This window comes from Miscanthus floridulus, chromosome 9 (assembly GCF_019320115.1).
Source record: "Miscanthus floridulus cultivar M001 chromosome 9, ASM1932011v1, whole genome shotgun sequence".
NCBI classification, from domain to species: Eukaryota; Viridiplantae; Streptophyta; class Magnoliopsida; order Poales; family Poaceae; genus Miscanthus; species Miscanthus floridulus.
The window spans coordinates 11109165-11169108 of NC_089588.1; the positions used below are offsets into that span (position 1 = coordinate 11109165).

The 59944-nt window shown below is 42.5% G+C and overlaps 5 protein-coding genes, 1 long non-coding RNA gene and 1 other non-coding gene across 9 annotated transcripts; 3 read left to right on the plus strand and 4 right to left on the minus strand.

Moving 5' to 3' along the window:
• Positions 1-23: 23 nt before the first annotated feature.
• Positions 24-10171, plus strand: LOC136483408 (clathrin heavy chain 1-like). The gene is made up of 28 exons (XM_066480471.1): positions 24-224; positions 1058-1146; positions 1250-1456; positions 1726-1824; positions 1923-2031; positions 2243-2322; positions 2429-2656; positions 2738-2803; positions 3548-3664; positions 4039-4236; positions 4350-4466; positions 4560-4619; positions 4736-4822; positions 4960-5043; positions 5137-5271; positions 5349-5411; positions 5484-5588; positions 5692-5804; positions 5910-6162; positions 6259-6395; positions 6485-6763; positions 6873-7875; positions 7985-8470; positions 8567-8737; positions 8818-9003; positions 9143-9265; positions 9350-9460; positions 9558-10171. The coding sequence occupies exons 1-28, from the start codon at positions 71-73 to the stop codon at positions 9732-9734; spliced, it is 5037 nt and encodes a 1678-aa protein (XP_066336568.1). The 5' UTR covers positions 24-70; the 3' UTR covers positions 9735-10171.
• Positions 10172-21227: 11056 nt separating this feature from the next.
• Positions 21228-21334, minus strand: LOC136484427 (small nucleolar RNA R71). The gene has a single exon (XR_010765948.1). It is a non-coding gene; the product is annotated as a small nucleolar RNA R71 (small nucleolar RNA).
• Positions 21335-31738: 10404 nt separating this feature from the next.
• Positions 31739-34592, plus strand: LOC136481342 (uncharacterized). 3 transcript variants are annotated; one of them, XR_010764676.1, is made up of 4 exons: positions 31739-32475; positions 33278-33327; positions 33432-33664; positions 34382-34592. It is a non-coding gene; the product is annotated as an uncharacterized lncRNA (long non-coding RNA). The 3 variants fall into 3 exon arrangements; XR_010764675.1 differs by having other exon boundaries at positions 31741-32475; positions 33432-33660; XR_010764677.1 differs by having other exon boundaries at positions 31741-31976; positions 33432-33660.
• A 2495-nt stretch (positions 34593-37087) lies between these two features.
• Positions 37088-38055, plus strand: LOC136479226 (clathrin heavy chain 1-like). The gene is made up of 2 exons (XM_066477160.1): positions 37088-37407; positions 37533-38055. Exons 1-2 carry the CDS (start codon positions 37088-37090, stop codon positions 38053-38055), a joined length of 843 nt encoding a protein of 280 aa, XP_066333257.1.
• Positions 38056-42693: 4638 nt separating this feature from the next.
• LOC136481343 (uncharacterized) lies at positions 42694-45947 on the minus strand. Its single transcript, XM_066478696.1, has 8 exons — positions 45803-45947; positions 45216-45384; positions 44841-44931; positions 44687-44745; positions 44541-44601; positions 43643-43733; positions 43483-43559; positions 42694-43135 (listed from the first exon to the last, which is right to left on the minus strand). Exons 1-8 carry the CDS (start codon positions 45828-45830, stop codon positions 43016-43018), a joined length of 696 nt encoding a protein of 231 aa, XP_066334793.1. The 5' UTR covers positions 45831-45947; the 3' UTR covers positions 42694-43015.
• Positions 45948-48018: 2071 nt separating this feature from the next.
• LOC136481344 (probable phytol kinase 2, chloroplastic) lies at positions 48019-50458 on the minus strand. Its single transcript, XM_066478698.1, has 6 exons — positions 49917-50458; positions 49408-49475; positions 49172-49306; positions 48943-49058; positions 48700-48814; positions 48019-48584 (listed from the first exon to the last, which is right to left on the minus strand). Exons 1-6 carry the CDS (start codon positions 50031-50033, stop codon positions 48308-48310), a joined length of 828 nt encoding a protein of 275 aa, XP_066334795.1. The 5' UTR covers positions 50034-50458; the 3' UTR covers positions 48019-48307.
• A 4703-nt stretch (positions 50459-55161) lies between these two features.
• On the minus strand, positions 55162-57075 carry LOC136481345 (uncharacterized). The gene is made up of 5 exons (XM_066478699.1): positions 56535-57075; positions 56350-56426; positions 56203-56239; positions 55961-56081; positions 55162-55809 (listed from the first exon to the last, which is right to left on the minus strand). The coding sequence occupies exons 1-5, from the start codon at positions 56845-56847 to the stop codon at positions 55266-55268; spliced, it is 1092 nt and encodes a 363-aa protein (XP_066334796.1). The 5' UTR covers positions 56848-57075; the 3' UTR covers positions 55162-55265.
• Between the last annotated feature and the right edge of the window lie 2869 nt (positions 57076-59944).

Sequence of the window (59944 nt, forward strand, 5' to 3'; positions counted from 1 at the left end):
CGTTGCTTGTCCTCCGCAGCTCACCAGCCTGGGCATCGCGCCGCAGTTCGTCACCTTCACCCACGTCACCATGGAGTCGGAGAAGTACATCTGCGTCCGCGAGACCTCCCCGCAGAACAGCGTCGTCATCATCGACATGGCCATGCCCATGCAGCCGCTCCGCCGCCCCATCACCGCCGACTCCGCCCTCATGAACCCCAACACCAGGATCCTCGCACTCAAAGGTTCGGACTTGCTGCCTCTACCTACCGCCCGCACCTCCTAGATCTAGCCCATTCGCCTCACTCCACTGCGCGGGATCTCATCATGCCCTACCGAGCTGCTGCTGCCCACATGAGATTTCCCCTTGCGTCCATACTAGTCAAAGTCCTTGTTGAATAGTCGCCTCCGTACGAACTGGGCAGCGATCCAAGCTTCTGGTTCCTTACCATGGCATCTGAATTCTGCACTAGTGAGTGACTTCAAGCCTTTGCTTGAGATCTGTGCAGTAACTGCCTACAGAGTTTTATGTATACCTCTCTGTTTGTCTGATCTTGTGCAAGTCATGTAGAATGGACAAGGCTCTGGCAACATTATGCTGGTGGTGCTATAATTCAACCATGCCATACACTGTAATTCGTATAATCGTTGCCACTGCGATGAGTCAAATTCATGTCAGTTCAGCATAGCATGGAATCATTAGGATTTGTCTGTTTTAGTGTCTGGTGTCGCTGCTCACAATGGTTTGATTCCTTTCTACCTGCTTACTAGGCATTGCTTGTTTAACTTATGTTCGAGTACATGTTTTGTTAAATAGATTTCTTACTTGTCAGCATTGCTGTTCAGCATAGTACATGTTTTAGTGTCTGGATATTGAATTGGTTTTAGTTCAGTCACTTCACTTTTTACATACCATGCTTCGTTACCACCTGTCCACCTTCAGGTTGATGCTAGCAATTGCAATTGCAAATCAAATGACTGTTTCAGACATTGAATGTTTGGATAGCTATATATAGCTGCTTACTGTGTAGTTTGAGTATAGTTGAAACAATGTTAAACATCTGCTGAACTTTTGCAGCCCAAATACCTGGAACAACACAGGATCACCTTCAAATATTTAACATTGAGGCTAAGACTAAGATAAAGTCTCACCAGATGCCAGAGCAGGTACAAAACGCTTTCCGATATTGTTGCATATGACATCTTTTTGCTAGCTGTCAACAAGATGTACTTGAAGTAACATGTTCCATATATTTACTTTCAACTGCAGGTTGTATTTTGGAAATGGATCACTCCCAAATTGTTGGGTTTAGTGACACAAACATCTGTTTACCACTGGTCGATTGAAGGTGATTCCGAGCCCACCAAGATGTTTGATAGGACAGCTAATTTGGCAAACAATCAGATCATCAACTATCGATGTGACCCAGCGGAGAAGTGGCTTGTACTTATTGGAATTGCACCTGGAGCTCCTGAGGTATTCTCTTACATAAATTTTTTGCTAGTTACATCATTACTGATATTTAGACAGATTATTACATGTCAAATGAATGTTGATAAACAAATATTACTGTTGCCCCCCTTTCGTGCTGATTTTGTTCCAAATTGCAAAACGGCGTCTCTGTAAAACTCAGTTGTTTTGAACTTGAACTAAAAGTAGTTTCTGTAAGGTAGTAATTAGTAATTACGCAATACTTTGTCGTACGTGCTTCTCATATTGGCATGCCCTCCTTTTCTTGCAACCAGAGGCCACAACTGGTGAAGGGAAATATGCAACTTTTCTCTGTTGATCAACAGCGTAGCCAGGCGCTTGAAGCCCATGCAGCATCTTTTGCAACATTTAAGGTACCATTTCAGTTCTTTGCGATGCTTATTGCCTTATATTCTTGTTTTATTTTTAGTATTTAGTAATTAAGCAACCTTTCTTTATCTAATCTGTCTAGGTTGTTGGTAATGAGAACCCATCAACCCTTATCTGTTTCGCCTCAAAGACAACTAATGCTGGACAGATCACTTCAAAGTTGCATGTTATTGAACTGGGTGCCCAGCCAGGTTTGTATTTAAAAATCATCAAATTGATTTTGTTTTTAGCCTACCCCAACTTGCTTGGGACTAAAAGGCTTTGTTGTTCTTGTTGTTGCTAGTGCTACATTTAAAAAATCTTGTATTGATCTGCTTGTTTTCATGTGGGCTTCCTTTTTCTTTTCAAATACGTTGCAGCATACTGATATCACCATTTTTCTTATTGATTGTTTGGTTGTAGGGAAACCGGGCTTTTCTAAGAAACAAGCTGACCTCTTCTTCCCACCAGATTTCCAGGATGATTTTCCTGTAGCTATGCAGGTGAGCATCTTAGGGGGGAAAATGTGCACTTTGTAGGGGAAACATCTGCATTTTTAAGAACATCACATGATGGATCTAATATGTTTTTATTCCATTTTTGCTGCAGGTTTCACAAAAGTATGGGCTTATCTATGTAATTACAAAGCTTGGCCTTTTGTTTGTATATGACTTGGAAACTGCTGCAGCAGTTTACAGAAATAGAATCAGTCCAGACCCTATATTCTTGACAGCAGAATCTTCGTCTACCGGTGGATTTTATGCCATAAACAGAAGAGGGCAGGTTTTACATGCCACAGTTAATGATGCAACTGTTGTGCCTTTTGTTAGTGGTCAGGTATGGTCTTTTACACTTCTGGATCTAATTTACTGATCTGTTTGTTAAATAATTATTTTTAAACACAATTTTGGTATGCAGCTGAACAACCTTGAGCTTGCTGTTAATCTTGCCAAGAGAGGTAATCTTCCTGGTGCAGAGAACTTGGTAAGCTCCATTAGAAGATGACTTGTATGGATGCATATGTTGGCTGTATTGATGCTTGCTCATTTGCCTAGTGTTTCCTGTACCACTTTTTGTCTGTGTCTCCTGTGAACTACAGTACTATTCCTTTTTATATCACTGAACCATGTGACCCTAATTCTCTTGAGAGATCAGGAGGAACAATGCCCAATTGATTGGTTTATAATAATTATGTGCGGCAAGGCAAAAATTAGTAAAACTAATAAAGTAAAGGAGTCCAGTCAATCTCCAGACACTAATTTATTTGAATGCCATATTTTAGTCAAATTGTATGATTGATCAGTTCTCTTTCAGTGTCAGATTTGTTTATAGTTTGACACCACATACTTTGGCTGATATGGTACCATTTTCCACCTAGAGCTTGTTATATTAGGGATTTTTCTGTCTATGAAACTGCCGCAGGAGCAGTTATTGCTTATGCCACTTGTACTTTAGTGATACCAAAGAGCTATATTCATGTACACACCAAGGGATTTAAAAATGCACACACAACTGACTTTTTCTATCACCTGTAAAGTACCTCCAGAAAAATTTGAGCTTCAAAATCATGTGTTAGGTGTTGATGAGCTCTTAACAGAAACTAATTTTCATACACAAACCAGTTCTCATTCCCAAATCACTTGCATCATTATCCCTGCAGACTGTGTAGTTAAACTTATATGCGCTAATATTGAATAGGATTTCATGAAATTCTGAATTGTACTGCAGGTTGTGCAAAGGTTCCAGGAACTGTTTGCGCAAACAAAATACAAGGAAGCAGCTGAGCTGGCTGCAGAGTCTCCTCAGGGCCTCTTGAGGACACCTGAGACCGTTGCGAAATTTCAGGTGAGCTTCTGGTATTTCAGTTTGACATATGAAGCTGTTGAGGTTCATGGACCTCCTTCTAATGTCCCACCTCTGCATGTCTTCGTAAACCATAGTGAATTCAGTGAAAATTTAACTACGGTGATAGAATCTTGATAAAATCATGGGGTTTTGTTGATTAAACTCTACTTTTGTCACTTTGTGTATTTTGGAAGATATACCTTTGATGGTCTGGTCATTCCTCAGTTTTTTATTAATTTTATGCAGATGATAAGTACTATAGTTATTTTTCTCACATGCACTCCTGCTGTCAGGATTCATGTACATTTAATCAACATTCAGTCTATAGGTTCCTTTGTTTGATTGAGTGATTCTTATGTTTCTTGAAATTGCAGAGTGTTCCTGTGCAAGTTGGACAAACACCTCCACTCTTGCAGTACTTTGGCACATTGCTAACTCGAGGGAAGCTCAATGCCTTTGAGTCTCTTGAGCTATCTCGACTTGTTGTCAATCAGAACAAAAAGAATCTTGTGGAGAACTGGTTGGCTGAAGACAAGCTGGAGTGCAGTGAAGAACTGGGAGATCTCGTCAAGGTAAGATGGGTCCTATGCTGTTTTTATTGATTATTGATTTTACTGTACTTTGCCAAATTACGTTCATTTGCCTTGGTTGTCGCTAATCATTTCTTGTATTCTTTGATGTATAGACTGTGGACAATGATCTTGCACTGAAAATATACATAAAGGCCAGGGCAACCCCTAAAGTTGTTGCTGCTTTTGCTGAAAGGAGGGAGTTTGATAAGATACTTATATATTCAAAGCAGGTACATTTGTTTTCGTTTTGTTAGTGTCCTTCTTTACTTATACCTGAGTTGAGCTTTGAAATGTACCATTGACCTTGAACTTTTATTTTCCAGGTTGGATATACACCAGATTATCTCTTCCTCCTGCAGACCATTTTGCGTACAGATCCACAGGTAATTGGTTATTTAAGCAAACTTGGGCTTAATATGAGACATTTCATTTGGTTGGTACAGGTTTCTTTTATCTTAGAAATTCTTGCTTCATTGTCAATTTGTATCTTCTTGACCAGGGAGCTGTCAACTTTGCACTCATGATGTCACAAATGGAGGGAGGTTGTCCAGTAGACTATAACACTATCACTGATCTCTTCCTTCAGGTATATTTTGTGGTATTAGCATATAATTTCTTTGCTGTAGTAGTATATAAATTCTTTGTGTCTAGCAACTCTCCCTACAGTGTTTTTAGTCTTTGTAATTTGGTTTCTTGCTTTGGCTTACATCCTTCTGTTAACAGAGAAATATGATACGGGAGGCAACAGCTTTTCTGCTGGATGTTCTGAAGCCAAACTTGCCAGAGCATGCTTTTCTTCAAACCAAGGTTAGTTTCTGTTTGTTCATTTCAATATGAACATTAGCCTTAGACCTGCATGCTGCTTAACTACTCAATGGCCTCTGCTGGATTATGATGTAGGTTTTGGAGATCAACTTAGTGACTTACCCAAATGTTGCAGATGCCATTCTTGCGAATGGCATGTTCAGTCATTATGACCGCCCTCGTATTGCTCAGCTGTGTGAAAAGGCTGGATTGTACTTGCGTGCCCTCCAGGTCAGTAACCTTTGCATTGTTTTGGCTGATCTCTTCTCTTCACCTCTGTTAAACTAACATCGTATTTTCTGATGCAGCATTATTCAGAGTTGCCTGATATCAAGCGTGTCATTGTAAATACCCATGCCATCGAGCCCCAGGTTTGTGGTGTTCAGTTGTGTTCTTGAAATGTATCTGTTATTTTCTTGTCTATTAACAACTTCCTTGCACAGGCACTTGTTGAGTTCTTTGGCACCCTTTCAAGGGAGTGGGCACTAGAGTGCATGAAGGACCTTCTACTGGTCAATCTGAGGGGAAATCTTCAGATTGTTGTGCAGGTAATATTGCTCTGTTCCTGTAAACATTTTTTATTCCACCCTACTGCTTTCCCCCCCTTGTTCCAGGTTTATAACTTTCATCAAACCTGTGGCACATCTGTAGGCTGCGAAAGAATACTCTGAACAATTAGGAGTTGATGCTTGCATAAAATTATTTGAGCAATTCAAATCTTATGAGGGCCTCTACTTTTTCTTGGGATCCTATTTGAGCTCCAGGTAGTTACTCCTGATGTTGGTATTTTTTTTTTTAACGTGGCATACCTTAATATTAAATTTCTTAACATGGCATGCATTGATATTAAATTTCTTTACATCCAATAGTGAGGATCCAGATATCCATTTCAAATACATAGAAGCAGCTGCAAGAACTGGACAGATCAAAGAAGTTGAACGTGTAACCAGAGAGTCTAATTTCTATGATGCTGAGAAGACAAAGAACTTTTTGATGGAAGCAAAGCTACCTGATGCCCGTCCACTGATTAATGTTTGTGACCGCTTTGGATTTGTTCCAGATCTGACTCACTATCTATATACAAACAATATGCTTCGGTATATTGAGGGCTATGTACAAAAAGTATGTACATCTTTGAACTCACTGTTATTTTGGGCGTCATTCTTCATCTGGTATGTCGAGCATGCATTTGATTGTTTCTTTTTGTCTTGTATGCAGGTGAATCCTGGTAATGCTCCCTTGGTAGTTGGGCAACTTCTAGATGATGAATGCCCGGAAGATTTCATCAAGGGTTTGATTCTCTCTGTTCGTTCTCTCCTTCCTGTTGAGCCACTAGTTGATGAATGCGAGAAGAGGTTTGAATTCTCATTCCTCTAGTCTGCAAAGTGACAAGTTTCACATTCCCTTTTTAAGTGAATCACATCCTTTTGAATATGTGAATCAGGAACCGCCTACGGTTGCTTACTCAATTCTTGGAGCATCTAGTGAGTGAGGGTAGCCAAGATGTGCATGTCCACAATGCTCTTGGGAAAATCATCATCGACAGCAACAATAACCCTGAGCATTTCCTTACTACCAACCCATTTTATGATTCTCGTGTTGTGGGCAAATACTGTGAAAAGCGAGATCCTACACTTGCTGTTGTTGCTTATAGACGTGGGCAATGTGACGATGAGCTTATTAGTGTCACTAACAAAAACTCGTTGTTCAAGCTACAAGCCAGGTATATAATTATTTTTGTTCTTGTTACTGATGCCTTGTGTTTGTTCCAATCCTCTATATATATTGAGCAATGGCTTACATGTTCATGTCACATAAATTTGAAATTTCAGATATGTGGTTGAGAGAATGGATGGTGATCTGTGGGATAAAGTTCTTCAGCCTGACAATGAATATAGAAGGCAACTCATAGACCAAGTGGTTTCGACCGCATTGCCTGAAAGCAAGAGCCCTGAGCAAGTCTCTGCTGCTGTTAAGGCATTCATGACAGCTGACCTTCCTCACGAATTGATTGAGCTTCTTGAAAAGATTGTTCTTCAGAATTCTGCATTCAGTGGAAACTTCAACCTGCAGAACCTACTCATCTTGACTGCCATCAAGGCGGATCCATCCAGAGTCATGGACTATGTTAACAGACTAGACAACTTTGATGGGCCTGCTGTTGGAGAAGTTGCTGTCGAGGCACAACTGTATGAGGAGGCTTTTGCTATATTCAAGAAGTTCAACTTGAATGTGCAGGCTGTCAATGTTCTCTTAGATAACATCCGAAGCATAGAAAGGGCTGAAGAGTTTGCCTTCCGTGTTGAAGAAGATGCTGTCTGGAGCCAGGTTGCCAAAGCCCAGTTACGTGAAGGTCTGGTCAGTGAAGCAATCGAGTCCTTCATTCGCGCAGATGATGCAGCACACTTCCTTGATGTCATCCGTGCTGCTGAGGAAGCAAATGTGTACAATGATTTAGTGAAGTACCTTCTGATGGTAAGGCAAAAGGCACGGGAACCCAAAGTCGATGGAGAACTCATCTTTGCATATGCTAAGATTGACAGACTCAGTGACATTGAAGAGTTCATACTTATGCCAAATGTTGCCAACCTTCAAAATGTCGGTGACCGTCTATATGATGAAGAACTATATGAAGCTGCAAAGATCATATATGCTTTCATCTCAAACTGGGCTAAGCTGGCTGTTACCCTGGTTAAGCTGAAGCAGTTCCAAGGTGCTGTGGATGCTGCTCGCAAGGCTAACAGTGCTAAAACATGGAAGGAGGTCTGCTTTGCTTGTGTTGACGCCGAGGAGTTCCGTCTTGCACAAATTTGTGGTCTCAATATTATTGTTCAGGTATACAAGTAGGAGCGCATACTTGATAATTTTTTCTAGTCTCTGCTTTATAACAAAGCTTCTATGATCTAGTTCTTTCTGACATACCTGCTTTTGTATTTTTGTTTAGGTTGATGACTTGGAAGAAGTCAGTGAATACTACCAGAACAGAGGATGCTTCAGTGAGCTTATTGCTCTCATGGAGAGTGGTCTTGGACTTGAACGTGCACACATGGGCATCTTCACAGAATTGGGAGTTCTATATGCTAGATACCGCTCTGAGAAGCTTATGGAGCACATCAAACTTTTCTCCACCCGTCTCAATATTCCGAAGCTTATTCGAGCTTGTGATGAACAGCAGCACTGGAAAGAACTTACGGACCTGTACATACAGTATGATGAATTTGACAATGCTGCCACCACAGTTATGAACCACTCTCCAGATGCATGGGATCATATGCAGTTCAAGGATGTTTGTGTTAAAGTTGCAAATGTTGAGCTATATTACAAGGCAGTTCACTTCTATTTGCAAGAGCATCCTGATCTCATCAATGATATGTTAAATGTGCTTGCACTTCGGTTAGATCATACCAGAGTTGTAGACATAATGCGCAAGGTTTGCATCTGAATGAAAATTGATTTCCTTTGTGCACTTCACATCTCTTTCAAGTTCCTTCCCAAAAATCTGACTGTCTTGCTGCTCTTTGGACAGGCTGGTCAATTGCATCTTGTGAAACCATATATGGTTGCAGTTCAGAGTAACAATGTCTCTGCTGTGAATGAAGCCTTGAATGAGCTTTATGTTGAAGAGGAAGACTATGAGAGACTCCGTGAATCAGTTGACATGCATGACAACTTTGACCAGATAGGTCTTGCGCAGAAGGTAAAAAAGAGGCAGATAATCGTGCAAATGCTTATTGTTACTTCTTTTAATTTAATCACTTGTGTTCATTTCTTGAGCAGCTTGAGAAGCATGAATTGCTGGAGATGAGGAGGATTGCTGCCTACATTTACAAGAAGGCTGGCAGGTGGAAGCAATCCATTGCTCTATCCAAGAAAGACAACATGTACAAGGATTGCATGGAGACATGCTCACAATCTGGTGACCGTGAACTGTCAGAGGACTTGCTTGTCTATTTCATTGAGCAGGTTTGGTTCAAACCCATTCTATTGATTGATGATATGAGACTAGTGATAAGCTAATTCAATACTATATACACCAAAAGGCTTAGTCTGTCTGCTTGGCATTGCATTCTGATTAGTAAACACATACAATCATGTAACGCAGGGCAAGAAAGAATGCTTTGCTTCCTGCCTCTTCATTTGCTACGACTTGATCCGGCCGGATGTCGCTCTTGAGCTTGCATGGATGAACAACATATTGGACTTTGCCTTCCCATACCTGTTGCAGGTAACTTATTTCGGTCCATTTCTTTGCTGATGTTTATTTACATACAGTTTACTATAGTAACTAACATCCGTGCTGCGTGTGCAGTTCATCCGTGAATACACTAGCAAGGTGGATGATTTAGTGAAGGACAAAATTGAGTCGCAGAAGGAAGAAAGAGCCAAAGAGAAGGAGGAGAAAGATCTTGTGGCTCAGCAGGTAACCTAAAACTGCTCACAAGTTTTATTTGTGTAATCATCAATCATCTCAAGCTGAGGCATTGACATGACAAGTTGCATTCCGTTGTGCTGTGCAGAACATGTATGCGCAACTGCTTCCTCTTGCTTTGCCCGCTCCGCCAATGCCTGGCATGGGTGGTCCTCCACCTCCGATGGGTGGGATGGGCATGCCTCCAATGGGTGGAATGGGTATGCCGCCGATGGGCCCTGGTCCGATGCCAGCATTCGGGATGCCACCGATGGGAAGCTATTGAGCTGTTTTTGCAGAGAGCTATGTTCCTAGTGTAAGCAAAAGTGGAACTTCTTTGGAGTTGTAGATGATTACAGTTTGGAGTTAATATTCTTTATGGTACCAGGAAATTTTTGGCTAGTGAAATCTTAGCCAGAGTTTGAGGATTGCAACTTGTTATACCCTACGATGGGATTAGGATGAGGATGATTAGGTTGGTTGAGCATGAGCTGTTGAAAGCTGGTACCATTTGTATAGTGTGATAAAATCTTTGTAGACACATTTCGGTTGTATTAATACTTGTAGAAACATTTAAGGACAAACAGATGTATGTTACGACCTGTTGATCTCAATTGTTAGTATGTGTATTTTTGAAGTTGTGGGGTGGGTGCGAAGCCATTGTGATTATGTGTATGAAAATAATTAAAGCATGAAAATTAGTAAATGAGACGTTGTATGGTCGATTTTAGGTTGCTTAAATAGTATTAATGTGATGTTCTTTTTAGTTTTCCTCTACTAAATGGCTTATTTATGTTTTTTTTTCTCTTATGCTTTGTTCGACTACATGGCTTATTTATATTTTCCTCTAGTACGTACTTGGCACAGATACAACGAAATAGTCCAAAGCCCCAAAAGCAAACTGAAATCGGCCCAGTTCCCAGACCGGGTGCGGACGGAATTTTTTTTTGAAAAAAAGTCTCCCTTAACTTTTGCGAAAGTCTGTTTTCCCTCCTTGAGCTCTAAAACCGGATAAACCATCAACTTAAACTTTTAAAACCATTCGTTTTACCTCCCTGACCGGTTATAAGCATATACCTAAATAAATATATAGCTAAGATAAACATGATCTAATGAGGAAGAAATTTTACTACAGTTCAAGTATACAATAATTAGCTTTCCATAAAAATTTCGCCATAATTGGACCATAAAAACTGCAGCTATGAATTAATTATGGAAAATCATAAATCTAAAGCTACAGCAAAAAAATTGTACTAAAGCATACCGTATTATATGTTCATTGTGTAGATCTACTCACGTGGAGTCCAACAAAATTGGATTTTCTATTTTAATTTTTTTTTGTGATTTACTGTGTTTTTTCAAAGTTTCAGCCAAAATAAATAAAAAAGAAAAAGACAAAACCGTCTTTGAAAACTGCTTATAACCGGTCAGGGAGGCCAAACGAACGGTTTTAAAAGTTCAGGGAGTTGATTTACCCGATTTTAGAGTTCAGGGAAGAAAAACAAACTTTTGCAAAAGTTGAGGGAGGCGATGTGAATTTTTTTCCTCCGGTCCGCGGACGACTCCGCGCCACGTCGGACCCTAGCACTGTCCTATTTGATAGATACTTGTACTTGCCTTAGTTTGGATATAGATAATCCAGTGTCCAATCAGATCATTTCCTTGTGGGTTTCATCGGACTGGACTTACTCGATCGCGGGTTTGCATGTGCTTAGTGTGCAAGCTAAGTTTGGATATTGGATTACGATGGGTTGAGATAATGACCACACTAAATAGGACGTCAAGGTTGTGGACGTGACGTCGACCACCAGGTCACGATCTACTCCTGACTCCGGCAGTCCGGCGGTAGTCACGTAATCGCATGCGCATGCAGCGTTGGTTTTCGGGAAAAGTCCAACTTACCTCTCTCTATTACAGATGTTGTCCGATTTTGTTCCTGAACTACAAAACCAGTTATTTACCCTCTCAATGTTAAAAACCACTGTTTTTGCACCTTGGGTAGTTTGGATGGTGATTTTGCCAATGTGCCATCATGTCAGAGCGGGTAAATCGAACTAACTTGAAAATTTAGCGAGATGACAAAAGAAGTTTACTTGGACTTTTTGTGTTACTGCTATTTCACTATTGGCTGGGTCTAATTCTGTTTTGAATTGCCAATTGTCATGGATATAGGATGCGTTACCCGGGAACAAGCAAGGGCTGTCTTGGAAATGTTGGGTGACAAGTGAGGCTGAGCTACAGAAGCTGTTGGTTGAAACTGGGAAGATATCCATTGCCGAGTTCCTACAATTCATGGCGGACAAGGTTAAGGTACTTTGCTATTTTGATATCTGATCTGATATTCGTTTTAACCTCTTTTTTTTTGACATATACTCGTTTCGTTCCAAATTATAAGACAGTTTTGGCTTTTCTTGATTCAATGCTTTTGCGATGTATCTAGACATAGTGTATATCTAAGTGCATAGTAAAAACTACGTATCTAGAAAAGCTAAAAACATCTTATAATTTGGAATGGAGGGAGTATATTTGCATATTTCTGCAGTCTTAGCTACAGTGTGTTTTTGGTTACTTACTAGCCTATCTTGTCCTCTTGAAGCACGCTGAAACAATGGAAGTCCAAAGGAGTAAGCTCAAGCAAGAGGAGGAGGTGACACCTGAGGCATCCTCAAGCCCTTGAGAGGCTTTGCTGGTTATAGTACTCCTTCAAGACTTTTTGGTTTGGATAAAGATCGTGAACTGCTGGTGTTGTGGGGAAATGAATTTGTGCGGTTTGCTTGTTAGCCACAACATTTTACACTTCCCCAGGATGTTGGTTCCTTCAGTGGTGCCAGTTGATGGAATGTGTGATCACTGTTTGACAAATGGAGAAGGTCTTTAGGATTGGACGCCCCTGTCAATGAACAAGATATATACCAGAAAACAGAGAGAAATGTATAGAGTTTGTAGTATGTGTGTGTGTGTGTTTTTTTTAAGGTTAGACATGTAAAGAAGCAGAAGTGTCCGTGGTGTGCAGGTGGCTGTCATCTAGTCTAGCAGTCAAAAGAAGAGCAGCGAAGCAGACTGGTAGGAGGAAAGCAGAGTTGGGTTAGTTGTAGATAACATTCAATTCAGAGCTAAGACTGAATTTTAAATGTACTGGTTGGTTGGTTGGTTGTTGATGAAGTATCTTAACTATTTCTGGTTTTGATTCTGTTGATTGAACTAGAAACACGGGCGCCCTCGACGGAGGATGGTCATGGTGTGGAGATGGGGATCGAGTGGAGTGAGAAAGCCACGGTACCATTGAGACCATGGAAACATATATCCATTGAGCTGCTGCTGGTTGTGGAACCAATATTCCCCCAGTTGTTGAAATTGCAGCTATTGTTCCATCATAATGTAGGAGATTTAGTTCATTCCAAAAGCTAAATACGCAATTGATTTTTTTGAAAAACAAACAGTTGCAGACCAATATTCCTCTAGTTGCTGAAATTGTAGCGACTGTGGCTGGTTTTGATTCTGTTGATTGAATAGGAAAGATTCTATTGATTGTTTGATTGAATAGGAGCATTGATTTCTTCCCCTAGCTTAGAATTCCTGATCTAGTGATATGTTCTATGTAGTGCGTGTAGTATGTAGTTATGTTTATGGCTTGGGTAGGCCTTAAATTTATTGACTGATAATGAACTGATGCATAGATAGTGTCACATGGACTGAAAACTTGTGTGCAGTAGCATCTAGTTATGTTAATGGTCATCGAATGATGTAAGCATGTTACATTCTCTAGTGAAATATCATGTGCGTATCCATGCGTAGATGCATAATAGTGATGGCCTGCCACTCTTATCACCATCAACAGCAGCAACATCTTTTGCAGTGTTCTTGTTCAGTACAAATAATTTGAATAACTCCTAGCTCCTGTTCCTTTGACATTTGAATTCAGATTCTGTTGATTGTTGATTGAATTGGAGGTTTTGATTCTGTTAGGTGCAGAAGAGACCATTGTCATTTGTGAAGGGGAGGACCGGTGTGTGGGTCCCAGAAGACATCTGCAGGAAGAGTGGGTTCTTTGAAGACTTCAAGGAGGTGATGACCAAAGGATGGGCACGGATTGATGAGAGGTATATAATAACCAAAGTTAACACACATTGAATGATTGAGAGGTCATTCTTGTCTTATAACACTCATATTTTCAGGGTCAGAGGCGTAATCCTGGAGACCTGCACCAAGTCAGCCGTTATGACCGTATGGGGTGCTGGCGTTTTTACCGTGACCAACACCTTGGAGCGGCTAGGAGTCATCGATACAGGGCTCTCTAGCACGGTGAAGTAGTTAAAGGTCCTTGTTTGGTTTTGGTAATTGAGTGACAACTTAGGTGGACTAATTGTGTTTATGTGAGATACACAGGTGATTAGTCCACAGGTACATGTGTGTGAGCAACATATGCCATGAAGGTGAAAATGGCTTGGAGATGTTGCAAAGCTCACACATGTGATGATGAAGGAGCTTATTGCACATGAGACATGACATTGAGTCATGTGATCAAGGTGGAGAAGATCAAGATAAGACTTGGCTTGATGGACCGGTTGCAAGCGTGAAGGGCAAGTCAAAGGCTTTGGAGTGATGGACCGCGTGGCGGTGAAGCTTGAGCAAGACTTGGCGCCGATGGACGATGGCAACGGTGAAGAGCAAGTAGAGTCAAGATCGATGAACCAATATGATCATGTGATGATATGAAGTGGATCATATCATTGTTGATCGTGTTGGTGCATGTGTTGCATCGACATTTAAGGAGATGGAATGGAATGCGCAAGGCAAAGGTATAACCTAGGGCATTTCATTTTACCGGTCATAGGTGTGTAGAGAAGTTTATGACCGGGTTTAGGATAGATGGCCGTACTATCAAGAGGGGCAAACTTGTTTGCATATCGGTCATCTAGTGCCACTCGAGTGATCTAACTTTGCATTGTCGCTAGGATCGAGTGGCGTGGCAAGTTGAGTGGCTAACATCCTTTGGGAAATGATTATGAAAATGCTAACACACATACACATGGTGGTGTACACTTGGTGGTGTTGGCACATTTACAAAGGCGGTGGTGTTTGCAGGGTTGAGATGGGTTTGGGTCCCTCTCTCCCTCCCGCCTCGCAAGCTCGGCGGGATTCGGCGCTTTCGGAAAAATGGAATGTCTATTTTCTATTGCGTCGGATGCAAATTCTTGTGGTTAGCACACTTGAGCAAGGGTGAAGAAGTTAGAAGTGAAAACGAGTTGGTCACGAAGATGCTGGCGTCGGTCAACTGACCGAACGCTGGATCTGCATGCACCGGACGCTGGCAAGCTGCGTCCGGTCAGGCTGACGTACGGTGACGCAGAAGCTGGAGTGTGACCGGACGCTGGCTGCGTCCGATCGCGTTCGACCGGACGCGTCCGGTCATGCTCGGGAGCTTACTGGAAACGACCGGACGCTGAGGGTCCAGCGTCCGGTCAGTTGAGTGCTGCTGCGTCCGGTCAAGTCAAATGACCGTTGGAATCGGGACACGTGGTCGTCTGCGAGCGACCGGACGCTGAGGTCCAGCGTCCGGTCAACTCGACCGGAGCGTCCAGTCCGCCCGACCGTTGCCCAGTGAAGGGGTAACGGCTAGTTTAGCCCCTGGGACTATAAATAGAAGTGGCCTTCGACCATGGCTGGTGTGGAGCACCAAAGGGGACTTAGTGTCCATGCTTGTGAGTGCTTGGGAGCCCTCCATCACACACATACTTGATAGTGATCATTCGATTGTGTGAGTGAGCGATTCTAGTGTGATTGCATCGTGAGGTTGCATCGAGTGGCACTAGGTGATCAAGTTGCAAGCCAGTGGTGCTTGTTACTCTTGGAGGTTGCCACCTCCTAGACGGCTTGGTGGTGGTCTCCGTCGAAGCACGCAAGAAGCTTGTGCGGCGCTCCGGAGAAGTGCTTGTGAGGGGCATTGTGCTCGCCCCATGGGAGCCGCGAAGAGCAACTCTAGTAAAGTGTGTCATTGAGCTACCCTCACTCAAGGGGTAGGTTCTTGCGGCGCCCGACGTGCGGGCTTAGCGGGTGATGCTAATTAGCCGCCGAACCACCAAGTGAGCGGTCGACACAACGGGGACTAGCGTGTTGGCAAACACGTAAACCTCGGGAGAAAAATCATCGTGTCAACCTTATTCTTCCCGTTGGTTTGTATCCCCATTACATAAGCTTGGAATTACTTTTATACATATTAAGCTTGTGTAGTTGCTCTTGTAATTAGATAGCTTGTGTAGCTTGCTAATTACCTTCTTGCTTGTGTAGCATAGAAGTAGCTCCCTTGCGTGGCTAATTTGGTTTTAGTAACCTTGTTAGTCACATTGCTTAGTTTGTGTAGCTAAGTATTTGCGCTCTCTAATTAGGCATTAGTTGCCTTGTTATTGAGTATTGCTAGTGAGTATCGTTAGCTTTGTGCTTTTGCTTACTAGCATGTGTAGGAGCTCCCTTGTTGCTTAAAGTACTAGTGGCATTGGTTTGTGTAACCGTGCTCCTAGAATTATTGAGGAGAGCTCTAGCTAGCCCGGCACATTTGTTGCATAATTGTTATCTTTGCAAGGTGCTAGTGAACATATATAGTGGGGTATAGTCTTGGCTAGACCGATAGTTTTAATTCCGCATTTGTATCGGTTAGCCGACACGATTAAGTTTTAGAAAAGACTATTCACCTCCCCTCTAGTCGCCATCTCGACCCTTCAAGTAGAAAGAGCACATTGCTGCTGTGGTGAAGGCAGAGAACGAGAAAACCATTCTGCAACTAAAGAATCAGCATGACGAGGACAGAGCACAGCTCAAGAAGCTGACCAAGGAGTTTGATGCACATAGCGCGCTCACCAAGATGTGGCTGTCCCACCTCATGGGGAAGACCCTAGATCCCCTAAGCTTTGAGGAAATCTCCAAAATCCAGGAGGCATTTGCCCTGTTCGACAAAGATGGGGATGGTACGTATGTTTGTGTGTTCGTGTGTATGTATGTGTGTAGTGTGCTGGGTATTCTGTAGACTAAAGTACACCAAAACTGGCACTTGGGGATGGAGGGGAGACTTTTCTTTATAATAATCTCACCAAACTTGGCCTGGTTCACAATTAGCAAGGCAAAAGGCACCATTTGGTAAAGAATAATGTTTCACATGTGTATGGTGTGGGTTAGCTGAGATTTCTGTGCCATTTTTTTTTGCATTACAAGCAATCAGAAAACTGTGATTTGACATGTAAACAACCTGTAGAAAGAAAAAGGAGCCCCACTGTTCTGGAATTGGTTTCTGTATTTGCGTTGTATGACTCTTTGAGTACTGATGTGAAGAACCTATAGAAGTGAAATTCCATCGTAAACTAAGCAACTACTCCCTCCGTTCCAAATTGTAAGTCGTTTTGACTTTTTTGGTACATTCATTTTGCTATGCATCTAGATATAATAATATGTCTAGATCCATAGCAAAATGGATGAACCAAAAAAGTCAAAGTGACTTATAATTTGGAACGGAGGGAGCATATGACAAAAGAAGTTTACTTGGACTTTTTGTGTTACTGCTATTTTACTATTGACTGGGTCTAATTCTGTTTTGAATTGTCAATTGTCATGGATATAGGATGTGTTACCCGGGAACAAGCAAGGGCTGTCTTGGAAATGTTGGGTGACAACTTCAGTGAGGCTGAGCTACAGAACCTGTTGGTTGAAACTGGGAAGATATCCATTGCCGAGTTCCTACAATTCATGGCGGACAAGGTTAAGGTACTTTGCTATTTTGATATCTGATCTGATATTCGTTTTAACCTCTTTTTTTGACATATACTCGCTTCGTTCCAAATTATAAGACAGTTTCAGCTTTTCTTGATTCATTGCTTTTATGATGTATCTAGACATAGTGTATATCTAAGTGCATAGTAAAAACTACGTATCTAGAAAAGCTAAAAACATCTTATAATTTGGAATGGAGGGAGTATATTTCTGCAGTCTTAGCCTATCTTGTCCTCTTGAAGCACGCCGAAACAATGAAAGTCCAAAGGAGTAAGCTCAAGCAAGAGGAGGAGGTGACACCTGAGGCATCCTCAAGCCCTTGAGAGGCTTTGCTGGTTATACTACTCCTTCAAGACTTTTTGGTTTGGATAAAGATCGTGAACTGCTGGTGCTGTGGGGAAATGAATTTGTGCGGTTTGCTTGTTAGCCACAACATTTTACACTTCCCCAGGATATTGATTCCTTCAGTGGTGCCAGTTGATGGAATGTGTGATCACTGTTTGACAAATGGAGAAGGTCTTTAGGATTGGACGCCCTTATCAATGAACAAGATATATACCAGAAAACAGAGAAAAATGTATAGAGTTTGTAGTACGTGTGTGTGTGTGTTTTTTTAAGGTTAGACATGTAAAGAAGCAGAAGTGTCCGTGGTGTGCAGGTGGCTGTCATCTAGTCTAGCAATCAAAAGAAGAGCAGCGAGAGTTGGGTTAGTTGCAGATAACATTCAATTCAGAGCTGAGACTGAATTTTAAATGTACTGGTTCGTTGGTTGGTTGTTGATGAAGTATCTTAACTATTGCTGGATACTCTGCTGGTTGATAATGGATCGTAGACGTAAGGCTGTCATCTTGTTTTTGAAACGAAGAATTTCTGTCATCCTGGATCATAATGTAGTAATTCATTTTAGACTTCACCGCTTACCGCTAAACGCAAGCCACCAGACGTGACCTCGTCGAAATCCGTTGAAGGTATGGGGAGAATTTTGAGATCTCGTCGTCTCTGTCCGTCATGGCCGCTCGGCCGGACATGCTCGCGACCGGGCTTCTCCCCTGTTCTCGTATCAGCGTTTCAACTTTGTCTTACGTCCGTAGCTTGCCCGCGTAACAGGTTCGCTGGGCGGGTCGCCGACCGCCGTGAACGCTACTGCCGTCGTCGCCGTACACAGGCAGCTCGCCGTGCACGTGCCACGTGCGAACGCCGTCTTGGTGCCCTGTGTTCGCCGGAATACCGCCGCTGCCCGCCGCCGCCGCGGCCTGAGCACGCAGCCGGCCGCGCCAGGCCCTGCTGCCATGTCCGCCGCCGGCCCTAGTCCGGCAGACGCTCCGCGCCGCCGCAGCGCGCATGGCCGTGCTCAGACGAGAGAGAGAGAGAGAGGGAGGGAGTACGATACGTGAATTGGAAAATGTGCAGGGGGTTTTATGAAAACCTCTGGACTCATATGAATAGTGCTTTTATTTATTTAGAAATAGAAGCTTCTCTAGGGCTTTTTCCGCAATACCGTCGGGTCCGCACAGTGCAGCCACCGCGGGCCTCTTTCCCGCGTGGGCCGAGCCTGGGCCGTTTGGTCTTTTCTTTTCCTTTGGTTTATCTGTTGTTTATCCCTTTTCCAGAAAGATGCGATCTTGTAATTTCAATATAAAATCAATTTGATTTTTACCACCATAATGAGTATATCTATTCATTGAATGTGTTTAATACTGTTTTGTTTAATAAATAATTGTTGTAATTAATTTCTCTATGTAAACTGTGCTATATTTTTATAGGAAGTTCTTGTCCTCTATAAATCATGGAAAATTTACAGTATGTTTCTTATGTTATAAATAGTGTTTCTGAAAAGGTTCATAATTAATGGAACTTATTTTTAGTAGTTACATGCTTAATTATGTTTCAGCTTTTTTAATTTTAAATGACTCATTATAAATCCAAACTTTGTGAAATTTTTACAGTAGCTCTAATACATCACTAGCTGCTTGCAGAAAAGGTTTCACACATGTTTGAGCTTGTATGCGTGATATGCAATTATCCTTCATTATATGTTGTCGCATTTATTGGAGTAATATAGTTTATCCAAATATTACGATGTTGATACAGTAGCCCTGTTTTAAGGTAATCTTTGTTTAGTAAAATTTTCATGTCAAGAAAACATAGCAATAAATAATTATAGTGTTATCTTGCTTGCTTGCGATAGCGTTTAACTTGTAGTTGCTTGTAATGCTTTGTTGTGTTGGTTAAATTATTGCCTGCACTCTCATGCACGCATATATATAGAAACGAAAGTTGTTGAGAACGTGTCAACCGAAGAGCCGGAGCATGAAGGAGTCATCAAGGAGTACGTGGAGGAGATTCCCGAAGTTCCGCTGACTTTGTGCCTAACCTGAGGCAAGCCCCGGTGCATAACCCCTATTTTACAAGTTCACTATTGTCTTATTGCATTAGGTTATAGGAGTTGAATTCCGTGCGCTTACGGATTATTTCTGTATGCGTTAAGAAATACCAACATCGGCCGGTGCCCTAGGGTGGCCACCGACCTCCCTGCTGCCTATAAGTACCCCTCATGTCTCTCTACACTATAAATAGAGGGTGTGGAGCTCGGTGGAAAGACGCCCCATTCATTCCAAGCTTTCCAAGCTTCTCTTAGCTTTCTAGCTTAGCTTAGCTTTAGAGTAGTAGTCTAGTAGTGGAGTAGAGCAAGAGCAGGAGCTTCTCTCGGAGTCCAGAAGAGTCTTCTAGTTCTGGTAAAGCTCTTTTGTAATACTTTCATTTAGCATTTACTTTATTCAGTATTTATTTTATTACTTTATTCTAGTATTATTGCTTTGCTTTACTTTAAGTACTTAGTCATTAGTGTTCATCATTAGTGAGCTTAGGTGCTTGTTGTTTGGCATTAGTAGCATATGTTATCTCTTAATTAATAGCTATTCATTAGTACCAGTTCCACCGTCTGGTTAGGATGCTTTGATCTCATTTCATCGAAGCTCGGATCGAAGTAGTAAGCCTGTAGATTAAGTGTGGTGCTTAGGCTATAGATTACCTATGGATATGGCTAGGCCTCCGGATAGATTGTGGTAGGTGGCAAGTGGTGACAGCCTTGTCCATCCTCTGTATTCCATCACGATAGGCCTAGTTATTAAATCATAGGGCTCGTGGCAGACCTTGTCTATTTAACTCTCCTAGTTGGTTGGCGGGCTGTGCCCCGAAGTACTAGCGCATTTCTCATGGTTAGTTATTTACCCTTTATTATTAGAAATATAAATTGCTTGCTCTCCCACCTAGCTATCTCTTGGTTAGCTTGTACTAGTAGTTAGTTTAGGTAGTTCACATTCATCTTTCACTGTCGTTCACCTATCTAGAATCAATTTAGGCCTTCCCTTACCAATTCTTAGCCCAAATATAAATTCTAGCCTTCCACCTTTCTATGGGAAAAATATAAATTCGACACTCGGTACTCACCGAGCGAAGGGCTATGCGATAGTTCTGTGCGCTTGCGGAATCCTCCAATAGTCATTATCAATAAGCATTTCTGGCATCATTGCCGAGGAAGGCAACTGGCATCAAATTTAATTTTTATTAGGCTAGACTTGCTAGCTAGGTTTTTTAGTTATCCTAAGTAGTTTATCCTTTTTCCTTCCTATCCTATCACTACCCTACACGATCATAGACGACAAGTCCATTTGTGATTTCTCTACACCCTCGGCCGCTAATGTAGCCACCAGACCCAATGTTATCAATGGGGACACTAACTTTGAGCTTAAGCCAGCGTTAATTACGATGGTTCAAGCTAGTCCATTTTGTGGGAAAGCCCATGAGGATGCAAATGCTCACCTTCAATATTTCTTGGAGATTTGTAGCACATTCACCATAAAGGGAGTGACCCAAGAGGCTATACGTCTTTGCCTTTTCCCCTTCTCTTTGTTAGGAAAGGCTAAGCAATGGTTTTACTCTAACTGCAATGTTGTAGATACCTGGGACAAGTGTTCCAATGCTTTCCTAGTCAAGTTTTTCTCCTATGGGAAAGACTAACGCTCTCCGCAATAAAATCTCTAGTTTTCAACAACTAGCCGATGGATCAATTCAAGAAGCCTAGGAACGAATGCAAGAGTATGTCTCTGCATGCCCTCACCATGGCATGGAAGACTAGCTTTTGATCCAGAACTTCTACCATGGGTTAGTGCCGTTAGATCAGAGCCATTTAGATGGTGCTGGTGGTGGTGCATTCTTTTTGCTAAGTGTTGCGGATGCAAAGACACTGATCGAGAAGATGGTCTCCAACCAAGGATGGAGCTATGATCGACTCCAACCCCGTAAATGAGGTATGCATTCACTTAAAGAAACTAACATGCTTGCAGCTAAGATGGATCTACTCACGAAGCAAGTAGAACATTATGAGAAGGTGAGTGCCCAAGAGACACTCAAAATCATGGATTCCCACATGACTTGCGAAGTCTGTGGAGATGTTGGACATTCGGGCAATTCCTATCCTGAGACCCAAGAAGATCTCAACTTCATCAACACCGACAATGGGTTCTGTCCACAACAACATCAAGGCTGGAATCGGCGCTCCAACAACCAGGGAGATAACAATCATTACTCTTCTCCTCATTTGAATAATCACCCAAGAAGATCTCAACTTCATCAACACCGACAACGGGTTCCATCCACAACAACATCAATGCTAGAATCAGCGCTCCAACAACCAGGGAGGTAACAATTATTACTCTTCTCCTCATTTGAATAATCAAGGTAATAATAGTTATGCTTTCCTTGAAGGTCTTGTTTATGGTCAAAGTAGAATGGCTGATAGCATAAATAAAAAGTCGCATGCTCATGACAAGATGTTGGAAAAAATAAATGCTAAATTGGATGAATTTTCTTATGTGTTAAAGAATCAACTTAGCTTTAATAAGATGATAGAAACCCAATTAGCTCAAATTGCTGTTGCTATCCCATCATATGAAAAAGATAGAATTCCTAGCAAACCTGAGGGAACTATGGAGACAACCAACCTCGTCACGGCAAGGTATGACTTTTTTGAAAATGGTTGGGGATTTTCTATTAAGGTGATCCTGGGAATCCCATCATTACTTGTTCTATAGGACCCCACACTTTCCATAATGCCATCTATGATTTAGGGTCTAGTATTAACATCATGTCTAATGAAACTTATGATAAGTTGTTTTATACTCCCCTAACTTCAACCCCAGTTTACGTGCAATTAGTTGATCAATCCAGCCGTTATCTCGAGGGAGTAGCCACAAATTTATTAGTTAAAGTTAGGAGTGCCTATATTACTACAAATTTTATGATCTTAGATATGGGTAACACCGAGGATACACCTTTATTCCTTGGTCGTCCTTTCCTTAATACTGCAAATGCTTGCATATATGTGGCTTCTGGGCAAATCCAATTCCACTTTGTTGGAAGAAAGAAAATATTTGCTTTTGCTCCAGGACAACCTCTCTTTGATGAGAAACAGGAAAAGAAGAAGCATCCGAAGAGAATCAAGATGAAGAAACCAAAGCTGATTGAAGATCCGAAGAAACCTATCAAGAAGAAGAAGAATAGAAAGAGATGGCGTAAAAAGAAAGATCCATCCTCAAACTCGGCATCCCCTGATCCTGACAAGGCCTCCGAGGTGGAACAAGAGGAAACACCTCCGCCCAAGGACAAATGACCTTGAGCCCGTCAAAAAGGCAAGTTCTCTACCCCTTGCATTTATTTACTGCATTTCATTAGTTGCATCTCATATTTAAATTTCCAATAAATTTGTTTTGCATTGCATGATAGGTTAGTTGCACTTAGCTACTCTATGTTTATAAATAAAGTTCTATAGTAGCTAATGCATGATAGGATATATTTGCATTTAAAAATAAAACATATAAAACAGATTTAGATAATAATAATGAATAAAATTTAGTAGCATTCATACTGAATAAGTTATCTAGTAGTAATAGGTTTAGTTATTTAGTCATTTATGCATTGTAGTAGTATTAGTTAGTCAATAAAGAAAAGAATTAAAAGAGCCGCTAGAAGATATTCCAACCTATGCAAAAGGCAAGCTTGGGGGAGACATCTCTCCCCGCTTAGGTATGAAAAATCTTAAACCCTCTCTTTACATTTATGTTTATTCTACATGTCAATATCCATGATCATAGAATGTAGAGAGGAGTGCCTTTAAATTTATCTTAAAAGAAACCCTGCTCTAATAAAATGAGGATAAGTTAATTGGAGATGATGAATAGTTGCTCTGTGATACTTTACAAAAGCTTATCATACAACCTTATACTTCTTGAGTTTTGAGCATGATAAACTTAGAGTTCATCTTAAGTTGAATGCTTTTGTGGGTTGCAAATGCTAGAACCAAGAAGAGGCTTTTGTGAGATATGTTGTAGCCATGATTAGAGTAAATCTTTGAACCTATCTGAGGAATAGTAAAAATGACCTTTAGTTTTGTTTTGCAAAAATGCTAAAACTCCCTTGCTAGTAGTTCATTAATGGAGATAAATTCTTACTAGAGCCAAATATATACATATATCAATTCATACATGATAACGCCACCATAAAAGCTGCTTGTTTGTTTTGAGCTTTTCAAGCCTTATTGATCTGAGTAGAGAAACTTTTCATGCTTTTTGATCAAGATCATGTACACCCACATATTTATGCCATTCCTACACTGGGGATACGCACTGACATATGCTTTCCATTCATTATTGCTCTATGAGAATCATAGTTACCTCTCTAGCTGACATAAAAAAGAGAGGCATGGGGCTACAGAAAGAGAGAGAGAGAATAAAAGAGCAAAAAGCTCCAGTATTCAAAGAGAGAGAGAGAGAGAGAGAGAGAGTGTGAGAAAAAGAAAAGTAGCCATGCCCTCTCAAAAAGAAGCTAGAGAAGGGAAACTTCTCAAAGGAGTACCACTTCCACCAAATATATCACACACATTCACATCTTGATAAATTAGTATGATTTGTTGCTCCTTGTGATCCAAGTGTTTGGCTTAGCAATATATTCAATTCAAGTAGGCTATGCTTTTACCCTACCTTGAGCTCCACATAAGTTTTAGGATAGAATTTAAGGCTAAGATTCATGGCCTTGGTGAGGATTTCAAATACCATTGAGTGACTTGAGTGTACCATCTGAGGAACTTAGGCAAGTTTCTTTTCAAAAATCATTTGAAAACCTCTAGGAATTTTGAGCTAAAACAAAGTAGGCAAAAAGTATCTATCTAGCTACACATTCTTGCAATTGCTTGTGTCAAGGTGAAATCTATAAGTCCCACATTGCTAAGACTGATGGCGAAATTTCTAAGTGCTAACATGTTCAACTCAAGAGATAGTATTTGTTTGTATACAAGTCTTTACAGGGCGTTACATAGTAGCAACTCCTGATCCAACACCTATTCCACGCTAAATCCACATCTTTGCTGAGGATAACAAAGGGGTAGCTTGGGGGAGCTTGTTGACGGTCACTAACACCTGTTTTGACCATCAACATTTCACCCAAAAGCTTGGTAAAGTGAGGTAAATCATCATCACATGTGAAGAGTTTTGTTTAAATTTCACCTAGTTCCACTTGTGCTTGTAGAATTACTTGTATATAGGAAATATGGCAAAAATAGGCCAAAATGGTGACAAATATGGACCAAAGGAGCAAGTGGACATGGCAGGAGGCCGTGGGCCCACTTGGTAGCGCCGCCTGGCCCCCACAAGGGCGTCGCTCGGCCTCCCAAGTGGCTATGCCACATCACCAATCCGTGGGAGCTGCTCCTAAGCCAATGACAAGCCTCCATTCAAGTCAGTTTCATCAACGGCCAAGATTTGTTCACGGTGGATCCATGGGCCCATTGTCTTACACTTGGGAGCCTCCACCGAGTTACCAACCAACTTCTTGTCCAAATCTCCACACGTGCTGTATTAGTATCCGACTTGGAGGAGCAACCACGGCGGTACGATGCAATGGCGGTGGATCCAAGGGCCGGCTGGGGCCCTCCTTGCGTCGCCTAGCGCCCTAGGGTGGCCACCGACCTCTCTGCTGCCTACAAGTACCCCCCATGCCTCTCTACACTATAAATAGAGTGGAGCTCGGTGGAAAGACGCCCCATTCATTTCCAAGCTCTCCAAGCTTCTCTTAGCTTTCTAGCTTAGCTTAGCTTTAGAGTAGTAGTCTAGTAGCGGAGTAGAGCAAGAGTAGGAGCTTCTCTCGGAGTCCAAAAGAGTCTTCTGGTTCTGGTAAAGCTCTTTTGTAATTCTTTCATTTAGCATTTACTTTATTCATTATTTATTTCAGTACTTTATTCTAGTATTATTGCTTTGCTTTACTTTAAGTACTTAGTAGTGTTCATCATTAGTGAGCTTAGGTGCTTGTTCTTTGGCATTAGTAGCTATTGGCATTTCTTAGCGCAATCACCAAGTGTGGAGGTTTTAAGTCCATCCTCGGTAACGGCGCCAGAAATGGCTGTTGGTATTTCTTAGCACCACCACTAAGATGGAGTAAACCTTAGCGACGCCGCCAAAAAACACCAACTATGATAGTTCTTATTGATTATAGAAAATATCCATAAGTGCACGGATCTATCGTTGTAGCATTTCACCTGGAAGTATTCAGGGTATCATTATTTATATTTTCTCAAAAAAGGGCAAGGTATAAGAGTCTAGCATGAGCATGAACAAGATTACATACTTGCATAGTAAACCAATAATTCATGACAGGGGTAAAAACGGGTTTTTCAGGATAGTGGACACACATCTGAGCCAATCTCAAGGATAAAAGAAAAACAAAGAATAAAAGACTATTCCTACGTGGAGCTGGCATGTTCTAATATAGCCGTGCAAAGAACAAGTGATGATCATACAAATTACATGGTTAGAGCTAGAATTAAGTGTAAGATAGGTTGGGAGGCCACTGAGTACTGGTCTGCCAGCAACCTCATGTGATAATTTAGACTCCTACACCCTACCCAAATGTGGGGGATTACAAGGGATGGACATGGTTGTCACCACCTACTGCCTACCCCTCAACCGAAGAGTAGGAAATGCATTCACCTGTTTCTCCATACCCAAGCACCATGCTTGCATACACAGAAACTACACACATTCCCCTGGGTCCCTGACCCTACGGATTGATAGGTAAAGAACTTGGGCACACTCGAAGGCATGATGAACCGCCACCTCAACTTTGCTCTAATTCTACTCATATAACTTATATGAATGATTAAGCATAAAGTCCTATGTGTTAATCTCATAACACACAAACTATATGGCAGTTCATATATCATGATTATAACATGAGAATTATAGTCTAGTTCATATGCATTGCTATATTGTAAGTATGATAGCATGACTATGGAAGAACTCATTGTATTATTCATACCAAGGATCCTTTCTTCCAAGGAGCCAAGCCCTCCTTGATAGCTCTTGCTTTGCTCACAAAACTACCACTAAAAGCTAAAAGAGTACAAGAGTTGGGTAGTGAGGTAGAGGCTCCAAATGTTGGTGTGTGTTGAGAATGAGCTCCGCCCCTTCTTATATAGTGGCTGGTGGTCAGTTTGGCCTCAGCAAATTAGGAAATCGCTTGAAAGTGACCAAGCATGCCACCATGCAACCGCCTATGAAGGCTGGGCCTAGGTTGCGCCGCCTAGGGTATGGGCGCACCCAAGGTGCGGCCCCACCCTAGCTGGCTGGCCTTTGCCAGGTGGGCTGGTGGCTAGGCCTGGGCTCCTCCTACGCCGGTGTTCTATCCAGGTAAGTTGCATAGGTGGGCTTCTCTATTTATTTCTCTTGCGCATTTCTGCATTACGCTTTACGAATTGCGCCTTTTGCTTGGTTTTCCACTTGTATTTGAATGTGTGTCCTGCAAAACATGTTTTCTCCAATACAAGTGGAATTATGTTAATAGTGAAAGCATATGTGTCATAAGTTTGTTTATTTCTCCTATTTTGGACTTTATTTGGCGGTCGGATTTGATCGTTAGTGACCACCAATGGTAGCATAGGTTACCTCTTAATTAATAGCTATTCGTTAGTACCGGTTCCACCGTCTGGTTAGGGTGCTTTGATCTCATTTCATCGGAGCTCGGATCGAAGTAGTAATCCTGTAGATTAAGCGTGGTGCTTAGGCTATAGATTACCTGTGGATATGGCTAGGCCTCTGGATAGATTGTGGTAGGTGGCAAGTGGTGACAGCCTTGTCCATCCTCTACACCCAATTGTAAATAAGAGGGGGAGAAGTATGGCCATAAAGCAGGATTATTCATGCTAGCAATAGAAGTTTTTCCTTCTAAGATAGTAAATGCATGTCAACCTATGGTTGGCAACACCTTGTGGGTAAATATTGGTTATTACCCAGTGGATGGATGTCATCCATAAACCTAGCTCAAAGGTGCACCTAAATACTGATGCTGGGATATCAAAAAGCCCTGACTCTCATTTTGGGAAGTCACGATGAGTCATTCAGGGTATTTTGAGTGTTGACACACCAGAGAATTATATGATAGAACGGTTACAAGTGTCGACGCATACTTCTCTGAATAAGTTGTATACAACATTCCAAGTCATCCAGTCAATAAGACCATGGCAGAGTGCTTTGCTCACTCTTACTGGAGCTTGTTGAGTGATGTAATACATGCAGAGATAGTCTTGCTCACTAGAAAAGAGGTGTTTTGGGCTGTGATGCTAACACCTCATGGTACCTTTACTATGGGTACAAAAGTGTTTTCGTCCTAGAATGGATTGATAACAATGTGGTGGTGAGATTAAAGCAAGACTAGTAGCACAAGGGGTTTACGTATAGCCCATGCATTGATTTTCAATACGAATTATTCTCCATAGTAAGTTATAAATTTTTGATACTATCTTTTGATTGGCAGTACAAAAGTATCTATCATTGCAGTTAATAGTTGATAGATGTTGTGATTACATATATTTATATGATCACTTGATTTGGTGTATTTGTGAAGCTTCCAGGAAGGAGTTCACATACCCAACCCTCATACATAAAAATCACAACACATATTGTGTATTGCTTAAGTCAATAATGGCTTAAAGCAGTTAAGTCAAATTTGGTACAATCGACTTTTTGTATTCCCTAAACTGAAGGGATACAAGATTGATTACACGTGGTGTTCATTTTGAAGTCCTTGATTGTATTTCATAGTGTTATATGATAGTCAATAATCTTGACATCATTAGTGATGAACACATATTAATAGCATGTTGTAATCTAAAGATGGAGTTTGAGATGGAAGATACGGACTAAACCAAAATTTCATTTTGTGTTTATGATCCAAGCATCTTCTCCTAGGATTTTGTGCAAAAGCTATCTATATCCAGATCATATCGAGTGATTCAATATGAAGGTATCCTATGGTTGTTCTACCTTATGATAGAGGAAGATTATTTTATGCCATAGTGACTTAGGTGAGATATTGGGACACGTGGTCCATTATCTCTATACTATTTATGTGCTAATATATCTTGCAAAAGTTCCCAGCCGGATATTATTTTGCAATGATTTGCTATCTAGTAGCAGCGCTACTCCTACCAAATGTTGGTGGATTGAAGTTAAGAATATTTTTTGATATCTTAATAGCACAAGTGATCTTGTTGTGTTCGTTTGGAAGAACCCACGATCCGGTTGGATATAATGATTCTGGTTGTCTATTAGATCCCCAAATTCCAGATCATTGAAAGGCTTAGTGTAAATGTGGAAAGACTATTTTGTGGAAGTCTTTAAAAAGATACTAATGGTCACTTCCACCAATCATTCTGATATTGTACTTTACTAGGCTTCACATGATGTGTATAGCTTGACAGAATGATATATCACATGCTGAAGTTATGTGGTGTTCATTCTATGAATCAATGGTCATTATCTATAAAGGTAATGCAACTTATGTTGTGTAGATGGAGACAAGTTATACTTAATGCAATATTTTGCACTAAGATGGTTATATTCCATAGATAATATGGGCATATGAACATTTGCAAACTAAGTCTCATGATAATCTTGCAGAGATATTCACAGAATCTACCATACTCCATATTTCGTATGTGTTGAGTGCATTGGCATGAATTTACTTCGAGGTTTGCTAGTATCAGGGGGAGGGTCTCTTTGATTAATAACTTGTTACAAACATCATATTGCACTCTTTTCTTTGTATGAGTTTTCCCTTGGGGTTTCTCATATAAAGTTTTTAATGAGGCAATATCAACACAAGGTTATGTCTTATCATCTATTTTTCCCCATAGGTGTTTTTGGTGGACAATATTGCGACATAAGATGCATTGTACTCTTTTCTTTATGAGAGTTTTCCATTTATGGTTTCTCATATAAAGTTTTTAATGAGGCAATGTCAACACAAAGGTATATGCTATATCATCTATTTTCCCCACCGGGGTTTTTGGAACATGATATTTGAAGCATATTGACCCTATGGTCAAGGTGTTTTTAGACTAAGGTTTTAGGTTTATCTCGAAGGGTCTAATAACATTAGTGATTATATATCATGGTGTTTCTCCTTATTTTTTCCACCGGGTTTTAAGAAGTTTTGTCTGGTATACCGGTATTACTTTGGTTTTTCTCATAGGGTTTTCCAAAGATTCATAAATATGCATAATAGATGAATAGTGAAGATTACAAGAAGCAAATTGATCGAGGGGGAGTGTTGAGAATTATTATTTAGTGATCAATTAGAGATTAATCCAAGGGGTGTCTTTTCACCCTCTCTCTTTTTCACACTTGCAACCGCCCACATGGGCCCTATATATATATACACACACTGTTCATTGGGAATACAATAGAGAATCATTTGTATTACTCGCTCTCTCTCGCTCTCTACTTTCTAACAAAGAGAAAGCCAAGAAGCTAGGAGCCCACAGTTGAAAGGGCTTCGAAATAAAATTTCAAGATGTCTAGCCAATTCCACCAAAAAGCAAAGCCAATAGCAAGTGAAAGTAGCATCAGACGTCAATAAAACCTTTTATAAATTCTATTAAATAACTTATTCAAATTATTACTGAATTTTCTTCTGAGCGGAAGAAGCATCAGAAGCCAATAAAACCTTTATAATTTTTTAACGAATAACTCATTCAAATTATTATTAAATTTTCTTATGACATGATAGGTCATAGTTTAATTTCTAAGTTTATTAAACCTCGCCAGATGTCTACTGTTGCGTAACTTTTATGCGAAGTGATGGTGAAAGTGTAAGTGAGATAGTAGTAGTGTGTGGTTCACTAAGCTATCTACCATGGCCATTGCGCGCGGTTGGTGCACAGTTCTTTTCCATGAGCACCGTCGCACCATCGGCCTAACAAACCAATCATCTTCATCCTTTTTTTTGGTAGCACCCGAACTTCTGAGTCGACTCTCGCTTTGTAATCAGTCACGCCGTGCGCCCAAAATAACGATCTCAAAATAAAAAAAACTTAAAACTATAAAGTTGTAGATCTCATCGAGAGCTACCACTTTTATGTATGTAAAAAGTATCTTCAATTGGCACCGTACAAAAAAGATAAGATTTTTCCAAGGCGACAAGAGCTTGTACGCGATTAATACGATAGTGAAACTATATATTTTTTTGTGCATCTTAATGATCTCAAATGCAAAAACTCAAAACCATAAATTTGTAGGTCCCATCGAGAGCTACAACTTTTATATAGAAAGTATCTCCATTTGACACCATATAAGAAAGATATGGTTTTTTCAAGGCGACAAGCGCTTATACGTGATTAATATACTGCTGAACATTTTTTTAAGCATCTTAACGACCTTAAATGAAAAAACTCAAAACTAGAAAGTTGTAGATCTCGTCGAGAGCTACAATTTTTATATTAAGATCATCTTCATCCAAGATAGTATGAAAAAGATATAATTTTTCTAAGTTTACGCCTTGCCACGTTGGCTAGGTGCAACGGGAGAAAATAAGCTATCGAATGTTCATAGAAACAAGAGTAGAAACACTGAGAAAATAAGCTACCGAATATTCATTCATGTAAAATGAGAACAAGAATGACATATAGCTATTTATATTTTATCCTTCTATAAAATTTGAAACTACAATGTATTTTATAAAAAATTAATATTGACAATATTTGAGGATCCGTTAAAATCTATAGTTTTAATTTTTTTATTTAAATCATCGAGAAGTTACGTTAAGTATTGGTCTGTCTGATGGTGATTATGACAGGACACATCTCTCTATTGTCCACATGGCAACACTCATCATGGATTGCATTGGGCATGTAAAGTTGTATTTATTTAAATTGGACCGGACAACAAATTGCCTAATACTTTAGTTTACAGTTTAATTATTCGGACCAATGATTGAACCATGTTCTAATAAGAAAACTTTTGTTCTTAATTGAAATAGTGTCAATAATTTGGTGGTGAAAATCTTTATTTTATAAAAAATGGGTCAAGAGTTCAAAGGTCTTTAATTATTGCTTTTATGATTTTTTTTCAGCATTTATGGGAAACAAACAAAAAAGAGAAATAAGAAGTCCATTTGCGGATGCATGGGAAGGAAAAGAAAAAGGGGGAAAATGTCCCATACGGACTGACGGTAAGAGAAAAGAAGAAGGAAAAAAAAGAGTCGACGTGAAGCCGGGCGGAAGTCGAGGCGTCGCACCGTGTCCGCCCCGCGCCGCCGCTTCCCTGGCTCGGCACCGTCGGGCCGCGCCGCATCCGCCTCCGTTGTTTCGCCGTGGAGCTTCCTATGCTCGAACCGGTGGACCGCCTCCACGCACACGGTGCAGGTGCAGGCGACGGGAGCACAGGTTCTGAACGAATTCTGATCCCGAAACCTCTTCTTCTAATGCAAGGGAGCGGAGCCGGGGAGCCGCCGCCCGTTTCCGTTTCCGTTTCCGTGGGGAGTTCCGCCCCCGAGCCGTGGTCCGCCCGAAGATTACCGAGAAGGAAAACCTAATCCTTTTCCGTCCCCGCCGCCCCTTGCGTGCCGTCATATATAGCAGCCGAATAGAGAGCGGAGGAGAGATCAGGAGAACCCAAATCACACCAACCCTAGGAAGCCTTTTTTCGATTCGACTCGACTCGACTCTTCTCTTCTCGCCAAGAAGGAAGACGAACAAGATCCGATCCCTTTGTGGTAAATCCATCATGGCAGCGGCAGGAGCAGCGCTCCTTCGATCGGTGGCAACCAAGATGGCCCGCGCACCGCCTCGCCTTCCGTCTGCCCTGGAGCGCCATGGCCGACTCCCAGCAAGTTCTAGATTCTCTACATCTACTGGTTCTACGCCGCAGCCAGCCAACCTTAGGGTACGCTGCTCCTCTTTGATTTGATCTGGTTTGGTTTGGTAGTCTTTAAATTTGGTCGACACATAGGACAGTAATTAGTAGACTAGGCATCTTTCCTTCATATATATTAGAAAAGGTATAATTTTTATTAGAAAAAGTAGGACTACGCATCTATCTTTCATATAATTTTTCTTTATTATTAGAAAAAGTATAATCTTTATATTAGAAAACGTTGGTGAGGGGAAAAAACATTTTTTTTTTCTTTCGTCGATCTGAATCTGAAGTAATAACGATTTGTGAATCTCGTACAACCTTTTATGTAGCAACTTCTATCCAACTTAATTTTGTTTATTAATATTATTACTTGCTTTTAAGCAATAATTATTATTATTATATTGTCGTTTGACATGCTACAATCTTCCCTTGAGTGTAAAAAGGATAGCATAGAAGATTGATTTTTAAGGTTACAAAGCCCATTCATTTAGGGCCTAAGCTGCTGATCAGAGCTGGTTCCCTCTCTACCATGAAGCTCATCCCCCATCGGCTCACACTCACCCAACTGACCCCCTGTTGTCATATCTATCATTAGGCTATATAAAACCTACATTACTATTGAATTTTCAATGTTGACATGCTTGTTGTCACATTCATGATACTAGGTATTACACTACAGGATCACATTCACATTTGATCCTATACTTGAGATTAGTAATATCCATGGTTGATTTGTGTCATGCCAGCTCTATGCGACCACGTGCATGATCGTCATAACCTTCATATTACTGGTATTGATGATGCTGTTTGTTCTATTATGTTTCTTTAGGGGCCTCAAACTGATCTCAAGAAAGTTCACAGTGGCAGTGAGTGGGACCGGTATGACTTCTTGTTCCAATTTTGGGATCTATAAAGAAACTAATGACCAATTGTACCTTAGTATGAATTATTTATCACTCTTACACTCATCATTTTCATTTCAGGGTAAAGACCGCAGCCATAGAAGCTACAACCACATGTGCCTTCTTAACAGTTGTTGGTGGCGTCATTGTTATATGCGGCTGGGTTAATCCAGCACTGGATCGTATCACTGCCAACTTGGAAGCTAGTAATCGACTTGACATGGAAATAATGGATGAGATAAAACGCGGTCATCAAAGGATTCATGAGCAATGTGGTTCAAGCAAAAGTTAGATTGAAGCTTGAGATTTGGTGGGTGAGTTTTTCTGAAGGTCAAAGCATAAAAACATTGAGTGTGTCCATATATATGATGCCTGAAGTTTCAAACTTTTGTTATCTTTGATCAATGATTAACCTAACAAAGTAACAGTAGGGAAGATTCTGTGACAAAAAAATGTAGCATTTGTTTCTTACATCAAAATTACTAATCTAAGACCATGATTTTGCTTATAGGAATAAATATACGAGGTAACGGCTTAAATTCTTTTTAGGGATTGCACCAAATTAAGCAGTGCCTTACATTCCTGAATGGTTGAAGCAATAGTCCGAAATAAACTACCATCGAACAGAAATGGATGTTAGATGACCTACAATCGTGCACATTGTCATTTTTAAAAGTGTATATGCAAACCAGATCTATTTGTATTATAAGGTGTTTTGGCACTTATATAGAACTTTTAACTTTTATTACTACACATATCTATACAAGCGCATAGCAAAAGCTATGTATCTTAAAAAGCCAAAATGTCTTATAATTTGGAATGGAGGGGAGTATCATATTTAATGGTTTAATAATTGTGTGATTTTGGTGTGTAAGTTTACTTTTGTTGTTATAAACACAACTGGTTTCATTTTTGCTATCGTGCAACTATAACATTTACGATGTGCTGCACTTTTCATCACTGCAATTGCTAACTATTACACTTTTCATCACTGCAATTGCTAACTATTATATATTGATATATGTGTCAAGGACAAGGGGCAGGGAGCATATGGGACCCAAAGCTTGGATGTTTAATCATTGCCTAGGCGCAGAGCTTTCTTGTGTCTTTTTCTTTTCAAAAAGTGACTAAACAATGTCTTGTGCTTAGTTAATGTATTTGTGATATACTATGTTGCTTAATTATTGTACAGTTACATGTATCAATGGTTTAAGTTGAAGGTGGTGTGCCTGTATTTTGCCAGTTGTCACTGAGAAATTTCCATTGGTCGCGGCCCGCAGGTGCTTGTTAGCACTTAGCAGAAGTCCAATGTGATATTTTTACTGTCCTGTACGAGACCTGGTCGTAGCGTCCATTTTGTCTTGACTTCGTTTGGTATTCTGATGGCTTCAGGATTGGACATGGTCATTCACTCATTCTGGTTCTGGATGTAAAATTCATTTTTAACGTACAGTATACAATGATGAATCATAACACATGCTAGAGTCTGGCGCCTACGTTGTGTGAATAGATATCTTAGATGTGGTCACATTGACAGAATAGATGTATAGATGTTCAGTCGTCACATTGACATATTGAGTGTTATTAGATTCATTGATGTTGTTTTTATTCGCGATCTATTTATTTTAGCAACCCAGGTTTAGTGGTTTTGGTACAACCGAACCGTACAAGTATGTTGGTGTTTAGACTTCGAGAATAATCCATCCATACATCTTTTGCATTGTGCAAGTGATGATCCTGGGCTTCCTTTTGCCTTTCTGCAAGTATTTGGCCATAGCACATTACATAATTAACCGGGAATTTTTTTTGGAGACTTTACTGAAAATTGAGCCTTTGTGAACTTATCTGGTTTCGGTGGTTAACCTGAATGAATCAAAAAGAAATTAGAGTACAATCGATGGCTCGTGTAAGCAAAGACATTGAGACGAGTAATACTGCACTACTGCTGCTTACTTTTCACACTGCATAAGATTCAGACAGCAGCGTAAAGAGGCAATAAACCCAGGGACCAACATCCTTGTGCAATCTCATCTCATCACATATATATGAAATCGACAACTGGTAAAGTTCGAATTTCTAATCTTCATTCGCATGCAGGCATTATTCAGAACTAGGAGCCTGCTCCTACACGTGAATGATGTCGCATGGCTGGAACGAGCAAACAGCACGCGATGGAAAATACATATGCCCAACATTATTTATCACTCTTCACTTGTCATTTTCATTTCCGGGCAAAGGCCGCAGCCGAAGAAACTACCATCGTGGACTTGAAAGTGGAAATCGCCAAGCTCAATATTGCATTGGATTCAGCTCGTTCTCAAGGAAACGTGTAGATGAGAGGGGTCTTGCATTAGAATCGGTTTGGTTGTTTAAGGAACCGTGTAGTTGTTAGTTGCTGAGGGTGTCAATAATTTACTTACTGCTCCCTCAGTTCCAAATTTTAAGTCGTTTTGACTTTTTTCTTCATCTATTTTACTATATCTCTAGACGTAATATTATATCTAGATGCATAACAAAATAGATGTACCAAAAAAGTCAAACTAACTTATAATTTGAAACGGAGGGAGTAATATTATATATATATATATATATATATATATATATATATATATATATATATATATATATATATATATATATATATCTACTCATAGGGAGTAGTTACTCCCATGTGTATATCTCTATATTTATGGCGTATATGGCCTGACAAAGTGTATGTAGATGGAGTATATAATCATAGACCATCTAGGGTACTATGTATGTCAAGTATGTAAGTATACTTAGAGTATATGGTTATACTTATTTTATGTACTACTATCATAGTATTAAATAATATTTAAAAATATGGGTTTTTTTTTAATTTCACATAGTAAAGATCTGGAGTATCTTAATACGAGTATATCAACGTACTCAAACTGATAAATGAGTATGTATACATACACAACGTGATTTATTGATCATGGGAGTAACTACTCCCGGCAGTATATAAAATGCACCATATATATATGTGTGTGTGTATGTGTGTGTATACCGCTAAAAGATGGTTCACCCTATCAAGGTTATATATGATCTTTGCACTTACTATGTAGGTGATGGTCCATGCGTTGCAACAGGCATGCAAAATTTGCATGATCTTTTTTTACTCGAGATTTGTTTATTTTAGCAACACTGGTTTTGGTATAGCCGTACAAGTATGCTGGTGTTGAGACTTTCGAGAAGAATAGCTTCCATCTTTTGGCAATTGTGCAAGTCTTTTGCTATTCAGTCAGTGTTCCTTTTTTTTATGGAATTATACGGTCAGCGTTCTCATCTCGAAGACATAAGCACAAGACATTATTTATTTATTAGGAGTAATAACCGGAAAATATGAGACTTTATTGAATTGAGCCTTTGTGGACTTATATGTGGTTTAGCTAGTTTCCTATGTTATTATAATATTATTAGTTGGCCCTAATGGCACACAAGCATGAGTACATAAGAAATTAGAGTACATGGATGTGATGGCTCATGTAAGCATGACTTTTTACTGTTGTGTTAACATAACATTCAGACGGAGGCATAAGACGGCAGCATGTGCATCAAGAGCCAATAAACCCCATGTGCCAAAATTAATCTCATCCCATATTTATTATATATAGTATATGAAAGGAATTGACACAAATTGGATCTCAAGTTGACAAATAGATTCTATCATCATCATTTTCAATTTACAATCTCGATTTAGTGAAGTACCTCTGATGGTAAGGCAAAAGGCACGGGAACCCAAAGTCGATGGAGAACTCATCTTTGCATATGCTAAGATTGACAGGCTCAGTGACATTGAGGAATTCATTCTTATGCCAAATGTTGGTGACCGTCTGTATGATGAAGAACTATATGAGGCTACAAAGATCATCTATGCTTTCATCTCGAACTGGGCTAAGCTGGCTGTTACCCTGGTTAAGCGGAAGCAGTTCCAAGGTGCTGTGGATGCTGCTCGCAAGGCAACAGTGCCAAAACATGGAAGGAGGTCTGCTTTGCTTGTGTTGACGCTGAGGAGGTCTCAAATTATTGTTAGGTATACAAGTAGGAGTGCATACTGATATTTTTTTTCTAGTCTCTGCTTTATAACAAAGCTTCTATGATATATTTCTTTCTGACATACCTGCTTTTGTATTTTTGTTTAGGTTGATGACTTGGAAGAATCAGTGAATACTACCAGAATAGAGGATGCTTCAGTGAACTTATTGCTCTCGTGGAGAGTGGTCTTGGACTTGAACGTGCACACATGGGCACCTTCACAGAATTGGGAGTTCTATATGCTAGATACCGCTCTGAGAAGCTTATGGAGCACATCAAACTTTTCTCCACCCGTCGCAATATTCCTAAGCTTATCCGGGCTTGTGATGAACAGCAGCACTGGAAAGAACTCACCTACCTGTACATACAGTACGATGAATTTGACAATGCTGCCACCACTATTATGAACCACTCTCCAGATGCATATGATCATATGAAGTTCAAGGATGTCTGCATTAAAGTTGCAAATGTTGAGCTATATTACAAGGCAGTTCACTTCTATTTGCAAGAGCATCCGGATCTCATCAATGATATGCTAAATGTGCTTGCAGTTCGGTTAGATCATACCAGAGTTGTAGACATAATGCGCAAGGTTAGCTCTGTTTCAATTCCATCCCAAATTTCTGATTATAGGCCCATTGAGTAGCTTCTCGAAGTGGTCTGGGGTACCCTCGGTGGGCTGTCGACCCCCTTGTGGTCGGCGGCGACCACGAGCGAGCCCTCGTGTTGCTGCTTCTTCTTCTTCTTGCCGGGACGGTTGGAGGCACTTTCGCCGGCGTCCTCATCCCGCTTTGCCTTACCCTTGAGATGGTCAAAGATCGTTATGACTACCTCCTCGCCCGAGGCGTGGCTGGTGGAAATATCGAGGAGCTCCTTGGTGGTTCGTGGACCCTTACGTCCTAGCTTGTGAACCAGGGACTCGCAGGTGGTCCCAGACAAGAAGGCTCCTATGACGTCGGCGTCGGCGATGTTGGGCAGCTCATTGCACTACCGAGAGAAGCGCTGGATGTATCCATGAAGGGTTTCTCCGGTCTTCTATCGGTAGTTTTTGAGATCCCATGGGTTCCTAGGACGCTTGTACGTGCCCTAGAAGTTTCCCACGAAGATCTCTTTCAAGTCCGCCCAACTTTGGATTCTGTTGGGCGGAAGGTGTTCCAACCATGTTCGCGCCTAATCGGCCAGGAACAATGGAAGGTTGTGGATAATGAAATTGTCATTATTCGCTCCACTGGCTTGGCAAGCAAGTCGATAATCCTCGAGCCACAGTTTGGGGTTCGTTTCCCCAAAGTATTTTAGGATGTTGGTTGGTGGTCGATACCATAGCGGGAAGGCAGCGTTGAAGATGTGTTGGCCGAAGGCCTGAGGTAGCCGTGGCTTTGGTCCTCGCCACTGTCGTAGCGTCTGTCACAACAAGGGTGGTAGCTGCGGCTAGCTCCCTCCCTCGGATCACCGTGGGCATGTCTACGGGCGTTGAGGGTGTCACGCACAGCCGAGACACTCATGTATCGGGACCACGGTGCACAGCCTACCGCCTTGTGGCGCTTGGTGGACTGACGTGTCCTTGTCGAGTCGCTCCGAGGGCGTGCGTTGGCTGGCGTCAAGCTTGCATCGCCGAGATAGCGAGCTCTCGGACTGCTGTGCCACTGCACGCTCGAGTAGCGTGTGAATCTCACGATGGCCTCGACGGTCTTCGGGTGTTGCAGGCCCCGGAAGCCCCCGGAGTAAGGTCGCCGCAGCGGCAATGTTCTGGCTCACCCGAGCAAAGTGCGGGAGTGCTTCATCATCATCGATGATCCTCTGGTTCATGTTGCGGGCCATGGCGCTTGCACGCCCACTGTCTCTGTGGCACTCGATGTCTCGATCGAGCTCCGCGTGTTCCTGCTCGAGCTAGAGTCATGCTTCCTCGAGCTCTTGGTGTCGGGCCTTCAGCTGCTCCACCCGCAGGCGAGGCGGGGCCCCTACATCCCCCCGACCTCATCATCAAGGTCGTTCGTTGGGGTAGCCTCTTCCTCATGGATGCTTTTGACGTGTCCCTCGGGGGTACTCGCCATGAAACACTCACGAGAGGGGTGATGGCTCCCCCTACCGGAGTCAGAGGCAGAGGGCGACTCCGATTCTCCTACGAGGAGGTCGTGGAAAGACACCACGACATATTCGGTCATCCCCACGAACTCGTCGTTCATGGGGGATGGAGGTGTGCGTTGTGCCATAGGGTGGTCAACGGTCTCTGCGGCATTGCGAAGACTGAACGGGAGTGCTGTCGTGGCGCTCCAGGGGAGGTATTCCAGGGAGAGGGGCTCTCCCCCGGCAAGCTGTGCCATGACGTTGGCGAATGAGAAGGTGACGTGGCGCAGGTCCTCCTGGGACGGTTGGGGTCCCAAGAAGGCACCAAGCTAGCGCTCTAACCTCCTGTAATCGAAGTTAAGAAGCTGGTCGCTCCTGGGGGCGTGGGCCTCCAGTGCGTGCAGCTGTAGCTTCTCCAGTGCCTCGGCGATCGTGCTGAGGCCGGTAGAGTGGAGAGGTTGGACGGCGGCGGGAGCCTGCGCTAACTCTCCTTCCGTCGTGACGATAAAGTCTAGGTCCCCGAAGCGCACGTGCGCGCCCAGGACCTAGCTGACGTTGCGACTAGCCATCCGAGGCCTGGTGTGGATGTCGAGACGCGCAAAAGGGCCCTACCTAGCGCGCCAACTGTCGGTGTTTCGAGTTGCCATCGACAAGTAAATTTCTAATATTGCGTGTCTGACTCGGATGGTGTGCTTAGAGGACATGATGTTTATACTGGTTCGGGCAGAATGTCCCTATATCTAGTTCATTGCTGCTACTCGTGTTACTAGCACTGAAAGTTCAAAGTAGGGGTTACAAATGTACGAGAGAGGGACAAGTCCCAAGTCTCTGGTGAAAGGAGTGAACGGGTGCTGAGAGAGCTTGGTTGCTACTCAGCCATGCGTTTAGGGTTCGATGGGTTCGTGGATCAGATCTAGCTTGAATCGATGTGATGTGTTGCGTTTATAGGCCAAGGGAAAGCTTGGGTTACAGCGGAGGAAAAAGAAGAACGAGAGAGAGTCGAAGGCCTTTAGGATCACCGGGTCCTTCTCCTTGATGTGGGTCCCGCCGACCCTGATGTCAACAGGGATGGCTTCGCGTCGCGGTCCTGTCCGTCACTAGCGTCATGCGCAGGCATCATATGCCGGTCATGGTGCCCCCCTCCATCCTAGCGAACATCGTGGTGAACTGATGCGCCCGTTAGTGTTCGTACGGGGGTTAGGCAGAACTGCACCAGTACGCCCAACGCTGTTCTTGATGTGAATCCTCCGGTATGGCCCGTCAAGGCCACAGGTTACATCGGGGCATGCCGGTCTCTTCCCTGGTGTCAAAGCTTTGACTCAGGCCCATATGCTTGGACCTGGAATGGTTGGCGATGGTATGTGTCTCCGTCGGGCGAGGCGGAGTCCGCGGCCTCGGGGTCGAGCGAGGTGGAGCTCGCGGCCATGGGGTCGGATGAGGTGGAGCGCAAACCCAAGGGTCGGGCGAGGTGGAGCCCTCCCCCAGAGGTCGGGCATGTCGGAGCACAAACCCAAGGGTCAGACGAGGTGGAGCCCGCGGCCTTAGGGTCAGGCGAGGCAGAGCCCTCTCCCAGAGACCAGGCAAGGCGGAGCCTTCCCCCAGAGGCTAGGTGAGGTAGAGCGCAAACCCAAGGGTCGGGCGAGGCGGAGCACAGACCCAAGGGTCAGGCGAGGCAAAGCCCGCGACCTCAGGGTCGGGCGAGGCGGATTCCTCCTCCAGAGGCCGAGCGAGGTGAAGCGTAGGCCCAAGGGTTGGGCGAGGTGGAGCGCAGACCCAAGGGTCGGGCGAGGCGAAGCATAGGCCCAAGGGTTGGGCGAGGCGGAACGCAGACCCAGAGGCCAGAAGAAGCGGAGCTTGCGCTCCGGGGGGTCAGTTAGAGCTGTAGTCGCGCTCTTGACTGCTCGGATGAGTCAATGTTGATGGTCATTAGCTCCTCTTTGGGTACCCTAGTATTGGTCCCCGACACCCGTCCTTCCCTTGACCCCCCCCTCCTCTCTCTCTCCGACTCTCCGCGTGGGCGACACACGGGAGCTGAGATGAGCGGATGAGGATGAGCACGCCCCAGCGCGCTTCAACCTTCAGCACCCTCAACCATCGGCCCTAGCGCCCCCGACCGTCGTTTGGAACACTGAAACATTTGGAACATACTGTTGCAACATATGCAACATCCAGATACAAAACTATTGCAACATACATCTCGAAATAGATGAAACATTTTGAACAAACTCTTGCAACACGCCTTTGCAACACTTGCAACATGTGCAACATCCTTCAATCTACTTTTGCAACATCAAGATGAAACAATTGCAATATACATCAGAAATGTCTGAAACACTTGAAACATACATATGAAACATAGGGGAGGGGAAGGCCGGGCCAATCGATTATGGCCCTCTGTGTCGGAGCCGCCAACGAGCCGCGGTGCGCGAGCACCTCCACACCACCCACGCTCGTGGGTGCCCTTCGCTCGGCCGGAGAAGACCTAAGACGCCACGGCACATTCGCCCTAGCGTCCATGGCATGGTCAGCGGCGTGTGCAACGATGATGGGACAAGGACGAACGGACAGCGAGGGAGCGAGCAGCACAGGTGTTTGGGATGGGCGCGCGGCGCGGCCGGCAATGGGGCGTAGGGCGGTGGGGCACGGCGTGGCAACCGATGAGCGCACGATGGGGGAAGGAGTGCGGACAATGAGCAGCCACGCTGCTTCGTGGCTGAGCAGATAAGCACGAAGGAGTTGGGGGCCGGGCACATAAGCACAGAGGGAGTGGTGATTTTGTTTTTTGTTTAGAGCCCGCTCCTAATGAGCCCTGTCCAGACGGGAGTCATGGACGGACACCCGAGTTGGATCATTATCGATGAGCAAATCTCTTATCCTGTGTCTAATGATGAAAAAATATACCAGTTCTAAAACCGACTAGGTTCCCATTGGGTGAGCAATTACAATTAGTCAGAACACTGCGAGTTTTTCAGGAGATGCTCACACAGGAGTGAAAACGTCTAATCAATTATAGGCTCCCTAGCCACCAGTCACAGCATTTGCCATTTAGCTACATTCAGTTTCAAGGGTGCCACCAGTCACAGATTCAGCATTTGCCATTTAGCTACATTCAGTTTCAAGGGTGCCACCAGTCACAGATTCAGCATTTGCCATTGAGCTACATTCAGTTTCAACAAGTAAACCAAATTCAGAAAACTGAAACGTAAAACCAGACAATTGCTTTAGGTTCAACCCTCCGTCGCACATACAATACCCACTGAATCTCAGAAACAATCGCATGGAGAGAATCAATTCCTTATAAGAGTAGGTTACCAATCGATCAACCTCTTAACTGACACCTTGTTGATATGATATACGAATCAGCTTACACCTTTCAACGGTTGAGTAAAGATGGGACAGAATGAGGAAATACACTAGCAAAATTTCTGCAGATAGCATCTTCCTAATTTCCAACCCTGACTGGTACATGGCCACACGCAGACTACCAAACACTGTCTCCGTCAAGACAGCAACGTGCGCCCTTGTGTACAGAAAACACAAGCTTAAGAGGAATCATCAGCTTCTAGGTGCATCAAGCCTTCTTTGTAAACTTCAAACTCATCACACGACCAGCGGCACACAAGGTATAAACGGAATGTTGCCATCTGTATTCCAAGCAACCGCTGCAAGAAAGAGAAATCAAAGGGGGCTCAATGCAATGAAATAGAAAAGCATAAAATGGGGCAGGTTTTGGTTTCAATGCAAAATGGCCACATGCCTTCCAAAAGTTGCAATAGAGATGATACTGGACTACTGGAACACCTTATGCACAGCAGATTTCAGTAATGAGCGAATAGTGAATTGTCAATGGATATGTTTTGCAAATTGCAACAGACATAATTTAATGGGGTGGGAATGTAATTCTGGGCAAATTAAAATATGGTTCCTTTAGATTGATCAAAGTTACATAGCGAATTATGACATATATTCTAAATCAAACATATGACAACCATCGCATAGTAATTCATACCAGAGTCTGTGCTGCTTCTGGTGAAAGGGGCTTTCCTTCCTCACAAATTACATGGTCTGCAACCAACTCTACAACACCTGCACCAACAATGGTAGACTTTTTAATAACACGTTTCGTGGCAGATTTCAAGCATTTGTGTAACACAGGGGAGACTACAAACCTTTGTTCAAGCGAACTGGAAGTCCTTGCTTCCGTAGAAAGGGCTCAATCTCATGTGTGAACTGTTCCAGAGGACCTTCCTTAAGCTCCACCTGAGGCATTGTAAATGTTATTAAAAAAAATGGTGTAAATTTGGTGAAACATATTATACAAGAAACTAAAAATGGCATTAACATCAAGAATAATAACACCTGAAGCAGGCTAAGGAGCGATTGCAAATAAGTTTCATTGTCAAAGTACTGTTACCCTGGTGTGAGTGATACGATCAGTATATATTGGTAATACATTAACACCAAGAGCCTAAACTTGGCATTGGTCATGAACCAAGATTCCAAAAGACGCTAGGCGCTAGGCCACTTCCTAGCGCGGATTAAACGTAGATTAAACGCGATTAAGCGTTTGTGCTTTTTTATTTGCTTTAATTTTTTTTTTCTGGCAACACGTATGACTTAGATTAGATTCCCAACTTCAATCTCAGAAGACATTGTAACACATTGCGATTCTGATTCCAATTCTTGCAAACTTGCAAAGAAGTGGTGAATGGACTTGTAATTTTGATCCCCACACGTCATGTTTCCCTTTTCCCTGGCTCTTCCGCATGCTTTTTTGCTGCCCGCCAGCCTGTGCGGTCACAGATAGCGCACCAAGCCAGCCATGCCACCCCTTTTTTTAGTGTTTCTGCACTGCTTAAGCACTGCCTCACGCCTACATGCACCGCCTAGATGTGTCCAGAGTTTTATTGGTCGCCCAGGCACTAAACGAGACGCTAGGGGTCCGTTTCAGGTTCAATCGAGAGTAAACGTAAGTTTAATTAGGTTTTTAAGAACCAGGTCATGAACATGGTCTTCCTGTCTATTTGAACAAACCAGGGATATACATGAAAAGCAAAACTAGAATACCATCTCTGTCGCAGTACTTCCTGTCCTTGCAAAATCATGCTCCTCAAATTCTCGAAACATCCTGCCAGTATGATATATAACCATAGCAATATTTATGTAGGCTAAAACAAGAAATGTAAGTAATGGTGATGGCATACGGATAGTACCTCTCAACATCATCCCTTGGAAGATTGGTAAAGAACAGACCAGAGTCACCTTGAAGGAACTAAACACAGCGAAGTTACTTTCATCAAAACCTCATATTAGTGGTCTGGAAATTGGCATACAGTGCCTACTGAATTGTGAAAAGGAAGAGCTCGCCTTGGAAAGTTTGTGGAGGCCTGTTTTAGCTTCATCAGCAGGTGAACGCCCCAATGCTATCTGCATGACCTTCTTTCCAGCAAGAAATATCCTGGAACAGAAAATGCTGCAGCTATCAAACAAGTGGGAGCTAAGCCTTATTAGCATTTTAAAGGGTTCGGCTAGCATTGTGCCCTTGTATTAGGAGCAATGTGTTCCAGGGGTGCACTATGTAGCATATAAAACAAAGTTTGTTGATTCGTGTAAGATGTGGAGCAGTTGAATATTGCTTGGAAGGGTAAAATGGATGACCAGAGCAGAACCAAAATTAAGCCCTGTCCACCGTAGCATTCGGACAGACAGAACGGCATTGCAGCAGACATGTGGGCGCCATACCTGCTAGAGGATTTGAGCTGCTCCCTGAGGTCCTTGAGCTTCTGATTCCTCATGTTATCGTAGGTAAAAACATAGGCGCTGCTGTATTTGTCGATAGCATCTTTGATCTCGGCGACTACTTTGCCCTTGCGCTCTAAACCCGGCTTCTTCTTGGTCTTCGACAAGGTCACTGCGTCCAGCGAGCAGAGAGTCAGTGTGCATTAGCATAATTTACAGCAAGGCTGTTGTGCAAACTAAGTATTGAAAGCTTGTAAGTATTTGCTCTGCTCTTGATCACTCTAGATAGAGAAGTAAAAAAAAAACATGCAAGAGGGGGAAATTACCAAGCAAAATTTGGTGCGAATACGAATGCACAGAAAAGACAACTCTTTTCAGAAAGCACAAATTTGTATAGGCAACAGCAATCGGCGAGCCCACAAGCGAGGAACGTACAAGGAACCGCTACAATGTTACACGAACTAGCGCCCGCCCCAGGTCAAGTAGCATAACACGGTGCATCCCCTCCATGGAACACAGCGCAGTGGTGTTGAGGAGAGGAGCTCAAGGGACGGAAGGGGGGAGGAGGAGCTGAAAGGATGGGAGCTCACCTGGGCGGTTGCGCTTGGATTTCGGCATCGCCCGTCCACTCCTGAGCTGCGGAGGCGGCGAAAGCTACGGCGGAGACGGAAGCGGCGGCGGCTCCTCTCCTCTAGGGTTCTTGTCGTGAGGGCGAGCACGAGATGGTGGCTGAAGAGCGGCGGCTCCCTCCTCTTTGTACCTGAACTGGCCTTGGCCCATTATTATTCAAAGCAACTCCAGCGCACTAGGCAAAAGCGTTACAGCCCAGCCTCCAGATCGGGCCGGAGATATCCATCATTCCTTCTCTTTTTCTGGGCTTTGGCTTTGCAATCTTTCTACGGTAAAAAAAACGTCCGAATGAATGGACCGACCCGCGCGGTGTGATGACCAAGAGAGAGAAAAAAAAGAGGGGCACATGTTACACTCACAGAGCCCGCACCTGTTCTAACCGCAGGTCAGCGCACTGGAGCGCATGCGACCACTTGCTTAGCGTGGGGTGCATGCGCGGTGACCAAAGAGAGAGAATGACCGGCGTTGGGAGTTCATGAGAGGAGCGTTGGGCCTGCCTCTGCATGCGCCATTTTTGTTGCTCCCGTAACGGGTGACCGTGGACTTCGAGCTCCGCACCGACGTATGCGTTTCAGGTGTATGTTTCATACGGAGTACGTTTTATCCGGATCTTATATGTGTTTTATCTGGATATTGCATATGTTGCAATGACTATATACGTATGTTGCAGGTGTATCTTCCAAATGTTTCAGCTGTTTCATCTGGATCTTGCATGTATGTTTTCATCTGGATGTTGCATATGTTGCTGTGGCTATATACGTATGTTGCAAGTGTATGTTCCAAATGTTTCACCCGATTCAGACGTATGTTGCGAGTGTTTTATCTGAATGTTGCATATGTTGCAGCAGCTATACACATATGTTGCAAGCGTATATTTCAAATTGTTTCACCTTGTTCCAGTATGTTGCGGCAAGCGTTGCTCCCCATGCGCTCTAACTCCCGGCCACGCACGCGCTACACGCACCCACCCAGCGTTGTCTATCTCTGTCGTGCGGGCTAGCTCCAACAGTCGGACATAGCGCACGCAACGGACGGTCAGTGTCCAAAGCCAAGCACTCCCTGGTCAAAGTGCGTGCGCGTATGCAGATCACCAAAAGTAGGCCAACACCCCCAACGGATGTAGAACCAGGCGCCTGCACCTCCTAGTGTGGCCCCCCACGGTGCAACATGCATCCGGGTCAGCACATGGGTACACACGCTGTGCTCACCCCTCTTCTCTCTCGCATGCAACTGGACGGGCCCCACGCACATGCTCTCCTGTCCAGGCGCCGCAGCAGGCGCGGGGGTGCAGCAGCACACGGGCAGGCACAATAACATGCGTAGGCGTCCGAACGCTAGCATGGCTGAAAAAAAGGTAATTTCTTGTTCTCAACCAGGTTTGAAATGAGGGTGTTTCTACTCGATAATGGCATCAAGGGAATAACAGACACTAAATTATGTACCGCCCCGATTTTTGCTTGAAACCATCCGTGGCATCACTGGAATAGTTGATACTAAATTGTATTAGTATCTTACTTTCATTTCAGAACGAGTGACGGTCTTGGTAATCTGCACTCTAAAACCGTATGGAATGGCTGGTGGAAAAATCTCCAGTTGTTTTTTTTTTTCCTGCCGTGAGACCGTTACTGGACTACCTTTTGCAAAGCCTCCTCATTTGTGCTTATAGATGGAGGATGAAGATCCTAATTAACTCTTACCTTGACTAAAAGTGATTTGGCCAATGTGCCGGGCACAAGGCACTAATACTACATGCTAGATAATGAACATGTGGTCTGTTCTTAATGAATCATACTTGGTTAGAGCGTCGTGCTAATAATACGCGAAGGTCGCAGGTTCGAGACCTGCATTGGCCAATTTTTTTTAAAAAAAATTATTCTTTTCCCTTTATTTTCCAGAAAGATTTTCTTTTCAATTTCAATACCTTTTTCAACTTGGCCAATCACATGTTTTCCTTTATTTTCCAGATAGATCATCAATTCCTTTTTCAACTTGGCCAATCACATGACTTTCTTCCTTACGAGAACTCTGACAAATTCTTTTTACTTTATTTTCCAGAAAGATTTTTTTTCTCAATTTCAGTTCCTTTTTCAACTTGGCCAATCACATGACTTTCTTCCGTAAGAGAACTCTAACAAATTCTTTGTGATTGAATGTGTTATTTTGCTTTCTTTTACTCACACTGTACATCACAGCAAACCACCAAGTATTCAAGTTTCTGAACGCATCACAAAATGCAATGCCAACTCTGCTGCAGTTTCCACCTACTTACGAGCTCCTGCTCTCTTTTCCTGAATATAAACTTATTCCTGCTTTTCCTCTTTCTTAATAATTCTCAAGTTACAAGAATCTCTGCTTAGCCAGGAAAATGGTTACAAGACAAGATACACACACACATCAGGATTGCAGAAGCATTCCTCTCTCTGCACTTTCTGCTCAACTCTGCTCCTGGACTGTGGCTACTTGTTTCAGCTGCTGCTGCTGCCTGCAAATACCACTTGAACGATCGCTGAAATGCTCCTCCTGTCTTCGCTGCTCATGCAACACAGGTTTCTGGCTCCAATGGAATAGAAAACCAGGGCGCCAAATAGCATTGATGCGACAGGAACCGTCAGATTGTCGTCAAGGCGTGTGCTGATCGGGAGTGACTCCACAACTGCTGCAACCAGGGATATGACACCGAAGGCAGCGACCATGGTCCAGCTCTTCTCAACAAACCCGAAAATGCTGAAGTAGCACATGAACCTGGTTTCATATACACACATATCATAGCAGTTTCAGGCTCAGGTTATGTATGCAGTCTTCAGGTTTCAGCAATAGTGTTGGATAGAAAAAGGTAACAGATAGTCTGTTTACTTACAGCACTGATGCGATGAAACCTGCCAAGAACATGGCAATGCTTCCGGCATATGATTTTTCAGGGTTGTGAGGGAGCTTCACACGCCCGAATCGTCTCCCAAATATGTCAGCAACACCTGAAAGAAACAGCGTGCTGGTGTTCAGATTTCACCTGAAGAAACAAAGAGGGAGTTGTGGCTACAGAGCAACCTCTTCTGCTACTAACTAACAGCACAGAATTAGTAGAAAGAAGCAGAGCCAATACCGTCTCCTGCACACAAATTGCAGATCACTGCGATTGAGATGGGTGATGTCCTCCAGAAAACTATTGTTGTCAGAGTTATAGCACAGGCATAATATAAAGGGCCCTTGAGAAGTTCTCTGGAGTCAATCAAGAGGCAAAAGATTGGAATAGTTAATGCCTCATCAGGTCTGGCAAAAGAAAACACTTTTGTTTGAACAAGAAATACATATTTGATCACTGCAAAATACACCTGCGGTCTCCATGCCTGGTCATCGAGTTAAGCACACCTTCATCTTTCATCAAACCAAGTCCAATCACTGTCACCTTTATGATGTTGACGATTAGGATAAGCGGAGCAAGAAATGGAGCAAACACATCATCCGAACTGAAAACGAAAAGAGCAAGGAAAGGAATCATTTGCAGTAGGGTAGATAGACTAGGACTAGAAGAATAGGGACTTTGTTGGTGGCCTAATTTTTACTTTACCTGAACAAAGGCCACATAAGGAAATACACTAATCCGACAGTTATGTGCACCAGTTTCCTGCAGAGTTTCTAGAATGCACAGAGAAAGACATACAGAGACCAATCAGTAAATTCATCTCGAAAGGGAAAAAAGTCAATAAGCTTCGAAATCGAAAGTGATGGCTAACAAATTTTTTTGATTATTTCATAATATGATGACTAGTGAAGCTGCAGTGCTGCACTACTACTAGAGTTTGGTGGTTGACTTTTGAGGGTGGGGTTCAGCCGTTCAGGGCAGCTTGGAACGAACTGAAACCACAACTTCAATCACTACTTGAATCTGTTGTTAGCACAAGCAATATATACCAATTTTTATACGGAGAACATAAACTGTGTTCGTTTAAGGACAAACATAAGTGAATCTCCCAAAGGAAAAGCTCTGATTTAATCGGCTTAATTAGTAGTAGCAGTACTAAACTAGTAAGTCCGAGGAAGCAGCAAGGGAGGAAGAAAGCAAAGCAAAGGAGTGACCTGGTCCAGCAGCGCGCGGTTGGCGACCTCTTCCCAGAAGCGGAGCACGACAGCTGCGGCCACTCCGGTGAGCACGGCGGCGCCGGCGTCACGGAGCAGTGGGCTGTCCGTCCACATGGTCCCGGCTGGCGAGGCGGAGGTACCCAGCTAATAACTGTCGCTGGTCCTGCTGCTTGACTGGATGGATTATGGATACTATGGATCTGTTCCTGTTCCGCTGTCTCCGTTTCATGTTCTGCAGCTCGGCTGTCTCTCTTTCATGTTCTGTTTTACTCCACATGAAAAAAAAAATAAGTATTTATTTTGAAACAATCACATGAACTATGTTGACCAAACTGTACTATTATTATATTACTACTGCTAGTTCACTGCCTGTTCCCTGAGCTGGACTGAGCCAGCCAGCACTGTTGTGAAAATCATTCTCAATAACAACAAGAAGACTCAATTGGTGTCTCAGACCTGTACTCTTGGCTACTCTTTGTAAATAATCTCTTTCTCTGTTGATTAAATATAAAACATACAATTTGCTCTTGTCTTTGTTGCAGAAAAAATAGCAGCCAAATTTATGTTCTTTTAGGATTTCAATTTCCCCCCTAGTTATCTTCTCACGGATTTTCCCATGTGCCCATCATAAACGACTGGTCCATAAAATATGACGTGATTTCCTCCTTGCGTGGTACTCCTATGTCCAATCATTATATTAATATATAGTACTATATTATATTACTTTATTTGACTGGAAAAAAACATGCATCTGAAGTTCCTGCAGCGTGGAGCCAATGTGGACTCTGGAAAAAGTTATTTGAGTCCATGTGAACATCAGAAATTGACACTTGAAAGCCTCTACAAAATAACCAAAACTCGAAACCTTAGTAAAACGGAGGGTTGAGGTCCATCTTTCAAAGCACTGCTAAAAAGTACGAGTGTACAACAATTTAAGTACTAGGTCTCCTTTGGAAAACAGGATTTCTTTCATATTTAGTGTGTTTTCATATGAAAATGAATTGATTCACGTGGAATTGGAATTTCCATATGATTCCTGGGTTAAAATCACTTGTACGTGTGCAAGTTCTACTCAAGTAGTTGTATACAAAGCATTGTCATATCGGATATATTGTTTAGCTTCCCTTCCTTTTCTTTCAAAGTTTTGGGCTAGGAGCCTTGGATGGAGATGCATTGTTGGTAATATATTTTTATCTCTTTATTAAGAAGTGAAAGGATCAAGATGCTCAAGAGGGGATGAATTGACTAATTCTAAATTTCTTTGCAATAATTAAACTCTACGGTTAGCCCAATTAATCCCTTGTGCCTAGAAAGTGTTTCTATTGATCTAACACACAAAAGTTTAGCACCCTAAGTTCCAATCCTACTCTAGCGTGACAATTCTAGGAATGTAAATGACAAGAATTGAATTGCTCAAAGTAAAGAGAGAAGGAGGAACGCGGCGATGTTTTGCCGAGGTATCGAAGAGTCGTCACTCCCCACTAGTCCTCGTTGGAGCACCCGCGTAAGGGTGTAGCTCCCCCCTGATCCGCGCAAGGATCAAGTGCTCTCTACGGGTTGATTCTTCGACACTCCATCGCAGTGAATCACCCACAACCGCTCACAACTTTAGTTGGGTCATCCACAAGCACCGTCGGATGATCACCAAGCTCCCAATCACCATCAAACTGTCTAGGTGATGACGATCACCAAGAGTAACAAGCACGAACTCTCACTTGACCACGACAAGCCTAATGAGAAGGGTGGATGCACACTTTGCTACTCTTGATCTCACTAATGAGGGCTTTCTTTGGGATTCTCAAATATCAATCACCTCACTAGGACCTTGCTCTTCTTGGCACTCTCAAGGATGTTTCTCAGCTATTGAAATGAGCAAAAGTCACCACACACACGAATGGAGGAAGTATTTATAACATGGGCTGAAAAACAAACCGCTATGTGCCTCTGCAGGGTGACCGGACTCTCCGGTCATGTTAACCGGATGCGGCGATCAGTTCACCCCGAACTCCAGTGTTTAAAGTGTGACCAGACGTTGGCCAGCGTCCGGTCAGCACTGACCGGACGCGTCCGATCATGATTTTTCCTCACTGGAACCTTACTAGAGTCGACCGGACGCTGGCCCTCAGCGTCTGGTCACTTGACCTCTTAGCGTTCGGTCGCACCAGACGAAAACACCTTGGTCAAATGAACTGATCGGACCCTGAGCCAGCGTCCGGTCACACTGGAGCCAGCGTCCGATCAGTATTTGACCCTCCATTCACTTCCAACTCTCGATCATACGTGAATAAAGTTTGCTCCATTGGATCTAAGAGCTATTTTGGAGCTACCTAGTGCTGGATTTAGCAAGTGTGCACCACACCTAACCCACTAGACTTACCTAGGTCAAGCTACCCGTCCATACGCTCTTAATAGTACGGCCAAAGAAAAAACAAAGTCCTAAACTACTCTAAGTGTCTCTTCAACTCCAATCGACACTTAGAACTAGTCCATCCTTAACCTTGTCGTTCATCCTTTGAAAACCGAAACAATTTCCATCGTAGAGGCATGACCACCATGATAGCCCAATCGATCTCCATTACCATGACCTAACTTAATTGCCTCTGTAAAACACACGTTAGTCATAGTAATCGCGTATTGTCATTAATTACCGAAATCCAACTAGGGGCCTAGATGCTTTCAAGAAGAAAAGGTTTGATTTACAACACGGGCCAATATAGATTGTGCACCCACTGGCTTCAAAAGATTCAAATAACTCCAATCTATGGATTACAAGATATACGTAATTTTAGGGGGGGGGAACTCTAAGCTTGTTCTCTTTCTTTTATGAGCTTCTTCTCTTTTGACAAAGGCCCAATCGTATATGAATAGATGTTAGGAAAAAGTTTATTTGACATTCCCTAACATCAGTCAAAGTCCGATTTGCCTCTCTAATTTAAAAAAAAATGGTTTTGAAACCTCCTCCAACTTCTAAAACCGTCTGAATTTGCTCCCTAGATGTTTTTGAGAGTGGTTTTAACTAATGCGGACTTGCTAGCACCTGGATGTCCGTTCGGGGCGCTAGTGTCTAGACGCTGCCGCGCAGAGGGAGCAAACGAGCGCATGGCGCGTCGGGATCGTGAGGGAGCGCACCAATAGTGGGCCCGCGCTGTCTCGGACGACGCCCATGCTGCCCCAAACGTCGTCCGCGCCGCCGGCCGCTTCCCACGCGCATATCATGTGCAATACCCGATCTACTTTTGAACCATCCATATGCAACAGTTGTACACATACAAAAGAAGACAAATGAAACACTTGAAACAAACGTCTAAAACACTTGCGAAAAAGCCTGAAAAACATTTGAAAATCATTGCAAATATATGCAACATCTAGATGAAACACTTGCAAACATATGTATGAAAAACCTGATGAACATACTTGAAACATATGCTTGCAACATCGAGATAAAACACTTGCAACATTCGTCTGGAACAGATAAAACATTTGAAACATACACTTGAAACTTACATGTATAGTCATTACAACATGTGCAACATCCCGATTTACTTTTGTAACATCGATATACAATACTTGCAGCATACCTCTAAAATATCTGAAACACTTGAAACATACTATCTCAACATACGCTTTCAGCGTCACGTCTGCTTGCTGCTTGGACGAATGGAGGCTTGTCGGTGCGGAGCTCGATGCAGCGGAGTGGCGTGGAGGTCGCCGGTGTGAACCTCGTCGGCTGCATGGACCTCGGCAGGGGCAGGGGTAGGCGGATGGAGCATGGCTACAACGAAAGGTGTGAGTATGGGCGGGGCACGCGGCGCGGCGGGCGGCGGGGACGTGGGCGGGGCTGCACGATTTGAGCAGGGGCGGCGCGACTGAGGGTAGGGTTCGTCCCAGAGCAGAGGTGCGCAGCGCGCTGAACAAGCAGGCGATGCGGGCGGGGTTGGCGCGAGCGAGGCGCAAAGCGAGCGGGCGACTTATACATGTCTATCCGGACGGACGGACGACCTATAAGCAGTATTACCGTAACTAATGTGGCGCCATGTCAACCAAATTAGACTACATTTCATAGTTGAAAGGGGTCAATTGAACTTTATCAAAACAATCATACAAATATTTTTATAAAAAGTCCAAATATTTTCTGGAAAATATGTGTAATTCATAATCCTAAAGTCTGATTTAATCTTAGAAAACTCACAGTAAACTTAATTTAGCTTTGAAAAATACACATTTTTTTCTAAAATCATGCTCTATATTATGTTGTGAGAGAATAAACTGGTGGTCAAAATACCTCTAAAAACTTCTTCCGGTCCTAATACACTCGGCCAACATGAGTTGAGACTTCTTCAAGTCCTTATACACCTAGCAAACATGAGCGGAGGTAGTATAGAAAACTAGAGACATGAACGGACAAAAGTTTAGCAACCCCGTTCGGCTGGCAGAATTCTGGCTGAAACTGACTGAAAACACTGTTCTGGCTGAATTGTTGTGAGAGAAAAACACCGTTCTGGCGGAAAAAAGAAGCCGAACAAACTGAATATAGGGTAAGCCGAACGGGGCCAGAAACTTATTGAAATTAAAGGAGATAACTTATGTCTCATTTTATCTTATGTAGTAATCCTTTATTTTACAAAGCTTTCTCTTAGGTAACCATGCATTAGGCATTTCGTTTAACTTGAAGCATCATTACTCTCATATAATTTCTCGTTGTAGATCCCTGGAGAAGTTGCACATTTAAAGAGAGAAAGGAGGGGAATGGGCAAAAACAAGAAAGGATAAAATGAATTGAACCAAACACACCACAAGGTCAACTAATTAACGACGAAGATAACTTCACCTGGACATATGCAATACCAAGAACACACCTTATAAAACGAGTCATACAATATATCTCAAGTCCATTGTTACAACAAATGACTATCATGCTTAATAAGTTGGGGAAGCTGAAATATCCTTTTTATATATGTCCTTAATCATAAAAAAATGAAATATCATCTCTCTTCTATATATGTCCACTGTTACAAATGATGATCATATCCAAATAATCTTAAGTGTATAAGAAATCTTGATAGCACTACTGTTTTTAAATAAGCAGTAATGCTACTTATCAAACATGCACACTACTTAACTACATTCGACATAAATGGTAATTTGGCCAGCTTGGTTAAAAGACAACACCGACAAAAAATTCAGACATAGCCACTTAGAAACATATCCAAACTCAAAAGATCATATATGCATGTATATAGAATGAAAATAGCTCTACTTATATATGCAGATATTCATACTCATATGTGTCTTCCTCTACATAAATGGATAAGTACCACAGGATATCACCACACTGCACTAGCTAGATCATATGGTGAGATCAAGAGTACTTGTCCTTGTTGGGTGCGCTTTCCCTTTTTCCATATTGAGACCTAGGACTTTATGATGACCACCACTACTGGTCCTCACACAAGGAGGAGATGGGAACAAACAAAGAGAGAGCCGAGTATCATCAGTAGCACTCTCTACTTCTTGATCCCCGGCATTCTCCTCTTCTTGATGTCTTCCCCAGGCACAACCTGATCTCTTTATTCTCTTGTCCCCGCGTGGGCCGATATCCAATGCGAGTTCGAGATCAAGAGGATCATGATGGATATTATCCTCATTGCACGCTAGTCGTCGTTGATGATGATTCATGAATTGATCATTTTGATATGATAAACACCTTTGAAGAGTCGAAGCTGAAGTGCTGCTAGTAGCTCTACTAGCAATATACTGAGCCCGGGTTCTAAGGAATGTGTCGGCTTCAGCTGTTGATAAGTAGTAGGGTTTTGATCCAAGAAGATGGTGACCGTGAAGCAAATATGATGGATCATGGAAATTGTTCCAATGATGGGGCCATGCACCAAACCTAGTCCACATAAACCATTTAATGACATTATTAGTTCAAGAACCATGTGCTGCCTGCTTATTGTTGACATAAGAAAAAGTCGTATAAATTTAATGGATTTTATTTGCAAGTAGTGTTCCATGCATGATCAGCCATGGATCCATCCAACTACCTTGCTGACAATATGGTACTAGCACCAGTCTGGCCGTGATGCAAGGAGAGATGGCCGAGGTTGTACGCTTGTCCCCCGTCATGCAGCTGATGAAGATATCTCCATGAACCAGTACCTATCACTGTAAAAGAGTAGTATAATTTACCAATTACCATGTCAAGGGGTAGTTGTATATATACATGATCGATAACCGAGTCTACGAACTGAAACGACCAGAAGTGTTGTTCAAGAATTAGTCTTACCTTGTCCTGAGTCGTCGATCTTCTTGCTCCTATACATCTGAAAATCATCAAAAGAAAATATGGAACATGATGAAATTAACCAGCAAGAAATTAAATTTAACCAAACTAGGATTAGAAGAAGGTATGAAGAGATCTGCATAGATATACTTGGAGATGGCTCTTGACATGGCCTATGCTAAGCCCTTTAACGTTCATCAGTTGAAGAACGAGCTTGGGAGTTGCACCTATGTACACACACAACACAACACAAGCTTGCATGAAATGAACTGAAATCACGAGACAGAGATATTTACTGAAACTAGCTAATATACAGTCAGGAGGTGGTTGCTTACGGTCTTGGCCGCCGAGCCTGTCGACGGCGCGGAGGAAGCAGAGGTGGAGCTCCGGCGTCCAGCGGAGACGGGGGTTCTTGGAGCGGACGTAGGGGCGCACCGACGACGGCGAGGCGCCGGCGGCCTTCATGCCGCTGTCCCCGCCGGCTTCATCCAGCTCCACCGTGCTGCTATTGCTTGAGCTCCCGTCATGACCGGCGCGAGGCACGTCGGCGCCACCAGCATCATCCTCCCCGTCGTCCCCGGCCTGGCCGCCGGACAGCAGCAGCTGATCTGCAGAGCTCTCATCGCAGCCTTTGCTACCTCCAGCCATGTGCGACCGGTGGACGATCACCGGCGCCGGCGGCCAACTCTATCAATAAGAAGCTACTAGCTAGCTCTCTAGTGTAGTAGATGTTGATGGGTGAGCTGAGGTCCAAGTCCAACTCGCTCTTGTGACATCTTGTGTTGCTATTGCATCATGCTGGCCGTCACCGATCTAGCTAACACTCAAAATAGCTAGGTAGCAAGATAGAGAGGGCCAAAACAAAGGTGAGGTCATGGATCATTCTATCCATCTAATTAACTAAATATATGTGTGTGTGTGCGCGCGCGCATATGCATATAAGCATAGCGTTGTGTGAGATGACAAGTGATCTCATATATATGCACACCCCATATATATACATATATATGGCTTTTCTGAAAAGAAGTACTAGTACTAGTGAATCAAGGCAAAAGGCCGGTTGGGAAAAGGTGAAACTACAACCAATCCTAACTGACATTATAGAAAATATATAGTACTGTGTGTGGAGTGTGGACTAACAGTTGCCCTAGCTAAAAGTCTTTGGCTTGTGTTCCATATTGGTCATACCAGGAACTAATCTTTTTGTTTGTATCAGCTTTATTTATTATTTCTGTCTCCATCTGGTACGGCAGGAGCGGAGCAGTATATGTAATGTAGACGACTGACTAGAAGGTACGGTGTGAAAGAGAATGAACAAGGAAGATAATATTCATGCCAACTGTGAATATAAGTCCAATGCATGTGAGACAGAGAGGATAATATTCGTGCGCATGACATGCTACTCCACCAATTCTGAATTCCGATGATGAGTCGGCGCCGCTTGGTGTATGATGATGATGAGTAGGTGTACCAGTACGTCTCGACCCCTGCGCTCTCACGCGCGCTATAGCGTCGTCCTTCCTCCTCGTACCAGCTGAAGAAGAGAGCGAACGCGGCGATGCCAAGGACCATTGGCTGCGTCGAGGGGGAGGCGGAGGTGGAGCATGATGTCGAAGATGAAACTAAGAACGACCTCGTCGTCCTGCACAGCGACCAGGGCACCGACGCCTCATTGCTATCGGCGAGGAGGGGGAGGACAAAGGTGCAATGGCCATGGCGACGGTAGAGGTGCTCGCTACATTCAGACGGCGGAGGTGCACATGACATGTTTGACAGAATGTCTCAATGAGGTAATTAACCTTACCAGAATGGAGATGTGGTGACTGTATTCGAGCTAAGCAGGCAACCAGACCCTTAGCTAAGATAAATAAACCAAACAGGAGTCCCTTGTATTAGGAGAGCCAGGCTTGTGTTAGGATGGTGAGATATATACATACCGACAATGAGAGCTAGGCTTGTATTAGGAGAGCCGGACCAGATCTAAAACACGAACCAAACACACCCATATACTCAAGGATGGTACATGCATGCAATCTGCATATGCATGTATCATTAATTATTATGTACGTATACGCTCAATCCATGCATGCGGGCATATCCTCATCTGTGAATGACAATAATCCGTTGTTCCATGGAACATATGTACTCTCTCTCTCTCTCTCTCTCTCTCTCTCTCTCTCTCTCTCTCTCTCTGTGTATATATATAGACACACACACAACACACACTCTCTGTATATATGTGTGTGTGTGATTAATTGCATGCATATATTTGTAGTACTGTACGTACCTGGGTGTTAGGAAAGACCATTCAAACAAACAAAAGAAAACAACTAAAGCAGGCAACCAGTACAGTTAGGTATAGAACGGTTCCCTCCGTTGTTGAAAATGATAATATATGACTTCTAGCTAGGATAAACTAATGAATAGTATATTTTTTAGACTAATATAATTAGCTAGTTTGTCCTCTAAATAAATGTTAGGGGGCGTTTGGATCCCTTTATTTTTGAGCAATTGAAATATACATAATGGATTAAGCTATTTGACTTAAAATTTGACATTCCATAACATTCTCAAGCTCATAAATAAACCTATCTCAAATTCATAGGGTGAAAAATGAAAATGAATTCTATAGATCACTATGCTATAATTCTATTCTCTAACTTATAGAAATACAACATATAAATATGTCCCTTGTATGCCTAACAATAAATATACAAATATATTGCATAATATAACTATATTAGCTTAATTAATCTATGTTTAAATTATAATTATTAGAATGGATTCAATTTCAGGATCTAAATGGGCCCTTACATGTGTACAAAAACGCGTCAGCTGATAACTGAAGACGCTCCCATTTGGAAGTAGGATGATGAGATACATACTGACAAAAAAAATGTATTCATGTGTAAACAAAATACTGAGTATGCACAAAATAAACAAGCTAGAGTCTTTTAGTTTTGCGGTCCTTGCCTACTAAACTTTCGTCACTCTCTGGCACCATATATAAACAACTTAAAAGGTACTCATCTCAGATTCCCAAAAAAAGGTACTCATCTCAAATAACATGTCACGCTAGCCTTATGATTCGTGATTTTTTTTATCATTTGAGTATTAGCTTTATGATTCATTTGATCTTACTAACATTTCTAGTATTAGCTTTGGCTTAAGTCAAACATTTCTTTTTTAATCATAATTTGTTTAAAAAATTATATAAGTTAACAACACGTACAAATTCGATCTGTTTCTTAAAAAATTATAAGTTAGCAAGATCTATCTTGGTTTCGAATGAAGAAATTCATCTGCACTTCATGAGGAGTAGTTGATGAAGGACGGTGGATGCATCATGCATGCATGACCGGAAAGCTCAGCTAATAACCTACTCCATCTGTCCCACAAAAAGTATCACCTTGTTTGACCATCTGTCTTATTCAAATTTTTATATAAATATTATATATTTTGTTATGACTTATTTTATTATTAAAATACTTTAATAATGATTTATTTATTTTATAATTTATATAAAATTTTTGAATAAAATAAACAGTCAAATACCATGTCCGAAAGTTAAAAACGTCGCCCTTTCTAGGACGGAGGGAGTAGGTGGTTGCGGAAAGTTGAGTGCCTTTTTCTTTTTCTTTTTCAGTCTCAGTCTCCGCACAATCACATTCTTATTGATCGTGACGGACGGCTTTTATTTCCTTGAGGAGGTCCCACTGCTCTGACCTTCGGTCCGCATACATGT

Bases quoted from the DNA above. Each gene is read 5' to 3' on its own strand.
- LOC136479226 (XM_066477160.1), top strand. From the start codon at position 37,088: ATGGTAAGGCAAAAGGCACGGGAACCCAAAGTCGATGGAGAACTCATC. The intron at 37,408-37,532 runs GTATACAAGTAG...ATGACTTGGAAG, and splicing joins AGGTCTCAAATTATTGTTAG to AATCAGTGAATACTACCAGA.
- LOC136481343 (XM_066478696.1), bottom strand. From the start codon at position 45,830: ATGCCGAAATCCAAGCGCAACCGCCCAG. The intron at 44,932-45,215 runs GTATGGCGCCCA...TTTCTGTTCCAG, and splicing joins CAGCTCAAATCCTCTAGCAG to GATATTTCTTGCTGGAAAGA. The intron at 44,602-44,686 runs GTACTATCCGTA...TCATACTGGCAG, and splicing joins CCAAGGGATGATGTTGAGAG to GATGTTTCGAGAATTTGAGG.
- LOC136481344 (XM_066478698.1), bottom strand. From the start codon at position 50,033: ATGTGGACGGACAGCCCACTGCTCCGTGACGCCGGCGCCGCCGTGCTC. The intron at 49,476-49,916 runs GTCACTCCTTTG...TGTGCATTCTAG, and splicing joins ACCGCGCGCTGCTGGACCAG to AAACTCTGCAGGAAACTGGT. The intron at 49,307-49,407 runs GTAAAGTAAAAA...TTTCGTTTTCAG, and splicing joins CTTATGTGGCCTTTGTTCAG to TTCGGATGATGTGTTTGCTC.
- LOC136483408 (XM_066480471.1), top strand. From the start codon at position 71: ATGGAGTCGGAGAAGTACATCTGCGTCCGCGAGACCTCCCCGCAGAAC. The intron at 2,323-2,428 runs GTGAGCATCTTA...TTTTTGCTGCAG, and splicing joins ATTTTCCTGTAGCTATGCAG to GTTTCACAAAAGTATGGGCT. The intron at 3,665-4,038 runs GTGAGCTTCTGG...TTGAAATTGCAG, and splicing joins AGACCGTTGCGAAATTTCAG to AGTGTTCCTGTGCAAGTTGG.
- LOC136481345 (XM_066478699.1), bottom strand. From the start codon at position 56,847: ATGGCTGGAGGTAGCAAAGGCTGCGATGAGAGCTCTGCAGATCAGCTG. The intron at 56,240-56,349 runs GTATATCTATGC...GATGATTTTCAG, and splicing joins ATGTCAAGAGCCATCTCCAA to ATGTATAGGAGCAAGAAGAT. The intron at 56,082-56,202 runs GTAAGACTAATT...ACTCTTTTACAG, and splicing joins GATCGACGACTCAGGACAAG to TGATAGGTACTGGTTCATGG.